The following is a 72089-nucleotide window of genomic DNA, read 5'->3' on the forward strand; positions in this document are numbered from 1 at the left end:
GATGAATTTCCACGTAGAATGACAAAAGCTTTAAAGGAATTTTAGAAACAAAAGAACAGAGAGAAGCACAGATTTTTGGTAGCAGCATTTTTCTCAGGTGTGCTCTATTTTGCTAGCGACAAGCAAAGACTCACACAGCTTGCTTAAGGGAGTCTTCCTGACTCAGCATAAAAAAAAAGCAAGGTTCTTTTAAGAGGCTCTGCCAACAATTGAAAGGTGTGTACGTACAGCTGGAAGTGACAATGACCACATCTCCAAGCTGGCAGCTTTTGCTGGATGTCAGCATAGACTAAGACTGTGAGCTGGAGTCACGCTTACGCCCGCCATCTTGGCAAAACTGCAGTTTAAACAGCTGCAGTTTTAACAGATAAGACCCGTGGCCAGAAAAACAAAGATTTACAGTAAAGTCAGACTTTGATGAAGAAAAACCTCTAAAGGTTTCAGTGTGTTTAAAAATATACGTAAGATTGAGAGAGAAAAAGAGACGGCAAAGTGGTAAATAAGTAGAGAAGCTGGCTGTGGTGGTGCACGCCGGTAGGATTTACTCCAGAGGCAGAGACAGGCAGATTTCCAAAGATAAACCCTGTCTCAGAGAAAAAGAAATAAAAGTAAAAGAAATATAGTAATAAAAGATAAATAAATAAGCCACATAAACATGGAAAATACACAGAGAGTCAGGATACTGTATGCTATTGTGTTTTTCAGTTTTTTGATTGCTCAGGAAGGAACAACTGCTAAAGTACACTTGATTATAAATGCTGCTGAATTAATTCAACTTATATCTTTTGAAAATGCCTTGACTTCAAAATTTAAGTATAAGGATATGTTCCTTTGGAAAGGAGATTTTGCTTATGTTTCTACAGAAAATGAAAAGCTGAGGATTCCTTCCAGGCTTCTGTGGTTTGATGAACCAAGACTCCCAGAAGCAGTGGACCAAGTGTTCCAACAATTGAAACAGCTAAGATGATGCAGTCTTACAGACCCTGAAAGTAAGGACTTATACAGGTTTCTGAGTTTTGTCATGATCCCCATGGTATGAACAGCACCCCCTTCCAGCATGAAGCAGTTTGGAATGAGCGACGTCCTAATTCCCATCTTGTTTATAAATCTTTGTTTTCATTTAAATGGGGTTGTTTATAATTGGCTAATGATCACAGCCTATCTCTTTTTAATGGTAAAAAGGGGAATTATGGTATGGGTATGGTTTTTCATTTATTGATACAAATTCAAGGTCAATTTTGTGATATGTATATTTTTCCTCTTGATTAAGTATTGTGCTTATACTGATCTTTTAAAACATAATGTATAATTGAATACAGACTATAGATAGTTACTTATAACAGTCAGAACTTACAGTTAGGTAAGTTAGGTTTTCTAGATATACAGAAATATATTTGAGATATATATAGACAGTCTTCAAACCTTTCAAAGACCTTCAGAAAATGGCATTTAAAATGGTTTAGGGTTTTTCTTGACAATGAGAAATGTCTGCACCTGGCAGCACCAATTACATCTGAGATGGGCATCGAAGAAACTCATTATGGAGTTTGCTTTCAACATGGCAAGATTAGCCATTTGGGCAAGAAACTGCTCTTGCCTAGACTGCTTGACTGTTGCTGTATAAACTGGATATGCAGGACCCACAGGAAAGTGACTGCTGAACTTAAACAGTCCTACAGGGTTCCTGTTTCATGGAAGAGTCTACAAGACTTTCTGCAGGACACAGAAAAATGACTGACAGACTGCTGATGCAGATGGACAGTTTGAAATTTCCTGCTTTGCTGAGAAGTCTTCCAGACACACTGTGGCCTATGGGCTGAAGATGGATGCCCCAACATTACAGAGGAACTTCAGGTGACTGTACAGGTAGCAAGATGTCTGTCAATTCTAGTGTTTATATATTATCCTTCTGTGGTCTTTGATGGAGTTGAAGACAGATAATTGTAGATTTCCTTAGTTATGATAAAAGATAAGCTACATATAGAACTTTGAACTCACAAGGATAGAATGGACGATATTTTCTCTAAATCTTGCTGAATGTTGATAGACAAAATATTGTAACTGTGTTCTTACTTGATAACTGTTATGTTATATATAATTTGACTATGTTAAAGTTAAAACCTTTCTTTTGTTTAGACAGAAAAGAGGAGATGATGGGAGAAGTCCTGTGTATATGGCAATAAAGCACTGTTGGTCAATAGGGAACCAAGATAGGTGGGACTAGAAGTCCAGGAGGACTCTGGGTAGGAGAAACACAGGGAGTCAAGATGTAACGCCATGGAGTAGGAAGCCCGGAAACTTCCCTGGTAAGAGACATACTTAGATTAACAATTATGGGGTAAATACTTAAGTCAGAGCTAGACAGTAAGAAATAAGCAAGGCCAACCGCTTCCTAATTAATACAGCCTCCTGTGTGTTTATTTGGGACTGATGCGGCTCTGGAACCAGGCTGGTGGGAAGGCACCTCAGGAGCTCAAGAGGCCAATTCAGGTTATTTTCTGCCAAGTGTGATTGTGTCTTTGGTGATTTTCAATGTTTATATGCGATCTGCCTTGCTTAGTTGTTGTTGAGAGAGATTTCTGATATTACAGGTGGGTCAATTTGGTTTTAGAACTCTATTGAGCATATTAAATTGAAAAATTGGAAATAATGTCTTAGGTATACACATGCTCTGGATAGCTATTCTGTATTGTTATTATTATTATTATTATTTAGTAATACATGTTTTTACACTTGCTTGGTATGTCTACCTTTCTCCTCTGAGATTTAATTAGCTTTATTTATATAGTATAAAAAATGTCATGGCTGTCACATCAGGGTTGAATTCTCTGTAGAGACACCCTGGCTATTTCTGGACCTTTATGATGGTCAAGGAGTTGCTGAGAAGGAAAGTGATCTCTTTGCCGACGCCAGAATGAGAAAGCTGTTCCTTGGATACTGCATTCCAAGGAGTTTTAGCCAACTTACATGAGGTGGTCACAACCAGTACCACCCACAGCAGCAGACTAGTAGGCAAAGAGGCCACAGAAACGCCACCAAGTGGGAGAGGGAATCGGTGCCAAAAGCACAGAGCCCCATACCTAGGCAGGTACTGTGCAAGGAGAGAGTAGGCTTTGCTTATTTATTTCTCCAGTAGCCTTGTGTCAGAGAGACATTGTCTCAAAGAGTTGTCAATTCCTTAGAACACTTGATGTCTGCATAGATGGGTCTATATGGTTTCTGGTTGCCATGGCAGCTTGAACCTGGTATGAGGGTTACCTGATCACTTCTCTAAAGGAACTCATTCTCAATGAATATGTGGCCTTTTCTTCTGTCTCAGTCTTCCTCCCTCCGTCCCTCCCTCTGTCCCTCCCTCTGTCCCTTCCTCCCTCCCTTCCTCCTTCTCTTTCTCCTTCCTTCCCTCTCCCACTTCTCTCTCTTTCTCTGAGGTAGGGTTTCTCTGTATAACAGTTCTGGCTGTCCTGGAACTTGTTTTGTAGACAAGACTGACCTCGAACTCACAGTGATCTGCCTACCTCTGCCTCCCAAGTGTTGGATTAAAAGCATGTGCCACCACCACCCAACTTGGCCTTTTCTTACAACACAAACAAAAGCTACCAAACCTTTAGGATGTAAAGAAAAGTTCTTTTTAAAATTTATCTTGAACATGGTAATGAATTGACCAAAGAGCCATGTATAAAGAGAATAAAGCCAAAGTGACTGGTATGGCTTCAACATTCACAAATAGAACAAATAAGAGTCAGATATTTGCATGGCATTTATCTTTGAAACTATAAAAATAATCTAAAATTGTAGGCATGATCTGGTGAATTGGATCAGTGGTTAGGAACACTTGTTGCTCTTGCAGAAGACCTTGGTTTGATTCCCAACACCCATATGTGGCTCACATCCATCCACAGCTCCATATCTCAGGGATCTGACTCCCTTTTCTGACCTCTTTGGGCATCTGGCACCCACATGGTGCGTATGTACACTCATATATATATATATATACACATATATATACATCTTATATACTATATATGTGGAATATATACTGTAAACATATTTTGTTTTATATATATATGTAACAGGAAAATAAAAAAGTCTAAAACTGTAGGTATGCTGAAAATAGTCAACATTACAATTCATTTAGGGGTTTATTTTTATGAACAATTGGATGAATGTTTAACTTTTCTTAGGGATAGACATATACATCTACAGGCACATATTTCCATATATTTCTGGGGGATTGTAGACCTCTCAAAACCCACATAAAGGCATCCAGTTAAGACCTTCTCAATTATGAAGTATTTGGGCTAGAGTTAAACCCATCATGGTAGTATCCTTAGGTATCTGAGGGTAGTTTTAATTGATGTCTCCTTCATCTCCCCACAGTCTCCCATCAGTTAGATACAAATGCATACTGTCCTGAAGCTGATGCGTGGCTAAGAGTGTAAAATGCCATCATGCCTGGATGTTTTCTAATGCGGGTTCTGAGGGTTAGGCTTTGTGCTTGCAAGACAAGCAGTCAGTAAGGCCTGCGGACATAGTCTGGAAGGGTCAGCTTCCTCAGAGAGAGGGAGGGAGGGAGTACACAGCTTCCAAGCTTACCCATCGGCTAAGTGCCTCCAGCTCCCCGTGGGCAGAGGGAGTATAAGTGATGAAGTGAGACTTGGGTGAGACCCCTCCCCATGGAAACTAAGAAAGCGAAAGCTGGCGCGCACGGGGAGTGGGGTGGGGTGGGGTGGGGTGGGGGGTGGGGGGTGAGCTCGGGGAATGGACGGACAGAAGGACGACATTTTTTTCCAGGAGTTCGGCTCAGTCGCTTCAGTGTATGCAAAAGTGGACTTTCCAGCTTTAAAATGTGCCCTGAAAAACCCTCAACTGGAGTAATTCATGCTCCGATTGCCTCTCCAGCGTTATTAATGCTGGCAGGATAGCCTCCTTGTCACAAGAGCCATTTATGCAGGCTGATTATGAGGGGTTGTCCTTGATACCACCTGGTCTCCCAGGCAACGGAGCTCTACCTCCGCAGTTCAGGAGAGGTAGGAATCCCAAGCCCATTTTCCTTTCAAGGAGAAAGTCTCTTGTCCATTCCCGTGGTATGACATTCTGCAGCCCCACAGGGTGATGCCATTCCAGGCTCTGCAGAAGGATGGGTAAGGTGACATAAATCGCAAACTGGTCAGATCTGTTGCTCTGAGGCAATGCTATCAGATGACACTTGCTGAGGCTAGTCTATTGTTTAGATTATTTAGAACGCACCCCTGCTTCTTGGAAACCATCATTTCCCCCCCTCTTGAAAAAAAAAAGCTTGTATGCTTTCACATCAAAAACCCTTGATGCTTTTCTCTATGCTTTAGGTCACTCATAAACTTGGTGTTTTTTCCTTTTTCTTCTTTCTAATGATTAATTTCATTGTGTTTTTAAAGCCCAAGATACTGCATGAGAATCTCTGGCGACCTTGTGCTCTCATAGATTTACCTTGATGTGGATGCTGTGGATCTGAACTCTTAAACTCTTACTTCACTTCAATAGAGATGAACACTTCTGAGGTTAAAAGAACTCATCTATGTCTGGCTTGTTAGAGCCCAGGACCACTGTGTGATTCTGAGTCTCTGTGTGAGGACTTCTCATGATTCAGTGGCAAATGCTGAGTTGTTAATATTCATGTTTGTTTGGAAAGAAATTTGGCTTTTCTTGGATTCCAAGCTCACTTTCTGATTATCATGTCTGATAATCTTGTCAGCCCCCCCAGACTTGTAGCTTGCTTTCAAAGGGAATGCAGTAGATCATGCTAAGAGGAATATATTAAATGTACATGTTAGCAACACTTTAGCCTTTATAGTCTTACAAAAGCATATTTTATATGTGAACTTAAAAAGAAACATGGCATCATGAACTTGAACTCAGAACTGTGCAATGTGTGCAATGTTGAAGTGAGCTGTTGCTTGGACTGCTTTCTGGTTCTCTCCATCTCTCTTTCATGCATGGGGAGTCAGACTAGGGCTTTGATAAGGTCAGGCAAATACTCCCAAAATTTAAAAAATTGAGACATTGTTTCCCTGACTTGCCTAGGCTGGACTTGAACTAGATATGTAACCCATACAAGCTTTAAACTTGAGCCCCTCTGTCTCCCCAAGCTACAAAGTAGCTAGAAGGACTCTGTCCACCATCACAATTGGCTAGAGATCTTCTTTAAATCGTTAACGACTTTTTGAGGTTTGGTCTTCGTTTGCCTTAACTCAAGCATTCTCAGGGCCAGGCTGTGTGGTATAGCTACACTTCATGGAGGAAGTGAATTTCACAGTCTCCAGACTGAATCCACTGAATCCAAATAAAACTGAATGAAATGTTTTTAATCACCTGTCAAATCTGCTTAACTGTCTCACAAGCTTTGTTCACTGACTTTCAAGATTTTTACAAAGTTAGGTTTTACTAATGTATATTCGTATGTATTTGATCTATACTGTTATATTTGAATATTATCAAATAGAAATGTTGTTATATATAACCAAAGACTACAGTGCTGACCCATTTCATGCTATAATCCTGTAGGAAATTCCAAAGTTGTTTAACAAGTAGGTGACATGTACATTCTCATTGTAAAGTATTGAGACAATGTGAGACATGTAGAATGAGTCACAAAAGTCTTCCTTTGTCACCATTCCAGTAGGTTTTGTAATCATTTCCAGACCATGATGACATTAGCATAGCATCCATTTTGGCCTGTGTACACGTGAGTTTAGGTACCTGTGTGTGCAGACACCCATGTTTACCATATTTATTTCCTCATTTATTTGAAAGAGTGAGAGTCCCGGTCTGTTTTGTGTGGCTCTAAGAGTACTTGAAGTTGAATATCTTACAAAGAAGGAAGGAAAGAGGTTTACTTAGTTCATAAAAAAAAATGTGTGTGAGAAACAAGTCTTCAAGAGCTCAGATGGGGAGAGAAAGGAAGCAGGAAAACCAGAAAGGGCCTGGCTCCCTTCATGTTCTTCTCTGAGCCACATGTTCTTGTGGAACTACACCATTTCTGTGAGACTTGACACAGCCGAAGAGGCCAACATTAACATCTCCACCAGCTTTCAATACCACACTGAGGCCAAGCTTCCAGCATGCATTCATCTGGGTTTAGGGAGACACATTCAAGCACTATCCAAACCAGACATCTGGGCTGTGCTCCTTGTTTTTTGACTGAGGCTATGCTCCTCATAGAATGAAATAGCAAATTATACTGAAAAACAGTTACGAGCTTTGGAGTATAGATATCATTTCACAAGAACAGACTGAAAACCCATCCCTTCCTCTCACAAGCTGTGCTGCTTGTGACATTGGTGCTATTGAGAGGAAACAAATCAGCTTTGGAATAGCCAAATGTTTTAGGTTAGCACGGAATCAGTCAGTCAAGAATGTAAGCTCACCATTAGTGAATGTCACTACCAGGGGAAAATGAGGAACTTCAGAGCAAAGCCCCGGAGCTCTGCTGCATTCCTAAGGGAAACTAAGTTCTCCCCACCTCTGAGCAAGGAGGACACACCCAAGCTACATGAAGTAGGAAGAAAAAGTAACTTCCCATGGACGGCAAGTTTGGAGTGATGGGGGAGGACAGGAAGACATGAACGGCCAGGTGAGAGCCTAGAAATCATCCCCAGGAAACAGTAACCGACAGAGGAAGGTGTCATGTTTGGGATAGGAAGTGTTCCCCTCAAAGGCTTGGCGTCTAGCTGATGAGTTTTGAGGAAGGCTTTGGCTCCTGAGGGTTACCCCACTGTTGGCATTATTATGACATCATATTGTTATTATGGTGGCAATTCCAAAATAAGAGGGGAAGCCAGGCACTAGTGACCCACGCCTTTAATCCCAGCCCTCGGGAGACAGAGGCAGGCAGATCTCTGTGGGTTCCAGGCCAGCCTAGTCTACAAGAGCTAATTCCAGGACAGCCAGGGCTACACAGAGAAACTCTGTCTCTGAAGGAAAAAATAAAAAAATAAAACAACAACAACAATAACAACTACAGCAACAATAACAACAAAACCCAAACAAAAAAGAGAGAAAATAAGAGGGGAGACCTTATCAGTGGACATGGATTGTATTGGGCTCCAGCCCCTCCCTCCCTGATGCACTCTCTCTGCTTCCTGCCTCTATGAGGTGAGCAGCCTTCCCTCCCAGACCCTTCCTCCCCGATGGTTCTGCTGTATAATAGGTCTGAAAGCAGTGGAGCCAGCTCACCACAGATGGAAACATCTGAAACCTCGATCCCAAATAAATCTTTAGACTTCCAGTGGTCTCCATTAGGTATTTGTCACACTGACAAAAAACGAACCAGAAGGGACGGGAAAGAAAAACAGTTAAAATCACCACAACACCCCACAACCTGTATAGATACTTTCTCATTTAGCACTGAAAACACTTGATGTAATAAGTGGTATTTTGTCTGTTTTTTTAGAAGAGGAAACAGATGCAGACATACGTTTCACAATCTGTCCCGTTTTCTTAGCCCACATTGTGTGTGTGTGTATATGTGTGTGTGTGTGTGTTTGTGTGTGTGTGTGTGAAAATCTTGTAGGTGAGAGAACTCCCCAAATATGTCACATAGACTGAAAACGAACAATTCTTCCTGTGGTAGATGGTAAGGAAGACCGTAGGGTTCATATGCCACATCAAAACAAAACAGTCACCCATCGAATTACCAAGATGCTGACCGATTGCTGCTTTCCTTATCCAGGCATCCTTTCCTATGTAGGAATGGCCTTCAATTTAAACTTTTCTTTATCGGACTTATGAAGTCTTTATTTCTTTCGTGACCATGGCTTCCACATTCATGCGTTAACTATTTCGTCAAGGCTGGCCTTTGCCTAGGCTGCTAGGTGCTTGGCTTCTTTTGAAATACTCCTGCCATGTCACTTGACACAATCTCTCATCCTAAAAAGAGAAAAGATAGGATTTACCAGTGTTCAAACAGGCTCTTCCATTTTTCAAAGAGACAGATGATTTAAATGATCTGGAGGGATTATAAATTTTTGTTTAGCTCTTCTGTATAACTCTGAAGTGGCAATATAATTCAGAGTTGATGGGAATTTCAGGCTCAAAGTCGCCACAGAGATTTATAGAATATAGAACCTATTTGTTTCTTTGGTGAATTAGCCATTTCTGTTTTTTTCCTTCCCTGCTTTATCCCTCCTGAATTTATTGCAAGCATCTGTCTATGCTTGGCCTATAATCCATTGCCATGTATGTTGCAAATAATTCCTCCACATTGTTCTTAACTTTGCTATCGAAATATTGCCATTTTTACCTTTAATTTTTAATGTTGGAATTTATCGTGTTGTAATATAGGAGTCTAGCATTCTTTTCTCTTCTGAGCAGTTCAGTTTTCCCAGCATCGTTTACTGAATAACTCATTGTGTTGGATTGGTTATGTCTATGGCCCCAATTTGCTTAATTTTGGTCCTTTGGGGCTATACTCCCTGACTAATTGGGCCTACTGTTTTGTCTGGGGGTGAGATCATATGTGATTGCTAATTCATTTCTTGTCACTTTCCCACAGAGGACTCCACAAGTTTCAGTGCCTTTGGTGGTATTGTCAGTGGCAAGCTGGAGATTGTGTAGCACCACAATGTGGTACAGGCCTTTGGTAGTAGGGACATTTCCTATGACACTGAGTGTTCTGTTTCAGGGACCTGCCCACCAAGGATGGCCTAGCTGGCCTCATGCTTGTGTTCTGAAGTCTGAGTGGATGTGAAGGGTGAGGTGGGGACCACATGTCTGCATGGCATTTCCGGGTCAGGCTGCAGAGGCCTGCACAGGCCAGAGTCTGCCTTCCTGAACACTTGGACAGTCTTTAGCTGCTCTTTTTCAAGCTCTTACTTCTGGATCATCTCCCCTCAGGCATGCAATTGCTCCTGCATTAGGTGTTGCGGCTGGGCAACTCATTGTCTTTTTCCAACTTTTATAAGAAGGTGGTGTTCTGACAAGTCCCTCCTCCTTTTTCTTTCGTTCTTTATACTGCATGCAGTCTTTGGTATGCTTTTCAAGAGTTCAGTCTTACATTATTCTGCTTTAAGGAAAGCAACGTGTCTATGGCCATACCACCTTGAATGCACCCAATCTCATTCTTTAATTTTTTTGACCACTTCTTTCTTTTCAAGAACGGTAGCTGATTTGTCATCTCTTAGTTTTGGAAGTTTTTCAATGAGCACTGTGATATACTTGTTGTAGAGAATATACGAATGTTCAATGTTGCCTTCTTTAGAGTAAATACATGCCATGTGCGTGATCTCAACACCAGAACAAAAGTAGCAATGGGGTGGAATGTCTGTTCAATTCACTGTGCTCCCAAGTGGGGAGAGATTCCTTACCCCATCTCAGGGTGGGGGACTGACATGCTGACAAGGTGAGACATTGGGCCAATGATGTCTTTCCTGAAGGATGGCAGTTAGAGCTCCCAGAAATGTTTTATTTTTCAGTGATAGATTGTGGGGAGCCGCCCCCACATTCTCCGTTACAAGATGGTGCTGACGCCCGTTGTCAGTTGGAGTAAACAACCTTGGTGCGCATGTGCCTGCTACTTTTCCATCCCTTACTCTCTGCCTCTCACGTGGCATCATATAGGATGACGAGCAGGAGCCAGTCAGGAGATGACACGTCCGAGGCGGGGACTGCTGAGCTATATAAAGGTTGGGCTTTTCACTCCCCGGGTCTCCGCTCTGTAAGCTTATGCTCTCCCTCTCAAGATGCATTAAAGCTGTTCTGCAGAAGGATCCTAAGTGTGCCGCGTCGTTCTTGCTGGTGAGACGGTAGCGCGGGACAATAGATGTGTCTCTTTAAGTACATTTATATTTCCAAGAATAAAAAAGGGACAAGAATCACCCTTAGATGCTCTTGAACACTCAACCATCTCTACTTTCTTGCAGGGCTAATATCTTGTGTTCATGTATTGTTTACATGATTACTGATGAATGAATATTGACTCGTCATTAGTAGCTAAGTCCTAGGGTTTTCTATGTGTTCCTTCTGTGCTGCACAGTTCTCTGAGTTCTTGAAACAACAATGTCATGAATTCCCCCACAGCAATGTTTTACAGAGTAGTTTCACTGACTCATATTCCCCATACTCCACATGCTCACCCTCCTTCTGTGTGTCCCTCACCTCCCCACACCTAGCCACCAGAAACCATGGACAGGTTTTTAAGTTTTTTATTACTATTTTTGTATAGTCTTTTTAGTTTTACCTGTCTCAGAAGGTCATATGGGTTGAGTCATAGTCTATATTTTCTTTATGGATTTTCTTCCCCAGGTGCTTAGAAATTATGTATAAATTATGATAATAAGCAAAATTTTCTATACTTAGCGGACAGTTGCATGCATAAACAGTCATATCAGCACACATTTTCTTCTTTTTTATTAATAATTTTTTCCATCCTGACCCCCGTTTCCTCTCCCTCTTTTCCTCCTGTTCCCTCCCCTCTGCTTCCCCCATCCACTCCTCCTTTGTTTCTGTTCAGAAAGGGGCAGGCCACCCAGGGGTGTCAACAAAGCACGTTGGCACACATTTTTGAGCAAAGTGTAAGTTAAGCTCTGTCTGAGGCTCCCTTGTCACTACAAAGCTGAGAGTTTGGAGCCTTCCATCTTCATCTGTTTCCTCAATGTCCAGGTTTAGTTGTTGTGTTGATCTGAATATTTGCATCTGGTTTGAAGAAGCGTTGTTTAGTCATGCTCTCTTCCAGTCAGGGCATCTCTGTAACAACTGCTTAAACATGGCAAGAGTGCCTTCACTTGTCCTGATCATTTGGTTTCCCGGGTCCTTGTCCTTTACCACGTCTTCCCCTCTCTTCCTGAGGTCTTTATTCTGATTAATTTGTAATTTCCTCAGATGCTTCGAGGAATAGTTTTTTTAAATTAATGAGTGTAGAGGTGACAGACTCTCTGGATTCTGCAATGCTGAAGTGGAACTTTAATTTTCAATATATATTTTTTATTATTTCTTTGAGAATTTTATATAATGCATTGTGATCACATTTATTTCTGTTCCCCCAACTCTTTTCCCATCTAATCCCTTTCTTGCCCCTCCCAACCTTTTGTTCCCTTTTTCTTCTTCTTCTTTTTTTTTTTAAATAACCACCAAGTCCAGTTTTTGCTGCCCATTCAATCGTAGGTTTGAGGACATCCACAGAAGCTTTCATTTGCCAGGGGCCACAACCTTAAAGAAAACCCGACTCTCCCTTAACCAGAAGCCACCAGCTGTCATTAACCCCTCAGTTAGGTGACTCATGAGCCCCTCCTTCTTCTGTACTCCATGCTGACTGGCTTGTTCCTATGCATGTCTTGTGCAGGCAACCAAAGCTACTGTGAGTTTATGACTGAGATTGTCCTGCCATGTTCAGAATATGCTGTTTTGCTTAAGTAATCCTAGACCCCTGGCTCCTACAATCCGTGTGTCCCCTCTTCGGTGATGGTCCCTGAGCCTCGTGGGGGGACTGATGTAGATTTCCCATTTGTGGCTGAGCACTCCACTGATACGAAGCAGACATACTTTTGGTCCTGGCTGGCAGAAGTAGGTCAGTGGGGCAGCTTTCCAAGACAACACCTGCTTCTGGCTCCACTGGGTGATCTCAGCTCTATTTTCCCATCCGTGGCTGTAAGGAAAAAGCCTCTGACTTAAGGTCCTACCCACAAAATTGCACTGTTCCGGCCATCATGTCATTTCTGCCGTGGTGGACTGAGACCCTCTGAAACCTGAGCTAACTTCGTTGTCCCTTGTGTTAAGTTGTTTCTGGTGGCATTCTGGTAAGTGGTGAGAAAAGGAACAAATACAGGAACCTTAATTTTTTTATTTATCTTTTGAATTAACCCCTTTTGTGAGGATTTGGCAAGGCATGTACCTTTTTTTCTATTAATGTTTCTATTAATACTTCAGGCTTGCTTTTGTTTTTGAGTCTTTACACTCAAATTTGAGTGTGAAACTCTCCCTCCTTCCCATGATTAGGCCACTATTCCCATTTATCAAATCCTTCTCTAACAACTGCACCTTAAACACCACAAATCATTGTCATTATCTGTCTCATTTCCTCGTCTGCTTCAGCTTCTAAAGCAATCATCTAATTTTGTACATGTGTATTGTCTTCCTCCTCTTACCAGAACACGCATTCCATGAGGCACCTTGGCTATTCGACAGTCATTTCTTTCTCTCTTCTAATAAAACTATCACACAGGAGGAGCTGAATTAATGATGGAAAAATATTAAAAAATTTACTATTTCTAGAATTTTCCAAAAGATTTCCATATGATCAATTCTTTGATTTTATAAACTTTCCAACACTGTCATTGGTAGTTTGTGTGTGCCTCAAGACTCTTGATAAGAAGAAAGTATACACACGCACGCGCGCACGCGCGCGCGCGCGCGCACACACACACACACACACACACACACATATATATATATGGGGTGGGGGTGCAAGCATACAGAATGAATTTACTGGAATTCTAGCATATAGAAGAGTTGAATTGGTCAGAGACTTGACAAAGTTCATAAAATCCCTGCAGTGTTGGATAGAACTTTTCTGTTTCATAACATTTCAATTATCTGAAACATTATCTGGTTCTTATTTCTGTTTACTGCCTAGTCACAGGCAAAGAGTATTGAATGTTGTTTTAATTGTGTCTTGTAGATGTGATTTCACAGATAACAAGATTACCACTGCTCATGGATCTGTTTTCTTGGACATTGAGCTTAACATGATTTGGTTTGGCCAGTATCCCCAGGCTTTGGTGATGGCCACTGTCCTTGAAATCTAACCCTAATTTTAAGGCCATTTTCTTTGCATGAGGTGAAGTTTAGAAGCGTGGATTCCTCACACTGGTTTTCCTTTACTATACCATTAATTGTTTAAAGAAATGGAGCTGGAATTATAAGCTATTTTGATTCACATTTTGAGATTTGTTCCATTGGCACATAGTGGGCACAGAAAGCAAAATTTTGAGTATTTGGTAATGAGTCTATTTTAACTTCTAGCATAGAAGGGTAACCCAAAAGCCATGGAAATTATGCTCTAGCAGAAACTTCAAAATTAGTAAAATAATTATATGAATAAATATAAAATGGTGTCAAAGTGACGATCTACCCAGAATGGCAAATTATATGTGGGGCCTAGAGGATGCTTGGTTGGTAAAGTGTTTGCTGTGAGGTCCCGAGGACCTGAGTTCAATCTTCAGAACCCACATGAAAAAGATGGGTTTAGTGGTTTGTGCTTGTGATCCCAGTACTGGGGAGACGGAGACAAGTAGGATTCCAAGGATCCAGCGGATGGCTGGCCTAGTAGAATGATGAGTTCCAAGCCTAGGAGGGTTTGATCTCCAATAGACATATTTTCACAGCAGGTTCACACACACACACACACACACACACACACACACACACACACATCACATGTGCATTGTAAGATGTTTATAGTTAAATAATGTTGGTGTACAGGAGTGTTGGTGTGCAGAAATTATTTATAGTATTCTTAAATTTTCTGGAAACATAAATTATATCAAAATGTAAAATTATTTCTCAAGGTTTCCAACTATTGTGTGAGGTACCTCTATGAGACATAATTCTCAGGAGAATTAATTTCCATCTGACAATAAAATGAGAGAAAATCCATATTAAATAAAACCTCATGTTAAAACAGACATGCAAACAACTCCTTTTTTTCTGTTTTAAAGGAAATTATATGAAATTCGTATGAGTAGTCCAGGGAATGTGGTAAAAAGTGAAAGTCACTCATAACTTAAAAAATGTATCATCTATCTATCTATCTATCTATCTATCTATCTATCTATCTATCATCTATCATTTATAGATGTGCATGTGTGTCCCATGACCTGCATGGTCAGAACACAACCTGCTGGAGTCACTTCTCACTCTACCATGTGAGTCCTGGGGATCTAACTCAGTCTTAACACCTTTAGTGTTGAGCCATCTCGCTGGTCCATTCATAACTTTTCAGTGCTAGTCAAAGTTAACCTTTTGACAACCTTCCTATCATCTGTGTCTGTTTTTCATTCAATGGTGGGAATTACCTGTGCATAACAAGCTAACACAAGGCTTAAGTGCTTAACATAATAAGCAGTTATCATGTGACACAGATTCTGAGAATGAGAAGCTGAGGAGATTTAGCCCAGCATTCTGGGTGGAGATTTCTTACAAGGTTGTCCTGGTGATGTTAGGGGCTTGAGAAATAGCCTTCAACTTCATTCTTGTGGCTATTGACAGAGACTGCAGTTCTTGACCAGGCTTGTGTCTCTATAGAGTTGCTCATATGACAACTGACCTTCCCTTAAAGAGAATGGACACAGGATGGAGGGATTGAGGGAGAAAGAGAAGGGAGGAAGGAGGTAAACAGTCTTTCAATATAGAAGCTATGGTCATTTTTATAAAAATATCAAAAGTGCCCTTATGGGGTGCTATACTGGTCAGGCTGACTAAATGTGCAAATTACATGTGCTAATGCCATGGAGGAATTATGAACCATCTTCAAGGTTATCTAGCCCATAACACTTTAGCATGGACATTTTACCATATTGTAAAAAAGGTTCTATAGTGACTTCAATGGCCACATTATATTATTGTAGGTCTTAAAATTCAAGTGCATAAGGATACTATACAACTGTTAGGTTATTTAATTTAGCAAAAATGGTGGAATGTATCAAGTCATCCAAGTCAATGCTACTTTTTCAAAGTTCCTACTTAGGAACCTATGAATTTATTCTGATGATGTCAGGCTGTTGTTACAAATGTACGGAAAATCTTCTGAGATTAGGGTTGGATGCTGTACATCATTCTTATCAATAAATTCAAAGACACTGCAAGGCAATTATGCTAGTCAACAGAACACCTGCCTATTCTTGCTTTTCTGTTTTTCAGATTGCATTACCAAACCAGATATAGTAGTCAAAATTGTGGTTTTGATATGCAGCTATGGCTTAACAAAATAATATACTTTAACAAACAAATTGCTATTATATGACCCAACTACCTATGAAGGAACTTTGGAGGCTGCAGCTCTTGAATCTATAATTGAATGGGCCCTCCCTTTAGTCCTCAGTAACAGCCAAGCCATACTCTTAGTGAATATCCTGAAGTATTCCTTCCTGCAGTATAGGTCTTAGAGGAAGTCCTATACTGGAAGTTGATGAGTTACGTGGTAGATAAAAACACTTGACACCAAGCCAGAGGACTGAGTTAGATTCCTGGGAGCCACATGGTGGAAAGAAAGAGAGAGAACTGATTTCTACAAGCTGTCCTCTGACCTCCACACAATCCCTGTGTTAGTCTTCAGGCATCTGCACTGGCCTGCCCTTAGGATTCTGACAGGATATGCCCTCAGCTGCACCAAGAGCACCACCTGTGCACATTTACTACGTTCCCTTTTAAAAGGGCCCTGCCTACCTCTCATCCTCTTCTCTTTCTTTCTCTCCCTCTGTCAGTATTTCTCTCTGTGTGTCTCTCTCTTTCCTCTTTCCTGCTGCTCCTGTCGCTCTCCCCTCCCTCTTCCCTTTTTTATGATCACTTTCTCTAATAATAATAATAACAATAATAATAAAAACCCTCCACTTGAACTCTGTCACATGGCATCTTTCTCTCTCATGGCACTTTTTAAAATTACAACACCTATGACACACATGCACCCTTCCAGAATAAATAAATTACGTTAAAATGTAAAAAAAATGAAGTCCTATGTTGGCAGAAATTGCACATGCTGGATAGATCATATATACATGGCCCTTAATTTTTCTGGAAAAAGTAAATGGTGGCTTGTGAAGATATTTTATTTGATCAAGTTTCCCATGGTGCCTGGGACACATCTGGAGCTTAATCCCTGTTTGCTGAATTGAAAGCACATTAAAATTATGATGCTGTGAAGAATAGCAATTAAACTAATAGGAAGTAACTGGGTCTCTTAATCTAATAAAATGTTACTTGTATATCAGGCTTTCTCCCTCAAGTCTATGTTGATGACATCATAGAATTGTTTCTTTTTCTGAGACTCCTGTGTAAGTCTTTGAAGTAGACAGCATAGGGAAAAACATGGACGTTTCCCTGTCTCTAAATTCCCCCAAACGAGAAGCAATGACCGCCCAGCAAATACACTATCCTTGGTCTCATCAGAAGCATCCTAGAGGTATCTTTGCATGCCAACTTTGCTCAGAGCCATAGTAGGTTTGCTTATACCCTCCTTGAACTGAAAACAATCACAATTATTGGTTTTCTTTCTGACTTCCAAAAAGACATGTGTGCTCAATATATGCAATCATAGTCTTTGGAAACAACTGCTTAGGGAATGGGATGAAGGAGTGGGGAAATAAACAAACCGTTCTCACCCCAGAGAGCAAATGTTATATTAGCAGTTCTACTTTGGAGGTGGAAAACAATTCAATTGTAAGGCTGGCATAAATATTATGCCCATCATTCACTCACTTCCTTACACAAGAGGCAGAAAATTCCAGTTTCATGCCAAGCCCTCCAACCAAGACATAGCAGGACATTTTCCTTCACCTAATTTCTTCCAGTTTTATCATAACAATTTAATTTCTAATAAGAATGAGAAGCAGCTAATAATGTTCACAAATTGTCATGAGAGGAACAGAATTCTCTCTATAATGGTTGGAATCACTGGGTGCCTAGAGCCATCTGAGACGCATGTATTTGATGAGACTCCATTGAGACAGTGGGGGACTAATCCTCTCCATGCAAATGAGTACTTCCTGTCAAGGGCATATTCAGTCTGCACTTGGTTCTTCCTCTCCTAATATAATTTCATGCTTACACACACAGACACACACACACACACACACACACACACACACACACACAATCTATCTGTCTATCTATCTATCTATCTATCTATCTATCTATCTATCTATCTATATCTATCTATCTACTATCTATCCTCCCCCTTTCACACAAAACATATTTTTAAAGGTTTATTTATTTCTACTTTATGTGTATGGGAGTTTGCCTTGCCCCATGAACCAAGTACCCACAGAGGCCCATGGAACTGGAGTTACTGATGGTGGTTAGTCACCACATAGGTGCTGGGAATTGAACCCTAGAGTGTCTGGAAGAGAAACCAGTGCTCTTAGGCCTTGTGTCATCTCTCTACCCCCAACATATTTTACTTAACCAGCTGAAAGTAATGTGTGCACACTGACCCTTGTTACAAATCATTTCCTAGTGCATGTTACTGTTCACCATAACAAAGATGTTTGGCATCCCCTTCTCTTCTCATGACACAGTGCTCAAGGTGAGAGCACCACAGTGTTTTAACCCATAGATTCCATTAAACTTTGTCAGTTGTATAATAACTTTTGTCACCTAATTTCAAACCAAGGGTAGCATGTTGAAGTTAGTTTTCGGGCCTCTTTTAACCCTCATTTAATGTGGAGACATTGCTCTTTCATTCTTTCTCTTATGATCTTGCCCATGTTGAAGGACCCTCTGTAAACTACCTTCCTCTTGGTTTGTTTTCTGCTAGGGCTGTACAAACCCTCCTTTGTGTGACGGGCCAGGAGGTTCATGAGATTGGCTTGTTCTAATGCCAGGAATGGTCACTTTGACCAGTCTTTTGGAGCTCCTACCTCCTGTTCTGTGCTGTGAGGCAACATAACACATTCTGAGACTCTGGGTCACACAGAGGAAGGCTGCTCTGCACTGGTAACTCTCCATTTGTTCCCACCCAAGATCTGCCCTCTTCCCTTCCTTCTTAACACCACGCTCTCATCCCTAGGGATCACACACCAGAACTTCTGAGTAGACTCAGTGAATAATTAACACAACAGGAGATCAAAGTATCAGAGGAGAATAAGTTCGGGTAATTTGGTCCCCTGAAAACACCTTCTGCTTTTCCTTGACCCTGAGGCATATGGATCTTCTTGGCCACAGCTCTCACCTTTACTCAGTGTTTTGTCTTCCAGCTTCTTCTGTTGCTAGCCTCTAGGTGCCTCACCATGCTTTTCTGGTTCTCTTCTCTGCCCACACACATCTAAAAGTAGACCTTTGTTAGAGATGCTTAGTTGGCTGGAGTTGAATTCTATTTGAGACTGTGATACTTAGTGGTCCAGCTCTCACTCTCTGTGGTATTCTCGGGAAACTATACAAGGAGAAAGACAGTCTTAAGAAAAGGATTGATGGAAGGGAAGGTGATATGACCTACTACATTAAGAACAAAAGCCAACCGTTGATCGTTTATTGCAAGGAATGCACTGTCTTAGGGTTTACTATTGCTGTGAAGAGACATCATGACCACAGCAACTCTTATAAAGAAAGCATTTAATTGGTGTGGCTCTCTTACAGCTTCAGAGGTTCAATCCAACTCTGTAACAGCGTCATACTTATTTTAAATCTCTTCTGAGATGAATGGCAATCTCTTAACTGTAACACACCTGTAAAAATAAAAAAGCAGCTATCATAATTCTTTTTATTTGTTTTTTTGTGACAGGGTTTCTCTGTGTAACAGTTCTGGCTGTCCTGGAACTTGCTTTGAGATCTGCCTACCTCTGTCTCCCAACTGCTGGGATTAAAGGTGTGTGCCACCAACACTGGCCGAACTAACATGTAGTGGTACAGGATATGCCTTACCATTATAAAAATATAGGGAATGGAGCATAGTGAGGAAATACTCACTCTCTTGCTAAAGTAAGATCAAGAACCAGCCAGACAAACTCAGTGTCTGATGTCATTGAGGTGGCTTGCTTATAGTTTCAGAGGTTTAGTTCATTATCATCATGGCAGCATGCAGGCAGCTGTGGTGCTTGTAACTCAGAGTGCTACACCTTGAAGGCAACAGGAAGTCAACTGGGTGCCACACTGAAGGAAGCTTGAAAAAAGAGATCTCAAAGCCCATCCCACAGAGACACTCTTCCTCTAACAAGGCCCTACCTCCTAATATTCCCACTCCCTTGGAGGTCATTCTCTTTCAAACCACCAGAGACAAAAAGTAGAATTCAGAATAACAGAAGGTGCTGCATTTCTTTTTCTTGAAGCACTTAGAATGCAGTCCAGGTGATATATAATGGAGAAGTCAGGCGGGAGAATGCCATAAGATGGCAGTAAGGGAATGATTGTTTGGCTACTGCCGAGGAATCCAAGGAGACTAAAGTGCATGGACTGTTTCCTTGTCATCCAACTCTGTATTGGTCTTCTCTCCTCTTACAGTTGCTTCATTGTACAGCCGAGGATACAGAGGATCAACCCGCTGAGCCTGAAGCAACAGGTACAACTGGAATTGTAGACCAGGTTTCTATGAGTCTAAAGCCCATGATGTTTTCATTGTAACAGCAATGGGAGTGAGAAAGAGTTCTTTAAAGGAACAATTTGGTGGGAGAAATGTCAGGGGAGCAGAAATTTTTTATTCATTACATTTTGCAGGGGCAAAAAGCAAACAAAAAGAATCAGAGGACAGGGTAGACTATGGGGACAGCACAGGTCAGCTTCAAGTCACAGAAATCAGCATGTTTTTGCCATTGGTGAAAATCAGATATGGTACAGATAATACATTACACAGGTTAAAGTTGGCTGTCCACTGTGGTAGGATTCTCTAGACACTTTGTTAATAGTTGGTGAACATATCCTGAATTTAATGAACAGCTATTTTTATAGATGTCTGGTTAGAAAAATTATGACTAGACAAGAACAATTTTAATGCTTTATCATCACATGTCCCAAGCTGGTAATGATTAGATTAAAAGTAACTCCAAGGGATTATGTATTGAAATGATATGTATAAAATACACAATTTTTAAGTGCTTAGATTTACATATCACATCTTTTCCAAAGAGTTAGAGACCAACAGTCAAATACAGGTAAGACAAATCTGGGTCATATGGTAGATTTACTTTGAAAATATGGTGCATATACACTGTGAAATACTGTTTGGCTGTAAGGGAAAATGAAGTCATGAGCTTTGCAGGTAAATGGTTGGAACTAGAAAAGATCATATTAAGTGAGGTAACTCAGATCCAGAAAGTCAAACATGGTCTATCTCATATGAGGCTCCTAGCCCATAACCTTTAGATGGGGGTACATATCTTGGAGTAACAGCAGAAACCGGGTAAGTAATAAGGAACTATTGTTAGGGCCAGGGAGCAATAGAGAGGGGAATATCAGGGTACAAGTGATCTGATTGAGAAAAGAGGAAAAATGAGGGAGTTTACTAGGGGAGGAAGGGATAAAAACAGAACAAGGAGAGGAGGGTAAAAACCAGTAAGGTCTGAAAAACTCATAAGAAACCATACTATAAACAATATACCTAAAACACACTATAATACATGTAAGTCTGTGTGTAAATGAATATTTTTTTGTCTGGGTTGACAATGTTTTCCTCAAGAGCCAAGGACCATCTACCAGAAACTCTAACACCAGACCCAGGAAGCTGTCTCTTGAGTTGTTGCTCAGGGTTTTCTAAGAGACTCCCCAGACAGTACAAGCTGTTGCTATTGTCCTTGGTTGCTTCTCAGAGGCAGAAGATGAGTCCCCACTGATGAAGACATCATGCACTTTAGAAGCCAGGCCCAGAGGGCCCCTGACCTGGAACTAACCCCGAAAGCCTCCCACTTGAGGACACATATGTACGACCATAACAATCAGTGCGACACACATAACCCTAGGCAAGCAGTATCAACACGCTTCTCTTGGTAGTGACCAACTGTAGTCAGACTGTCTTTGTTATTCCAGTTCCCAAATAATGGCATGGAGACTTATTACCTATGAACGCTTTGCCTTAGTTTAGGCTTATTCCCAACTAGCCCTTATAGCTTAAATTAATCCCTTTATGTTAATCTGTATTCTGCCATATGGCTCTCCTCCATACTGTATGTCCAACCCCCCTCCATATCTTGCTGGTAAAATTCGTGCACCTCAACGTGGAAGTAATTTTAAGTGGTTTTGGTTGTTTTGTGGGTTGTGGATGTTTTTCATTGTTTAGAGGAATTAGTTGCAACTTGTTATTGGTCATAGTCAGGGAGGAAACTAAGCAAAGGAGGATAGATTAAGGGATCTCATTTTGAAAAGAAAAGAGGAATAAGAATAATAGGTGGAGCCAGGCGGTGGTGCCACACGCCTTTAATCCCAGCACTCGAGAGGCAGAGGCAGGTGGATCTCTGTGAGTTCGAGGCCGGGCTGGACCGATAGCCTCCAAAACAATACAGAGAAACCCTGTCTCGTAAAAACCAAAAAAAAAAAAAAAAAAAAAAAGAATAATAGGTGGAAAGGGTAGATTATTGAATCTACTTTAATCCAAAAAGCAACAAGCAATCTCAAAAAATTTTATATTGTTATGGATATATGTATGTTGATGCAAATTTAAAGTTAACTTTGAATTGGTGGGCTGAGCTAGCGACTGGAATTAGCTATAGAGAAACCAGGAATATGGATAGGGGAGATGGAGAGGAAGGAGAAGGGAGGGACTTGGAATTTGCATGCTCTTCTTCCTGGGATGTGTAGAGAGAAGAGGCTCTGACTGGGTCTCTGGTAAGAAACAAAGGTCAGCAGGTCACTCCTCCTCTGCTTCTCTGACCTACAAGGTTTTCACCCCAATATCTGATTCTCCAGTTTTTATTGGTAATAGAACAGCTTAGCAACAAGCAACCAACAGCTCTCTAATTCAACTTAGGAGCCGCTCAACAAGAGACAAAGCCGAGACAAGCTGCCCAACAAGAGACGGTACCTCTGTGTCTGGTCCTGAAAACCCAAGGCTGGTGAAGGCACAGCTATCAGAGGAGAATCTGCAACCACCCCTTTCTGAAACCAGCATAATCCCTAACTACACTCTAAATATTTGTCCTTAGACCCACAGGTAAGTGTAATCTTTACCCCTCATTAAGGAAAGCTCTCTTTGCAGTAGATGTAGATCATTACAGGAAAACCACAACTAATAGAAATGTGAATTGTGGAGGTCAGGCTCAATGAATATGTCTACAAAATGCTCCTGTACCTAAGGCTGGAAGAGGCAGTAGAAAGACTGTAAGAGCCAGAGAATCAGGGAGTTTGCTGTAAGACTGGGTCTCTGGGGAATGTCTGAAGGTACATTCATGAACTCTTACCAACTCATCTGCCTACACATGAACTGAATAAAGACGACACCAACAGACATGCCATAGTGGGTGGGAGAAAATCCCACAAAGCCCTCCACAGAGAACTACAGGCAATTAAGGAATGCTGAGAGTGGGAGAGACAGTCTTCCCCCAGGAAGGGCGTACCAGCTGGTTATCCAGTTCCAAATGGCCAGCCCTGAAAACATACGTATGGATAACATTATACAGACTGATCAGGGAGTATTTATGTATGTAGGAATATATGTGTGTATGTATGCTTGTATGTAACAACATTTAATGAAAAAAGATTTGAAAGAAGGAAAGGAGGGGGTATAGGACAGAGTGTAAAGGGCAGAAAGCAAAGGAAGAAAGGTTGCAGTTATAGTATAATATCAAAAATAAAATAATTACATTAAAATTTAAAATCTGAGCAGTGGAGTAAAGGCTGGTCTCAGGATTAAACATGATGCCAAAATTCAAATATGGGCCATAACAGTTCAAAAATGCTTGAAATATGTAGTATTCCATCACTTCTTCAAAGTTTCTCAACAGTGGTGATAACAGTGAGAACATTTTGCAGCTGCCCAGCTCAGACCTTACCCAGGCTGGGTGGGGTGAGTTTCCTGCGCTTTGTGTCAGGACTTGCTACCTTCCTCTGCTCCCCTCCAAGACTCTGTCTGCACTCCTGCACTTTGCTCTTTGCCACAGTTCAAGGTTTTCAGCAGATTCCTTACCTGCTGATGCAGCTGTTAGCTGATATGCAAGGTAATCACTGGCGGTGGTTTAAAGTATCGCATTTCTTCGAGACTTATGAGCTGTAATGGAGATCTGAAACGAGGAGGCTTTTTCCTAGTAAAAGAAGTGAGCTTTAATGGCTCAATCACATGTACTCTTGGCATCATTTTCTGGGACAAGGAAATCTCACATGCAGAGTCAGGTCTTAGCCCCTGGCGGGGCAGGAATGTAACACAATGTAAACCTTCCAGGAGGCAGAGAAGGTAGATGGGGAGCACTTTTGGTCTTACTTCTTGCATTTTCCCTGTAAATCTAGTTGCTTGTCTGTGGGGTGCTCAGGGCTCTGGAGAGTTCTTGAGGATCTGCGGGCGACTGTGCCAGCCAGGTCTGGCCTTCATTCCCCACATACTCTATTTTTCTTCTTTTGAAAGAAATGACACAAAGCGTGATGGACAGATGTCTTCTATCATCAGAACATAAAGAGGACAATGCCATTCTATTTCCTGGTCCTAAAAAGTAATATAGAAACGGGCACTTGGAGCCAACTCCCACAATTCTGCTGACATCTGACATCTATCGTTCCCACAAAGAATCCAGAGGAAGATAAATTGATTGTTTGGTCTGTTGTAAATGTGCAATTATTCTCTTGGTTACAATAGCAATTTGTCTTAGCTTAGTGGCAGCATGGTCACTTACTGGGTTTGGCACAGAATTCTTGGAATGAACGTAAAGTAAATGAGTTATTAGGTGTACCTTCTCTGTGTTCTAGGAAATTGTAACCAGGGAACCTAAGAGTGATACAGAATTGTAACCAGGGAACATAAGAGTGATATGGATCCTTCCCTCTCACCTTAGACATTTAGAGCTAATGTCTATCATTAGCCATCAAGGGACCCAAACTGAGTCTTTCCTAGACTTTGCATGGAATAGGAAGCCACTATTTTTATGTGTGCCAAAAAGTAGGTTACAGTGAAAGAAACTACACTTACTGCATAATCCTTCCTGATTACCATTCTTTTTTTTTTTTTTTTGGTTTTTTGAGACAGGGTTTCTCTGTATTGTTTTGGAGGCTATCGGGCTGATTACCAATCTTAATATTTGAAATTGATACCTGTCTAGAAGATCTGAGCCATGAGGTTCCTGAACTTAACCTTGAGCCACATTGCTTCCCCATGGGAGTTAGCCTTGTGACAAGTAACTATCTGTACTGTATTAGCCCATTTTCTGTCAACAGTAACAGAATGCCAGAAAGTAGGTTAGTTAATTGAAAGGAAGTTTATTTGAGCTCATGGTTCTACGGGTGCAAGACTGAGTGGCTCCATCTGGTGTCAAGTTAGGGTATGGCATCACAGGGCACAAGGCATGTGACACATGCATGAATGTATGGATATGTATTTTGTAGTCTCTCTCATCAAGCCTTCAGGCTTCAAGCATAGGGCTCTACCTAATAATCCTCTTTAATTCAAATCACTACATAAAGGGTTTCTTCCAAGCACTTAGGTTAGATTAAATTTTTCCTCCTAAAACCTCCCAGTGGGGATTGAATTCTAACACATGAAACCTTGAGGGGGACATTTGAACCAGATACAACTGCAACACTCAAATAGAATGAGATTTTTTTTCTTCCACGATAACAGTATTAAATCATAAAATAATTGCTAAAGGGCATTGCAGATCAATAGTTTATTTCTCCCTTCCTTGAGCTTGAAGGTAAATTCCTAAACCTGATTTAACTCCTGTGTGTGTGTGTGTGTGTGTGTGAGCGTGCATGTGTGAGCATTTGCAAGCACAGACAGGGCATGTATTCTCATTCTTCACCATTGTCCACCTCATTCCTCTGAGGCAGGGTTTCTCCCTGAAAATCTGGAGTTCACATTGTTTTACTAGGTTGGCAGTCAACAAACGCTGTCGCTCCTCCTGTCTCTGTCCCCAAGTCCCTCACGGCAGCGCTGAGGCCACAGGTGTGGGAGACAATGCCTTATTAGGTGGGTGCTTGACTCATCACAATTGTGCAGTAAGACCTTCTAACCACTGAGCCATCTCCCTAGCTCCCAGTTCCTTTTTCTTTTAAATCTCAGCATATGTTTACGTCTTTCTTCATTATCCAACACAGCGGACAGCCTTAAAGTCTTAGGAATGATGGTGTAATTCCTCCTTTCTCAGCCTTCCCCATTTAAACAAGGGAATGGTGTTTCAGAGCCGATGTCATTGGTCAAACTCATCTCAACTCTGCACCTCCAGCCAATCAATGTTTCTATATTTTATGTGTCGCAGTGGAGTTCTCAATTCAGGCTCTATGGTATTTTCACCCCTTTTTCTCACATTAAAAGTAAAACTTTAGAGAACAGTAAAGGGCAAAGAGGGATTAATTTAATAAGAGACTCCTGTGTTGGCCATGATAAGCACAGTTTTGCCAGCTGTGGTTTTGGTAAATTAGGTTACCTTTTACAAACTGTGGTTCACTTTCAAAGAGGCCAAATGCTATTTCCTGTCAGCTTTCTTAATTACCTGTCAGGCACAACCCCCCTCACCTCCCCCAGAACAGATTACAGTGAGGGCCGGAAAGCTGCAGCTCATCTAGTCATTATTTACCAGCAGAACAAGGTGGCTAAAATCCACACGGAGCTGTCAACAGCTCAGCCTTGGGAAAACATCTCAGAGGCCCTAGCTATTTTCTTTAGTCAATTGCATAGCTTTAGCAATGCCTTATTCTCTGGGCTTTCCAGACTCCAACATCTAAACACCCCTAATAAATGTGCAAACTCCTTCTAGCTATGTGATGCTGGAGGCTGGTGAGTCATGGGGCCCAGAAAAGCACAATAGTCCATTACCGGCTGAGAGGAGGTAGGTGTTAAGATCACAAAAGGAACCTGGGTCATGTTTGCAGCTCAGCCTACATATCCTGGCTGTGAATCTCTTCTACAGTCAAGTTCTTGGCATAGTTCTCATTTTAGTTGTATGAGTCAGGGGTTATACATGTCTACTGGGATGCTGTAGAACAGGTGGCATACAAAAGCAGAGAGCAGGAACAGGTGCAGAGAGAAATCAAACATGTTTGTCCCCCGTGAAGGTGGGAGAGAGGAGAAGGAGGACATATGAATATCTTTGGGATTTCCTCTGTTGGCTTGATGGGCAGAGTGAGGTAATGAACCAGTGGGATTATAAATCAGTTAAACGTGCTTCCCGCTCCATTCATTTTCCACACTGATAAGTTCCTGTGCTTTTCTCAGGGAGAGTGATATGGCCGGGTGGGGATCTCTCTCTGTGTTAAGTTATTTTAGCTCCTCTTCAAGATGCCAGTCATTCTCCATTGTGTTTTTCCATTCTACTTAGAGAAGATTAAAAAAAAATCAGAAACACACACACACCTTCTGTTCTGTATCTTCCCACACATCTTGTTTAAGCTTGATTCTTGCCTCTGGGATCTACCATCTGAGCTGCCTGGTTCACCGACGCACAAACATTCCAAGTTCAACCTAAGCCTCTGTCTTCCACAAATATTTCCAGGGGACACTTTTGCACATCAGTGTTGTATACATTTCATATGTATTACACACACACACACACACACACACACACACACACACACACACACACTGTATCTATTTCTCTTTTCAACCTAGAATGTGAGCAATTCCAATTAACTGGTACCTTTGGCGAATGTCTTGCGTGCCAGCGAACAGAGCATACACAGGGGTGTGTCAACATATATTGGCTGGAGTTCTGAGTCACAGAAGTCTGGCAGGGTTAACAACTTACTAAAATGAAGAGGGAGATATGGCTGGAGAAATGGTAGGAAAAGCTGAGCCCCGGGCTTATGTAATCACCCATCTGCTCATGGAATGTCTGCATCTATTCTGGAGTGGAAGGGACCACACACTGCTTCCATGTCTGACAGCTGAAGGGTACAATATCTTAGAAGAAATATCAGGAACTGGAGACTGAGGTCAGGGAAACAGGTGAGGGCAGCCTGGCTTCTACAACAGATTCAAAGAAGTCCGCACTGGGCAAGCCAGGGAGGAGAGTGTCTACTCTGTGGATGGAGTGAAGCAGGGGACAGTGGCATGACTGAAACACACCATCATTCCTGCTACTCAGAGTACCTTTACCTCCTCACCTGCATCCCATCCCCTTAGATAAGGTCCCAAAGTTCTTCCTACTGTTTTGTCACCATCTTTATTTCCTACGTGTTGCATCTGCTCTGACTCAAGCCAGATTCTGCTGTGACTGTAACATACCGCATCACTACCACTCATGAACCTTGCTTCTATGGCTCTGTATACAGTTTCTCTAGACACATGAATGGCTTTAGACTGACTCGTTACTGGTCTTGCCATCTTCTCAGGCAGAGGAGATCTTTCCGGGACATCCTGGCCAAATTTACTCTCCCCCTTTTTCTGTCACTCTTCTGAACACTAGTTTTATCATTTGTGACAGTTCTCATCTTCAGACTGTATACCTGTGTATCAATCTATAGACACACACACACACACATTGCACAATCATGTATTGCTTAATGAAGCCTCAGAACCCTGTCATTAGGAGAGTAGGTCATCAGCCAGGTGGTGGTGGTGCACACCTTTAATCACAGCACTTGGGAGGCAGAGGCAGGTGGGTCTCTATGAGTTCGAGGCCAGCCTGATCTACAAAGTGAATGCCACGACTATTACACAGAGAAACCCTGTCTCAACAACAAAAACAAAAGAGAGAGACAAAGAGTGAGTGAGTGAGTCATCATGTGAACATCACAGCCCACTTCACAAGCCTTGGTGGTACAGACTGCTCACACCAAAGCCGTGCTACCAACCTGAATCGTGTGGCTGTGTTGAGCACTGCAGGCAACTGTGGCATACTATTACCATGTCTCTAAAAATAGTTAAACATAAAAAAGATGAATTGGTATGTTGTAGGAGTCTTTCAGCTCCATTATAATCTTCTTGGATCATCACATATGCAGTCTATCCCTATGTAGCAAAGACACACAGACACAGACACAGACACACACACACACACACACACACACACACACACACACAGACAGACACACACACACTTGTTTATGTATTTCTCCTCTGTCCGAATGTAAACTCCCTCCTATCTTACTAGGCCCTATCTCATAGCAGGTTTATATTGAATACCTATGAGACAAATGGTCAAAGAAGACTCTCTCTCTCTCTCTCTCTCTCTCTCTCTCTCTCTCTCTCTCACACACACACACACACACACACACACTCTCTCTCTGTGTGTGTGTGTGTGAACATGCGCATGCATGCACTCATGCACTATTGGAAATCAAATCCAGGGCCTTGGGTGTGCTAGACAAGTACTGAGCCAGGGAGCTACATCCCCGGTTCCAGATAAAATAACTTAATCCACATAACCTGACTTTGCTGTCTGTAAACTGACTTGATTACACACAATAGCAGACTTTGGTGAAGGATACGCCACACACAACACTGGGACAGTCCCTGACACAAGGTGCCCATTAAAAGACAGCTGGGTTTTTAAGCTTGCTTTGGAATTTTCAAACATCTGTTCTTTGCTATGTACAGCTGTTAAAAGACCTTTGAAGGAGCTGGGTGTGCTGGGTGCTGGTGACTTCCCATTCACAGGTGACAGGAATGCTGTCAGTCACAATGGTATATTCCAAGGGGGGGACTCATCGGCCTTTGATGTTCCTTAAAAATACCATATTATCTTTTCTTTGGGGACAAGCAGATACTTTGGTCTTGTTTGGTCTGGTTCAGTTAAGGGAAAGACATGGGACTGTGTACTTGAGGTGGGTCTTGTCCACTCTGAATCAGTTTTGGGGGATGGTCTTTGACACACTTTGGCCTTCCAAGAACAAAGCCCCGCCCAAGTAAATGCCTTTGAAACATGTATCTATTTCTCTCTCCTGCTTGATTCTTGTTTGCACCAAAGGCCAGTAACAGGAGGGAACTGTAAGAGAAAGACATATAAGGCTAGAAACAATGAAATGAACACTAGTCCCTGCACATTTTCTGGAGAGACAGCCAATGTCTGAAAAATGTGCTTGTGAGGCCATAGTTTAATAGAGGCCATCATTTATCTATTTCAAGAGGCCAACAAAGAAAAGCTTAATGGTTAAATTGAGTAAATCATAGCCTCCAGTTTACCCTGACATGCCTGGTAAGATGGACCCTTTTCCTGGAAGAAGACCTACAGTATTTAGTGCTCCACAGTTTGTGCTGGTTTATGTGAGAGTGTATATTTTGGGATACTAGGACATCAGTTGTGAGTTACTCCTGTTTGTAGCATGAAAGGTAAAAGTAAAATCTTTTGAGAGCAGGCTGTGGGAAGCAAAGACAAAATGAAGCCGAGGGAAGGCTTGCTCAAAAAACAATACTACACAAACAAATGAGCTACAACCCTTTCAAATCTAGAGAAATGCTATACATGAGTTGTTAATTAAAAAAATCAGTGAACAATTATTTGAAATGTTTCCATGAGTGACTAGAGACTCTCTGCCCTTGGTGACTAGAATATTTACTCATTTTAATTTTCTTCTCAGATGATTTCATTTTAACAGATTTTTTTCTGCTTCTTGTCTAAGATCTGTTTATCATTTGCTTCTGAGAACAATGTCTAGACAGAGTCCTGCATTGAAATTCAGTTATTCGCTGAGCATCTAGCAAGTACACTAAGTGTGATGTTGGCCATGTGGGCATCTTGGGTGCTGACAAACCATTCTGCTTCGAGTAAGCCACTGTTCTTTTCTGGGCTTCTATTATTAGTTTTACAGGAATAAGATTATTGCTGATGAAATTACACATTACAGAGCATTTGTGCAGTTATAGAAGAAATGATGCCAATGCAGAATGTTACTGAAAATGTAATCCTTGTTTTTTACATATGTTTTAGAGAAAGGTTAAAAGAAAGAATTGCAAATTGGATTCTGTTCTGCAATAAAAGGGCAGCTGTCAGCTTACTGCCCTGAGCCCTCAGAAAACGGAAAAGGATGCCAGGAAGCCAGCACAATGGTTCTAATTCAAAAGACCATTGGCTTTCCAGTTCCTCACCCTGTTGTGCCTGATTCTTGGGCATATGTGTACATCCTCCCAGCAACCTGCCTAGAAGTTCTGGAAAGGAAGGAAACTTGGTCCAAGTCTAGCAATTTTCTGGACTAAGTGCTACATTTTTTTCTTGAGTTATCATCAAATTGGAAGTCAAAGGTCTTCCTGAACTTGGAGCATTGGGTGGCATTTTCTCAGTCTCACTGTGGAGACCCAAGTCTTAACACTATCAGGAATGATAGACATTCTTCTTATTTACAAATCTGGATATCAGATGAACTCTTGTCCTAAGCTTAAAGGGGATTAGGAGTTTGAAGCTAGAGCGTTATTGGGGAAACATTGCCTTCATCCCTTCAAGTCACCTTGCAGGGGGCAGTGCAGGGAAACAGGGTGTTGATGGCTACTGTGGCACTACCCAAGAGTGAATGACTCGGGTCGTGGAAAGAATCCTGGAAGTGCTTGTGCCTGTCTTACCTCATCAATATGTTTATATTTTGATAGTAAATGATGGGCTTTTATTTGTAGGGGTTGACTGTATCTCCTGCCAATCATTTTGGGGAAGATAATCACAAAATAAACATTTGAATTAGCAGGGAAACTATATTGTAGGGGATGCTAGCAGAGAGATTTGGGGTAGATCCCTTCTATGGAGGTTGACCTCACTGATTGAAGGCTGGGTAGATAGAATCAGCTATTGGACTCCCCTTCTATCAATAGGTATAAAGAAACACATGTTACATTCTTGTTCCTCTTCCCCTTGAAGCTGCAGGAGAGTTTTGCAAGGGACATGATTAGGTGTGGAAACTCTTCTGAAGTGCAGTGATCATGTTGTGGCTTTTCGGTCTTTTACCTACTACAACATATCTTTTCACAGACTTGAAAGACCACCAGAGTCTTAATTGAGTTCTTTTTCACTTGTATGCGAGTGTTTTATAAATTTCTAAAAAAATTTTTCTTCAAGGCCAAGTTTATTACAATGGACACTAACAGTAGGATAAACTGTTTCTGAATAATCTCTTCATGGAAATAATGTGTAGAAATGCATATCTCATGAGTGATTTCAGAAGAATATTTAGCTTTTACTGTTGGCTGCTCATTCTGGGGTGGTTTAGCAATGTGAACTTTTTGTTGTTTTGGTCATTTTCATTCAACATACCTTGAGTGAGTACAGATTATGCACTAGGCATGACTTAGCTACTGAAATACAATAGTGAATAAGATATTAAAATTCCTGCACTCAAATAGAGGGAAAGCAGACAATAAGTAATATAAATCTGCTAAAATGTACTATGTTAGGAAGCAAGGCAGGTTCACATAATTGTGTAGGCCGTCCACTGCACAAGGGTGCCACAATCTAGAGGAAGGTGTGGCATTGAAAACATTATAGTTTTGTGTACTTGCTTTTATAGTATTCTGGGGGAACATTTTCTGATGTTCACAAAGGCGTTTTTAACTCATAGTTGGGGTAACAAGCCAATGGTTATGGAGCCTGTTACGAATCTGTTGTGGACACTCAGGTACAAGATGATAGTAGCTTGATTAAGGAAGGTATATTAGAAGTAGCACAAAGTTTGTTTTTAAAGTTTGTGTATACTTTGAAACAGTCACTGAAGGGATCTGCTCTTGGAAGTGATAGAAAAATAGAATTTAAATAGCTACAAAGACTTTGTTCTAATCGGCTGGGAAAACGGAGGAGTCATCCTAACTCGAGGTAGGGAAGACTTTAGTTGGAGCCTGTCTGAGGGGTGGAGGTCGGTGGACAAGCTTTGCACATTGAGGGCCAGATGCCTGCTAGATATCCACATGTCACACAGGCCAATGGATAATTATGTCTGAAGTGCAGAAATAAGTCCAGACTAAAGACATGAATTTTTAATCATATTATTTTCTGAGAGCTACTGTGAGCCACCACTTGCCCTTTAATGGATAACAATGCGGGTAAATCTATAATTTTTATCTAATATTTTAACAAGGTCACCTCTATTATATACCTTTCTAGCTTATAAACCGAATAAGTATATTTGTCTTAGCCTGCAAATCTATTTCAGGAAATATTTTAAAATACTTCCTGTATTTCATTGTTGAAAATACACAGTTCTACAAAACAAAGAAATCAAGACCTTAGGACAGTATTTCTCAACCTTCCTAACACTGCAACCCTTTAACACAGTTCCTCCTGCTGTGGTGACCCTCAACCACAAAGTTATTTTCACTGCTACTTCATAACCATAATTGTGCTACTGTTATGAATGAGAATGTAAATATTTTGGAGATAGAGACTTTCCAAAGGGGTCGTGACCCAGGTTGAGAACTATTGCCTTAGAGCAGCACTTTCTGCCCAAGGCACAGGGGATGTCTCAGAGGAGGAGCCAGAGAGAACATAAGATTTGGCAGACAGGCTGGGCAGTGGTGGCACACGCCTTTAGTCCCAGTATTTGGGAGGCAGAGGCAGTCAGATCTCTGTGAGTTCAGACCAGCCTGGTCTACAGAGTGAGTTCCAGGACAGCAGCCAGGGCTACACAGAGACTCCCTGTCTTGAATAACAAAACAAAACAAAACAAAACAACACAAAAGGAAGCTAGAGAGGGGGTTATAAAATACTGTCTTCTGATATAACATGAGTATCACACTCATTAACCATATAAGCTCTGGTCATGTGAATAAGATCAAGGCAGACAAAATTCCAAGGCAGAGCAGACCATCTCTAGGCCCTATTTCTCATTGAGGAGCTATTGGAGGTGGGTAGTTACTGGGGAAGAAAGGATCATTCTTTTTGAAGATGTGGCCACTAGGGTTCTCATGCTTCAGGGGATGGCCACACACTCATGCATAAATCTACCAACTGGATTTAGTAGAGTATTTAAAAGGGCATGAAATCATGAGGTTTGGGTAAATGGGATGTAGATACGGTTGTATTTCTTTTTATACATTTATGAAATTGTAAGGATAAAGAGCCTTTTAAAAAAATTTAGATTTTCAAAGCATGACATGCAGGGAATTTTAATGTGATTATGTGTTATAAACTGTGGAATTAATTTTACATGGAAAGAATAGTATTTACTGAGAGCAGTATATACTGTCATCAGGTGTTATTAGTGTAAGTGTGTTACTAATTTTCAGAGATTTTTAAATTGGTAAAATGAAATTGATGGAGTAAGGCAGCAGGGGCTTGCTTTAATGGATTTGTTGTTGCTATTTCCCCGCTGTCGTGAAGCTCTCCAGTGGGATGGAGGGGCTTACAGGACTCAGCCTTGCGTTCTCTGGGCACCAGCACTGTCATTCACAATCAATGGCCTGCTCACAAGTTGTCTACAGTTTCACCATCCAGGTTCCGTCACAGGGAAGGGAACTGTGGCACACCACACAGGCTGGGCCTGTGAGATCAGTGTTTCCACAAGTCCCCTTTCATGGCTTTCAGGCTGGTGGTAGCCCTGTGGTATTTTCCGGTCTTCAGCCTGCTCCATGGACAGTCAAGGGTGGTCAAGTAAGAACATTTCTGCAGGCAACCTGAAATGTTTCAGAATAACTCACTTCACGGACATCATAGTTTCTGCCCACTAAGGAAACAAATGAGCATTTCGGAAGAAAAACATATCCTGCTGATTTTTATTTTCATAAATCTAGGGACTCATTTATTGACTGGAAAGTGTTGTTATTTTAAGTAGCAGTTTGGCTCTATTATAAATTACAGTGTCAGTTGATTTGAAAAAAAAAAACAGCTTTTTGAAATGCAATTCACATGCACACAACCTACCCGTTTAAACCTAGTGGTGCATGGCGTCTTGCAGGGCTATGTTATCATCTCTGCAATCTAATTTTAGATTATTTTTATCCTCTAAATGAAATCCACAGTCTGTTCATGATCCCTCTTCGCCTCACTGCCCCAAAAAGCCCTACCCCATTAGCAACTTAAGTTTTGGTTCTCAGAAATGCGCCTGTTCTGGATATTCCATACAGACTCATACAATATGTGCTTTTTTGTCATCAACTTTTTTTAACAGCATAATTCATGGCTCATGCATGGTGTAGGTTTATAAGCATTTGACTTTATTGCCATTGAATGAATATACGACCTTTTGTTACTGTATTCATCAGTGGATAGATAACTGGATGCTTTATAGTGCCTTATTATAGGTAACAATGCTGTTGACATTCATGTGTAGGTTTTTGTGTGGACATATGTTTTTTTTCTGGGGAATATATGTAGAAGCCAATTTCCTGGGTCATATGCTAACTCTATTTTCAGTGGGCTGGATAAACTGTTTCCCACTGCCTAATCTGATTTTTGGTTTATTTTTACCATTTATTTGTAAGCTTACTTTTTGTGTGTGTGAGGTTGTGTGTGTATGATGTGGCTGCATACATGTGTAAGCGTGCACGTGTGTGAGGTGCATGTGAAGGCCCACAGTTCACATTACATATCTTCTGCCATTGCTCTCTGTGTTATATATTGAGGCAAGGTCTCTTGCTGAATCAGGGGCTGGCCCACTCTGGCTAATCTAATTAGCCACCTTGACCTGGGGATAACCATCTCGTCTCTGTGCCTTGACTCTTAGGATTAGATGGCTGCTACACCTGCCTGGCTTTGACATGGGTTCTGGGGATCCAAAATCTGTTCCTTGTGTTTACAAATCAAGCCTTTACCCGGGAGCCATCTCCCCATCTCCTCATTTGATTTTAAAAACGTTGCCTCCATCATTTCCATGCTCTCTTAGATACAGTTTTTCATTAATTTATACATTTCCATTATGACTTTTGTTCATGTATGCATACACTTTGCAAAATTAGTCATATTTTGAAAATACCGAGATGGAAACAATTGCTTATTTAAACTGCTCAAATATCTTTAGAGAAATGTTTCAACCTCCTCCCCTGCCCCAGAGGTTGGACAAAATTAATATTTAATTTTCAACAGTTTAAATTAAATTTTATTTTACTTATTAGCTTTTTGAGTAGGTAGGGATCGTATGTTGCAAAAATCTGGATATCTGATGATATGCTTGGTGTGTTGTCTTCCTTATGTGCCTCCGATACCCAGTTTCCCTCTCTGAGGGCAAACAGTACTACTTATGTCTTAAGTAGTGTAACAAGGAAGACATTTTAATTTGAATAATGTAAAAAATGTAACAAACAAACAAACAAAACCCAAGCAAATGGGAACATGTGAAGAAGACCTGTTCTAAACTTGTTTGGTTGAAATGAAAGTTAGAACAGCTTGTGCACCATTGGTGACTTTGCAGGTTGAACCACTATGAAGGACTTAGAGTTTAATCATTGTCCTAAGCAGCCCCAGGCCATCATCAAAGCAGCCGACTCCTTTTGCTCACATTCTGGTGATGGTTTTACTTTGCCCACATTTCTGAGTCACACATCTCCTGATTGTTATCTCCCTTGACTACATTTCTGCTTCACGTTCTTCTGGGAAATGTCTCCAAAGCTCTCCGTGTTGTCTCTTGCCTGTCTTCCAGAGCTCGTCTCAAACCTTGCTCCCTTGCCCTCACAGAACCCCAGGACTCAAGGACTAGACTGTGAATATTTAACAAGCAAGTCCTCCACATCAGGACTCTGAACGTCTAAGCCTTCTCTCTGGCTGGTTTTCTTTAGCTCTCCCGTGACTGGCTCACGCCCATTCTTAGGTAGCAACTTAATGGAGACCTCACTGATTGTCTCTACCACAGCTGGCCTCCTCTCTCTCGCTCTCTGTTGCACCTGATGGTCGATTTAATTCAGGATTTATTAGATATTTATGTGTTTGCTAATTCATTGCCTGGGATAATTTACTCTAGGATGGTCTATATAATCTAAACCAGGGAGCAGGCTCTAGCCCCTGCTCTAGTTTTGTATGACCCCAGGAGTAAATATCAGTGTACATTATTAAAGAATTGTCTGAAGTAAAGAGAGAGCAAAGGATAGGCCGCTGAGATTCTGCACAATCTGAACCTTTTAAATATTTACTATGTGGCTCTCTACAGAAAAAATTGTTGATTCCTCTGTAAAAACAAGGGTCTCTAAAGTATAGTGTGTGTATCACAAGAAAGCACGAAACAATTACATAAATTATTATTTATTGTCTTGCAGTTATGTGTGTTTTATAGAGCATATGAATTTTTAATGTAATACTGTATGCATATGATTTACAATTTATTCATTTTTAAATATTTATTTTTATTTATCCCTATGTGTCTGTGTATGTGTGGGTGCCTACAGGAACCAGAAAAGGACATCAGATTCCCTGGAACTAGAGTTACAGGCGAATGTGGGCCACCTGATGTGGGTCCTGGAACCAAACTCAGGTCCTCGGCAAGAGCAGGCAGCACTCTCAACCACTGAGCCACCTCTCCAGTCTGATTTATAGTTCCTATATACACCGTGTTAGTTTCATCTTTGCCAATGAAAAGAGAAACTGAAGGGAGGAAGGGTTTCTTCTGATTCACAGTCTGAGGTGGCCCAGTCTGCAGCAGCGTGGCGGCACGGTGGGGTGCGCAGGGGCTCACAGCTGAGGCAGTGAGAATGCGTGATAACTTGCTTGCATTTCAGGGGATCAGGAATCAGAGAGGTTGGGGAGGAACCAGGACAGGGCTATGACTCATAAGGCTCACATCACAGTGATTCATTCCTATATATAACCCCACTTCCTGAAGACTCCACAGTCTCCCCAAACAGCACCACCAAAGTGTTCAAACACAGGAGTCTGTAGGGACATTGCACATTCAAACCTGCTGTGCATGTGTGTAGATTTCAAGTGAAAAGTGGCTGTGTGTGTGTGTGTGTGTGTGTGTGTGTGTGTGTCTGTGTGTGTTATTCCAGTGCGCATGTGTGTGCACCTGTATGTGTGCTCATGGAGATCAGAGAAGGATAGATCTCCTGCTCTACTAGTCTCCACCATATTTCCTTGAGATATTGTCTTCACTGAACCTGGAGTCAGGCTGCTGTCATCAAGCCCCGGGACCCTCCCGTCTCCAACCCCTGTGGCACTGGCTTTACAAGTTTTTGTGACCATGATTGGCTTTTTCTGTGGTGCTGAAGTACACACTTAGTTCCTCATACTTGTGCAACAAGCACTTTTATCCAGTGAGCCAATGCTAGCCCCAGTTTTTTTTTAAATGAGTGAGCTTCACAATAAAATATGTGCAGGGATTGGGTTTATAGTATAACATTGATGGGAGAAGCACCATATTATATATTCTCTTATATAGTCCTGTCATCTAATATATACCCACTATATGCTTTTATAAATAACCACAGCAGACTCCGTCTACTGAGCGTATGTGAATTTCAGGCAATAGCTTAGCTCCTGGTACAAAATGTCTATTTAGTTTTAAAGACAGAATCACACTCTGTTGCTCAGGCTGGCCAAGTTCTCTCCCCACCTCAGCTGCCAGAGCACCTGAAACTACAGGGATATGCCAGCGTCCAGGTAAATAGCATCTATGATGACCACAAATATCCTATGAGCTCTGTCTTATTGCCCCATCTTACAGATGAGGTAACTGAGGCCTGTATAGGTCAAACAACGCTCTGAAGGTTATACTGTCAGATGCTGGTCTGACTACAAAGCCAGGGTTTTCATTACTAATGATTTGTCTCAAAATTCATTCCCTTTGATCCCATATATATCTAAATCTAGTCACAGTTTGGATTTCTGCATGGCGTAGAAATGGCATTCCCGTTTCCCACAGCTGTAAACCCAGTTTCCCTGGAGCTTGCTGGTCAACCAGTCTAGTCAAATCAGAAAGCTCCAGATGTAAAAGGAGAACCTGCCTCAAAAAACCAGATGGGCAGTGAATGTTCACCTTTGACCTCTACACACAAGAAAACACACACACACTAATAGTGAAAGTCAACACTGAAATTTTGTTGACAGCCTTTGGAATTGAAATTAGTATACCTGCACTCCAGTATGTCTCCACAGCATACTTGGAAATCATTTAACTTCAACAGAACTAATTTCTAATCTAATCTGAGCTAATAACATTTACACCAGGGGCAGTTTCCAAGATTACATGTACATTAAGGTCTGTAACATATGGGCTCCTCTCCTTTAGTCCCAAGTAGCCAGGCAGAGCATGCATTTTCTGTTTTCCTAGTTTGGGTTATTACTGGGGCAGACTTCATCAGGCAAACCATGCGATTGTTTAAAGCAAGCACCACTGTTTGCACTCTAAGCCCAGGTCTAAATTTGACCTGCTACATCTGGGCCTCTTGTGAGCTCTAGTTCTTTTGGTTGTAGTCAAAAGTGCACAACTGCCATGCAATGCGGTGTTAAAAGAAATGCATTCTATGCCAGCATCCTTATTGGTATGACTAGGGCCTGGAAGAGCACGCTGCCTGTCACATCCACTAACACAGGAATCAAAGTGGAAGTAACTGTTTAGATGTCGCCAGTGTAACTCTGCCTTCTTAGTTAAGAAACAGCTCTTCAAATTCCTTCTCAAAAATATGGCTCTTTCAGGTAATTTTACATTAAATCATAGAACAAAAGCCAAAGCATATGCTATATTTCCATTTCATGTAGCACCACTTTTGCACCTAAAAATTCTGAACTCCGGTGTATTTTTGGGGGGGGGGTGCAGTTTTGAGATATGGTTTCTCTATGGCTTTGGAGCCTGTCCTGGAACTAGCTCTTGTAGACCAGGCTGGTCTCAAACTCACAGAGATCCGCCTGCCTCTGCCTCCCGAGTGCTGGGCTTAAAGGTGTGTGCCACCACTGCCCAGTGAACTCCAGTGTTTTAACCTACTTCTAAAACCCACATGTGCTAAAGGAAAACAAACTTGCCACAGACTCTCTTGTGTCCCCACCCCCTTTAAGTGTCTGCTTGCTTCTCTTCCACAAGGGCACTGAAGAAGAAAGAGGTTATGTAATTAATCCTTTTAACACTAGCCTTGTGCAGCGTCTAGTTTTAGGGACTTTAAGAAGAAAATTTCAGATCCACGCACTGTTTACCAAAGTTTGAACATATTTATAGATCTCTCTTTCCCCTAATGGCTGTACCACTTATCGCCTGATGGTCCATTTAGCAATTAATCATGTTCTGCCGTGTAACAGCTTTTCTCTTTTGACTTGAGCCCTAATCTCAATATTTCATTGCTATTCAATTTTACATGAATCTGTCTTGTTTTCCCTAATTGCTTTTGGGGGTCTTTAAATGTCAGGCCTCTTGCTTATTTTTAATGCCACATAGGAAGGAGACTTCCTGCCAGTAGTGGACATTTGGTTTTAGTCCTGAGTTTCCAGCCCAGATCTATTCTTTTCTACTCATGTAACCCTAATCAATTTAATCACTTTCATGACCCTTTGCTACATCTATAAATGGAATTTATGATACCACTCCATTTGGCTGTGTTATAAGCTTTGTGTTATAAGAAAGCCTACAGCTTTTACAGCTCCGGCCCAGCCATCCATTTAGACTCTGGTGTATCTGTTAGCGGGGCTGGTGTATAGGAGACATTCAATAGTAGCAATTATTATTTCCCCCACACCTCTGTCACCTACTCTATAAAGAACAAAAGCTCACCAGAGGCAAAGTTGAACACTGCATGAGCTGCTGGAAATAAGAGAGTTGCCTTTGGCTCAAAAATCTCAAGGATCCATGTAGATTTTTGTTTTCTCTAGGGACAAGTCAGCTATTCTAAGTTTCCTTTAGGCAATTCTAATTTCTCCTTTATGTGACAGAGAAAATGATAGGTAAAAGTGAAATGGGCTACAAAATATATTGATTCTCTGACATTGGGGATTATCTTGTCTGCCTTTGAGAGTCCAGTGTTTCAACTTGAATTACTGTTGTGAGATAGAGAGGGGTTTTCAGTGAGTCCAGGGAAGTTAAGTTTAAAGAATTTTCAAGTTAAGGATCCTAAACCTAGTTCCTGGGGTTAGCAGTATAGTAGTCCATAACAACAAAAATTATAATGAACAGAGGGTTTTAAAGCTTGGTGAACGAGGTTCTTGGAACTCATTTAAAGTTCAGATCATATGACAGCCACTGATTGAAAGCCCTCAGAGTGGCTTTTGTCCAGCTGATGAAAAAGTAAGAAGAGATCTTTGGATCAGTTATCAAAGTCATAGAGTAAATACCAATGGAACATGCAAAGTGGGTGTGTGGCATTAGGTTAACATATCATGTGGTTTGAAAACAAATGTAGTCACTAGGCATTTGCAGAGTGTAAATTGCTGGAAAATGTGGCGTGATTAAGAGAATTGTAAGACAGGAGAGCTGAAGGCACTTAAAGATGTGATCTACCCTCACTGGCTTTGTTCAGGCATGGGGATGTCTACATCATCCAGGACGATGTTAATCGTATCTCAGAATGCTTGCAAAAGAAAGAGTCCATCTGTCCTTCTGTTAGTTGGAAAGAAGAAGAAATAAAGGAAGAAAGAAAGGAAAAAAGAAATGAAGGGAGGAAGAGAAGGAGAGCAAGAAGCTCACTGGGCAAGCTCAATGTAAAACTCAGATGATTAGTTTTGGATTTCCAGTTTTTCCTGTATAACCAACCAAGACCGGTCTGTGAGGCAACGCACACGGCTAACAAAGAACAAGGGTGACTTTTCTGCTCTTACTTCTTGTGTTCTTTGTCGAGGAGAACAGGGACAGCTCATATATTCAGCAAATGCCCATGGAGTGCTGACCTCTGTGATAGGACGTGAGGATGAAGCTTGAGGAAAAGCAGTAGCTTTTTTATCTACTACTCCATTCTTAATGAATGGGTGGTGCAGCCTCCAAGCAATGACCCTGTAGAAAATACAGGGATTAGAATCATAGCTATCCAGCCAACTGTATGAGCATGGAGAGATTGTAGACTTTGTTGTCTAAATTCTTTTCTGGCATGAAAGATGCATATTTTCGATCACATAACTTCTTTTTCCAGAAAGATCTCAAAGTTAGAAATAAGCCTTAAAAAAGCATAATGCTCCAACTCTGAAATACCATATTTCTTTGCCAATAAAACCTTATTTCTTAATGATCAATTCCAAAATGCCTGTGAAAATATGAAACTCGGCAAAAGGAATTAAAATGAACTTACAGCTTGAAATGAAGATTATTGCCTGTCTTTTTGAATATGTTACATTTTGAAAAAATAATAATACAGGTATACTAGATAATAAAGATTCTCTCTCCTCAAAGACCAAGAAGCTTTGTAGCCATGATCTGCCTATGCAGAATACTCTCCACAGCTGCTTGTTTAGTAACAGTGTCACCTATGAATTCTACAGCTGTGCTCCATGTCTGTAACCACAAACGATTAATTCAAGTGGAGGACTCTGTCTTATTTAGGGTTTCTTTTGTTGTGACGAAATACCATGACCAAAAAACAAGTTGGGGAGGAAAGGGCTTATTAGGCTTACCCTTCATTATTGCTGTTCACCACTGAAGGAAGTCGGGACAGGAACTCATACAGGATGGGAAGCTGGAGACAGGAGCTGATGTAGAGACCATGGAGGGATGCTGCTTTCTAGCTTGCTCCCCATGGCTTGCTCAGCCTGCTTTTTTATAGAACCCAGGACCACCAGTCAGTCCAGGGATGACACAAACCACAATTTGCTGGGCCCTCCCCCATCAATTACTAATTAAGAAAATGCCCTCCCTCACTAAATGAGAAAATGCCTTACAGGTGGATTTCATTGAGACACTTTCTCAACTGAGGCTCCTTCCTCTGATAACTCTAGTTGTGTCACATTGACACACAAAACCAGTCACTAAAGAATCCAATTTCTTTCCAAAGTGTTCTTTCATTCATTACAACTGTTTAGAACCAACTTCCTTGGATAGAGGGGGCATCTCCAAGTTCCCCTTTTATAAGACATGTATTTTTAAAAATATACAAACATGTCAAAATTTTCCAACTTGCATCATATTCAAAACAGGGCACGTGTTTTACTTGGGTCATAAAATTATTGTATATACATATACATATATGCTCACAAATACATACCTACATGTGTCTGTGTGTGCATGTAAATGACAAAAGTCAGTGATAAATCCACATTATCAAATACAGAATGGTGCACATCTTCATTGAAACAAGAGCAAACAGTATTTCTGGGCACACAAAGAAATGAACAATAAATGTATCTGTATAGATGGAATTTGATATTTTCCCCCTCCTATTTGAGTCAAATATGATACACATGTGTCAGGGAGATTTATAATTATTATGTTTTTCAGAAAAAATAAATCAGTAAACCAGGACAAAGGTAATACTTGTCTATTTATGGTCTGTCCAGGTCCACCAGTCAATCCAGGTTCACGCATGAGAAAGGGAGTATAAACTGAGGAAAGAAACAGGCTAGACAGGAGGCAGAGTCACATCGTTGAGAGTGAATCCATCCAAGTTTATTGTTATTGTTGTTTATACTCCCATCAAAAGAGAGGGAGAGGAGCCGGGCGTTGGTGGTGCACACCTTTCATCACAGCACTCGGGAGGCAGAGGCAGGTGGATCTCTTTGAGTTCGAGGCCAGCCTGGTCTCTACCGAGTGAGTTCCAGGACAGGCTCCAAAACAATACAGAGAAACCCTGCCTCGAAAAACAAACAAACAAACAAAAAACCAAAAAAAAAAAAACCAAAATCAAAAAAAAAAAAAGAGGGGGAGAAGGCAAAAGATTTCCTTTCCAATGACACAAAGAACAGAGTAATTACCTCTTCAATACTCAAAACATCAAATAACTCCATGCTGAGTTAAGTGTTTTGTTGTTTAGGTAGGACATGCAGCAACCACACCTTAGGCCAGGAATCCTGTTGCACTCACACTTTAGGCCAAACATCCTTGTTGCTTCACCTTGGAAGAGCAAGTGCTGGTAAAAACTCTCTGACCTTAAGTTGAAACGGAGTCAATTCTGTGGGCTTCCACATTGGTCTGGTGTGAGGGGAGCAGGGATGTAGAAATAAGAGTAATAGTTTCTAGGTAGTGTGGTGGGTGTGTTCATGGCCATTGCACACCATAAGAGTGGGTCTGCCATCCTGGGAAGTTAAATGCTTCAGGCATGTTATCTAAATAATTCTTGCAGTTATACTTCCATTCTAATCTTTTTCTTTAAAAAATATTAATTTATTTATTTTGTGTACACAAATGCTCTATCTACATGTATGACTTCATGCCAGAAGAGAACATCAGATACCACTACAGATGGTTGTGAGGCATCATGTGGGCGCTGGGAATGGAACTCAGGACCTTTGGAAGAGCAGTCAGTTCTCTTAGCCTCTGAGGCATCTCTCCAGCTCCCTCCATTCTAATCTTACAACTGTGAAACAGTATCTTGAACACAGACTTTCCTTTTTCTGGTTGGAACCTTATAGCACAGCCCAAACTCTTCCTGTCAGTGGTTTGGAGTGAATTTGTGAGCTACCCTGCTGGCTTTGCCGGTGAGATGTGTGAAACAGAAAGCATCACTGAAGGCACATGCTGGAATTAGAATCCAGGTGCCCGGAAGATGCCAGTGAGACACTGAAGAGGTCAGACAGATGGAATAGAGTAGAGGTAATCAAATCACATGGGAGAACATGGATTAATAAAAACGGGTTAATTTAAGTTATAAGGGATAGTGGGACAGGCCTAAGCTAATGGTCAAGTTTTCAAAATTAGTAATAAGTCTCTGTGTCATTATTTGTGGGTTGGCAGCCAAGAAGAAAGACCGACTACATTTACACATTTTGAATGACAAAGAAGATGGCCATAGTATTAATTTGTACAGATCGTTGCCCAGATGATGGAATAGAAATTCACCCCTGGGAGGAAAACAATGCCTCTTCATTACTTACACTGTGTTACATGCATGCTGGCCACTTGCTGCTTGAGGTCTTAAGTGAATAACATAGCATTAATTCTGAAAATCAGTTTAGCTCCTAAAACTCACATTCATTGTGATGCAAGTACAATCCTAGAGTCCACTAGTTAGTGAGATGGCTTACTGGTGTGACACTGGTGTGACACTGTTATTGGATGGCCTACCCACAGTGAATTTAAATGTCACTTGCTTTGCTGGCTGTTGACACTTCTCCCTTCTCCCCACCCCCAGCTTGGACAGAATGTGTCAGGAGGAGTGAGACAGAAATGCGTTCTTTCATGGGTTTTGAAAGCACTTGCTGAGATTGTTCCATCTTTGGTGGGATTTTTTCTTTTCCCCATTTTGGAAGAAGAAGAATACATTTGGAACCAGTTGGTGTGACATAATGCAGAGTCCTTGGCAGGTACTTGTATGTCTGGGCACTTTGGATGTCAAAGAGACCACGGCTAAGTAGTATCTTCTCTCTGAAATCCAGAGTATTTATTTGTATGCACACAGATCTCTCTGCCTCTCTGCCCCACCTCTTATTGCACGGCACTTTTATTCTTCCTGTTTTATTCCTTCTCTCTTCCCCTCTGTCTTAGGGTTTCTATTGCTACGAAGTGACACCATGACCACGGCAACTCTTAAAAAGGAAGACATTTAATTGTGGTGGCTCCCTTACAGTTCAGAGGGTAAGTCCATTATCGTCATGGCAGGAAGCATGGCAGCATGCAGACAGACATGGTGCTGAGAGATCTTACATCTTTACTCACAGGCAACAGGAAGTGGTCTGTCTCACAGGGTGTGGCTTGAGCATATGTGAGACCTCAAAGCCTGCCTCCACAGTGACATACTTCCCAAAACAACGCCACACCTACTCCAACAAGGCCACACCTCCTAATAGTGCCACGTTCCAATAGTGGCTCCTAATAGTGTCATTTTTCTTTCAAACCACCACACCCTCCTTAAGACCCAATGCTTCCATGGTAGGTCAGAGCAAATACGTTTGCACTCAGTGTAGAAGGGAGAAGAGCGGATATGCCGCAGAGTGCTGGAGCAATCATATCACTCATTGCTTTATAATGTGTGTAAATTTGTTACCATCATTATTATTTATAATAACATGCCCTAATGACAAACTCTGCTTCACCATTGACGCAGTGACTTAATTTCTGTTGGAATGGCAGGAAATCTTAGTCCCAAAATATCGATCACTTAAAAATGTGATTTAAAGATTTTATTCTCTTCCCCAGGGAAATGGGCAAAACCCAAGCCCCATTGATTTGCCATCTGCACGCTCCTGACTTTATCCTCTCTTTTCCTTGGGGATGGTGGTGCTACTGTGCACAGTGAGATCTGCCTAACTCTGACTGGTGTGTCTCGATTCTTCCAGCAATTTATTGAGATCCTGAAAATCCAAGGAACCTGTGGTCTTGGGATGAACTGTATACTAGGAAAAGAGAGATGAAGATTATCTATTGTCTATCATCTATCTGTCTGTCTGCTTATGTGTTTATGTATCATTGATCACTCATCTACTTATCTATATCTGCGACTGAGCCCAAAAGCACGGCAGGAAGCTGGCGAGGGAAGTGCCAAAGGGATTGAAATCATCACTGTCTGGGATCAGAAAGTACCGCTTTCACTGTCCTCAATATAATTTCATTTTGGCCAGGTAATCACCATGATGACTCAGGGCTGTAATTTCTCTTCTAAAGCCCAAAAGAAAATGTAGCTTTGGCAATACTGTAAAGCTGGGAGTTAGATAATAAGAAATGAGATGGTCCCACTGCTGTAGGAGCCTGAGTTGCTCCTGCAGTATAATTGGGAGGTCTCCCGAGAACATGTTGTGCTGCAGAATAGCCTGGTCTGGGTGCCGGTATTTCAGCTGGCACAGCTCCCATCTCTGCCTCAGACTCTTTGTTCTGCCACCCAGGCTCCAGACAGTGGCAACAAAACATCACTCTGCATGGTCGTCTTTCTGGAAACCAGCTTCAGAATGGGACCAGCTTTATGGTTCGGCAATTGGGACATTTAAGCAAAAATAAAACTTAACCTTCAAGGAACCTGCTCGTGGAAAAAAAAATCCAACTTCATTAAAATAAAGCATTTCAAACCAGCCTCACTCACCATGTGGGAAACAATAAATTCAGCAACAGAACAGACAAAACTGCTATTGAATATTTTATTCTAGTCCAGTTTCAACCCTCTCATTCATTAGAAGCTTTAAATTTTCCTTTTGTGTGGTTAAATATGAAGTGAAGTGACAAGTCTTTGTTAGAGGCTTATTCCTTGTGTTAAATTATTATACATAGAGATGTTTTCCCACATTTGGACTCAGAGAAGCCACTGCTTTGTTACTCTTTGAAGGAAAACTGGATTCTTGTGGAGCAGAGGAAGGAGCTACCCTTCATTGAGGGCAGGAGAGGGAGAAACAGAGGAATTATGGGAAGGGTGTGGCCAGGAGCCGAGCAGTCCTGATTGACTCATCCCCAAGGCAGGGCAGCAAGGGAGAGCCAACCATATGTGAAGTCCTGCACTGACTTTGCCTAACAATTTTATTTCCCCCCAGGGAGGCATGAACTTCCAGAAGAAATGTTTATTGAGCTTTCCTTATGGGAGACACAGAGAAGGTGGCAAAAGAGAGAGAGAGAGAAAGAAAGAAAGAAAGAAAGAAAGAAAAAGGAAGAAAGAAAATGTTCAGAAATGACAAGGATTGCTTCCAATGTCGAGTTTTTTGCAGCAATAGTACAGACTACCAAATTTCTAATATTTTAGAGCCCAAGTTACTATGTATTATCTTACTGAGTTTAGCTTTATAGGGATCAACTTTATTAAATTGATTAACATGCCAATTAATTTTAATTAAGAAACTTATAAACCATGCGTATAAATACATACACTTATCTGAGAAGTCATTAATTAGAGCATATCTCTTACCCAACATAATTTTACATACCACCAAGTACAATAAATATGAAGAATGGTTCTGGACCTAAAGTCTAATTACAACTTGCTAAAGCTGTAGCCAGGTACTGCCAAGAAAATCATGTGTGCTCTGGCCCTGTTTATTACCACAATTCCTTTTGTCTAGCTACTGACATGTAAAAGCAGTTCTTAATTGATCTAAATAATAAAAACTCAAAGGCAGATATAGAGGGCAATGCTGAGAGATCAGAGAGAAGAAGGAGCAAGCCACTGCCAACTTTTACCTCCTTAGCGTCTCAGCAGACAAGAGATCAAGTTCCTGCTTCTTCCCACTTAACTCACCTCATCGCCTAGCCATCTCACTTCCTGTCTGTGCCCAGCCATCTCACTTCCTGTTTCCACCCAGCCATCTCACTTCCTGTCTGTCTGTACAGACCTCCAGACTTCTATGGTTAATTAGTGGCAAGCTCCATTCTCTGATCTCCCGACAGGCTTTATTTGTACAAGCAACATGTCACCACAGTAGCATGACTGTAGATATGATCCATATCTGTAATAGTTACTTGAGTTATTTTTTAATGAAGAAGATATATAAATATGTATATATATATATATGTATATAATGCTATTGTGAAGTCAAGAATCCCTTTCTGAATCACAACATATATATGAAATTAGTTTTTTTATCATTTTTTATTTTAATTTTAAATAGCTTGTTTTACATGTCAATCCCAGTTCCCTCTCCCTCCCCTCCTCCCGCACTCTCCTTCCCCCCCCACCCTCCCACCCTAATGCCAAATCCTTCCACATAGGGGATATCTAGAGTCTGTCATTTCACTCTGGGTAGGGTCCAGGCACTCCCCTAAGAGTCCAGGCTGAGAGAGCATCCCTCTTTGTGCTATAGGCACACGATGACTGTTTGTATTCCAGGGATAGACACTGATAGACAGCTCAGGGCCTCATAGGTTGCCCAGGCCTTCTCGCTGACACTGACATTTGGGGGGTCCAGATCAGTCCCATGCTGGCCTTTTTTTTAAGGCAGAAATTGCATAGTTGCTATGATTAGATTTAGAGCATTCTCCCAAGGGATGGGACACATGTTAAAGGCTTAGTCCATAGCTTATGTTGATACTGACAGGTGGTGTGACCTTCAAGATGTGGGACCTAGTATTGGAAAGTCAAGCATGCCCTCAAATGGGGATACCGTGAGCTCTAATTCTTCCTCATCTTTGTATGCTGGTGGCCATGAGGTGACTGCCTTTGCCACCTCATGCTTCTGTTATGATGTTCTGCCTTGCCACGGTCTCCAAAGCAAAGGAGCCTACCAGTTGTGAACTGAACCCTCTAAAACCATGAGTCGCCGGGCGTTGGTGGCGCACGCCTTTAATCCCAGCACTCGGGAGGCAGAGGCAGGCGGATCTCTGTGAGTTCGAGGCCAGCCTGGTCTACAGAGCGAGTTCCAGGACAGCCTCCAAAGCCACAGAGAAACCCTGTCTCGTAAAAACCAAAAAAAAAAAAAAAAAAAAAAAAAACCAAAACCATGAGTCAAAATAAACCTTTGCTCCTTATCAGATGACAATTTTTGGTATTTTGTCACAGCAACAGAAAACTCACTTAACACAGCAACCTTTGGTCTAATAGCAGTTGCAGGCTATATGGATCCAAATATTGCTTTATTGAAGTGTCAGGCCTCAGAGAACCAATAGTCTTGTAGGGGGGGGGAGGAGAGCATATGCTTGTAGCTGGTTCTTGAGGGAAGATGTGATTGGGGAGACTGCACTTTGCTTTGTGCTTGTCCTACACTCTGTGCCATAAGAATGTACTGGAAGAAATCACTGTGTTGGGCTGATGCATGGTGACTAGACACTGACAGTATTCTGAGTACTGTGGCTACTGGGAAGAAGATGAACATTCTACAGGCATTCTAGCTGGCATTTAATTTTGAAGAACTGCTACCCACCCCCGCTGGAACTCTGGAGTGCTTATACTCTCCCTAATCAGCCACCTATACCAGACATAGACTTTCTTTTCTTTGAAAGAAGACCTTATCCCCCACAGTCATATTTACATTTATCTGAGAAAACAATTTGGCAAAGAGCTCTCTGTAAGATGTATAGCTCATAGGGAAGTGAAACTGTTTCCTCAGGTTGGATAGCATATGATCCTTGGGCGGTCACTGCCTAGCCTGCACAGAGGGGCATCTGGCATCCATGGCTGATCCATGTTAAATGGCCTTTTCCCATTTGGTTAGTATAATAAACATGACCTCATTTAACTGTTTCAGATTTTTATTGTGGAATCTGACATTTGGGTCTGGAAGGCATGGTACACGGGGATTTTTAAGAGTGGAGTTATACTGGTGGAACTTTCTAAACAAGGGCGATAAAATGTAGTAATCATCCTTGAGCTCCACGGTCTACTTCAGAGTTCAGAGTTTCTGAACTCTCCATTCTCTTCATTGCTCTACGAAGCTAGCCACGAGGGAGTTCTTTTATTTGTAACCCCCTCACAAACTTTAATTATGTAAGCCTTTATAGTGAGGGACTGACTATTATGCTTTGGACTCAAATTCATAGCCACTCAAATATTTTAAAATTCTTAAAATTGAGAATTGCTGTTCATACACGTCTTAGAAAGTCTCAGGATTTGGAGTGCCTCAGAGGGAATCTACATTAATATTCGCATGGTCTCCGATGACCTTCAAACTGTTCTCTTTGAGGTGGATGAGCTTTGTTTGGCTTCCACAAGAATTTCTTATGTGCAGAAAACCCTTTCCCTGTCCACAGAAAGCTTCTGTAATGGCTTGGCATCAATAAACTTTATCAAGCTTCCCTAGCCAAATGATACATTTAAATGGAAACAGTGCCTCTTGGTTCATTCCTTAGCCAATGGGGATTGTTTATGAAGAAATGAGGGGAGAGAAGAGTGCTCTATTCAAATCACTAGTTTGCAAATGTAAAAATGTGATTTTTTTGTTTATTTCTTTTTTGAGATATGGTTTCTCTGCATAGCTCTGCTGTCCCGGAACTTAATCTTTTCTCCAGACTGGCCTTGATTTAAGAGATATGCTGACTCTGAGATATCATCTTACTCCTATCAGAATGGATAAAATCAAAAACACCAATGACAGTTTGTGCTGGAGAGGATGTGGAGAAAGGGAAACACTCCTCCACTGCTGGTGGGAGTGCCAGCTCATACATCCACTATGGAAATCAGTATGGAGATTCCTCAGGAAAAAGGGAATCAGTCTACCACAAGACCCAGAAATTCCACTCTTAGGCATATACCCAAAAGATGCCCATTCACACAACAAGGATGTCTGTTCCACTATGTTCATAGCAGCATTATATGTAATCGCTAGATCCTGGAAGCAACCTATATGCCCCACAACTGAAGAGTGGAGAGAGAAAATGTGGTACATTTACACATTGGAGTACTACTCAGTGGAAAAAAACAATGGAATCTTGAAATTTGCAGGCAAATGGATGGAACTAGAGGAAGCCATCCTGAGTGAGGTAATCCAGTCACAAAAAGACAAACATGGTATGTACTCACTCCTATATGGATTTTATATATGGATCAGGGGCGACTCAGCCTACAATCCCAGTGCCAGTGAGTCTGGCAAACAGGGAAGTCCCCAAGAGAGATGCATGATATACCAGAAAAGGGGAAAGAGGCAGATTGGGAGCATGAGGGGAGGGGAGAGGGAGCCAGGAAGAAGAGAGGGTATTAAGAGTGGGGGAGAAGAAGGTATGGGGGAGCAGGAAGGTTGAGTCAAGGTAAGAATAGAGGAGAGCAGGATGAGAGATACCACAATAGATTGAGTCATTATAAGCTTGAGGAGAGAGCTGACACTAGTGAGATCTCCAGAGATCTACAAGGAATACACCAACTGGCAAACTTAGCAATAGTGGAGAGACTACATTAAATGCCCCTCCTTGATGGTAAGGTTGATGAATATCTTATATGCCATCCTAGGACCTTTATCCAGTGACTGATGGAAGCAGAGACAGATACCCACAGCTAAACACTGAACTGAACTCTTGGAACCCAGTGACAGAGATGGAGGAGTGATGAGCAAAGGGGTCAAGACCATGATGGTGAAACCCACAAAGGCAGCTGACCGGATAAGGGGGAGCTCTTGAATCCCAGACTGATGCCTGAGAGGCCAACAGGGGACTGATCCAGACTCCATGAATGTAGTCTCAGTGAGGAGGCCACAGAAATCACTGGTGCCTTGGGTAGTAGATCAGTGTTTACCATGGTTTATGAATGATTTTTGGGAGCCCATTCTAAATAGAAGGATGCTCTCTCAGCCTGGACACATGGGGGAGGGCCTAGGTCCTGCCATGGATGAAATGACAGACTTTAGAGATTCCCCTAAGGAGAGCCTCACCCTCCCTGGGGAAAGATGTGGGGATTGGGTGGGGGCTGGGGAGCTGGTGGAGGGACAAGGGAGGAGGGGTGGGAGAGGGAGTTGGGATTGACATGTGAAGCATTCATTTTTTTTTTTTTTTTTTTTTTTTTTGGTTTTAGGAGACAGGGTTTCTCTGTTTTGTTTTGGAGGCTGTCGGTCCAGCCTGGCCTCGAACTCACAGAGATCCACCAGCCTCTGCCTGGCAACATTCATGTTTCTAATGTAAATAAAAACATTACAAAAAAGAAAAAAATTAATAATTTTTAAAGAACTGTATTGGGTTGGGGATTTTGTCAGGTAGATTTTAGTTGCGCTTGTCAAAAATTAAAGAAGTGCCACGTGTGATGAGAGGTGAGTCAATCTGCTTCATTGTTGACAACTGTTTCACAATCTATATGTGTACCCTAATACTGTGTTGTAAAGCCCGGATACACGCAGTAAAATTTACTGTTTTTAATAAAAAAAGAGAGATCTGCTTGCCTCTGCCTCCTAAATATTGGGATTAAAGGCATATACCATCACTGCCTGGTGTAAATGTGATTTTTTTTAAAGAAAAACAATGCATAATTGCACACGTATCGTGAGGTTACCCACACAATAAAAATAAAAGGTAGCTTTGTAAGACTGTTTAAGAGGAAATGGATATCAATGCCAATAATGATTGTGAATATATAGTATAATTTCAGGCTTTGCCACTTCACCATTCCCCCTGGTTCTCATGTGTTCTATCAAGTGGCTTCCCTGTGTCTATAAAACCCTGAAAGTGACAGAGAGACTAGCTGCACATCTGGTCTGCTTTGAGAGACACACAGAGGGGGGGGAGGGAGGGAGGGAGGGAGGGAATGAGGAGAGAGGAGACTGAGCAGAGAGAGAAAAAACAATGACCAGCATAAGAAAAGAAGAGTTAGAGATTCTCAAGTGTTGCTAGAAGGAAACTCACCTGACAGAAATGTTTTGAAAACATTTAAACTTTTATATAAATATATATATATGTGTTATGTAATATATATGTTTGCCATGCCCAGGGGTTGTTATGCCTGACTGATTTGTCAACATGTAAAGAAAATGGACTAGGAACAAATGGACTAGTGTTTTCTTCACTATAACATCTGAGATGCTAGATACCCCAGGCATAAAGCACCTGCTTCTCAGAGAAGTGTCACAGGGTGCTAGTGGGTTTGGCTGAGCCTGTCACTATTTGTCTAAAAATCTATCACAAAGCTGTACCGTGTGAGATAGCACTTGTCTAGCATGCACAAGAGGTGCCTCCAATCCCTAGTCAGCTTTCATCTCACACACAGGGAATGTGAAAGAAACCTTCTAGGTTCACAAGAAAGTGAGAGAAAAAATAGATCTTCCTCATTTCCTAGCTTCTCTGGTGGTGTGGATTATAGTTTGGCAGTCCTTTGCTCTATGTCTAATATCCATATATGAGTGAGTCCATACCATGCTTGTCTTTCTGTGACTGGGTTACCTCACTCAGGATGGTTTTTTCTAGTTTCATCCATTTGCCTGTGAACTTCCAGATATCATTGGTTTTTATCTGCTAAGTAGTACTCCACTGTGTAAATGTACCACATTAATTAATTAATTAATTAACTAATTTTTTTGGTTTTTCGAGACAGGGTTTCTTTGCATTGTTTTGGAGTCTATCCTGGAACTCACTCTGTAGGCCAGACTGGCCTTGAACTCACAGAGATCTGCCTGCCTCTGTCTCCTGGGATGCTGGGATTAAAGGTGTGTGCCACCAAGGCCCGGATAATGCACCACATTTTCTCCATCCATTCTTCAGTTGAGGGGCATATAAATTGCTTACAGGTTCTGGCTATTACAAATAATGCTGCTGTGAACATAGTTGAACAGATGCCCTTTTTGAATGAATGTGCATCCTTTGGGTGTACACCAAAGAGTGGCATTGCTGCATCTTGAGATAGACTGATTCCCATTTTCCTGAGAAACTGCCATACTGATTTCCAAAGTGGCTGCACAAGTTTGCACTCCCACGAGCAGTGGAGGAGTGTTTCCCTTTCTCCACATCCTCTCCAGCATAAACTGTCATCAGTGTTTTGGATTTTAGCCATTCTGACAGGAATAAGGTGGTATCTCAGAGTTGTTTTCATTTGCATTTCCCTGATGTTGAACACTTTCTTAAGTGTCTTTCAGCCATTTTAGATTCCTCTATTGAGAATTCTCTATTTAGTTCTATATACCACGTTTTATTTTGGTTGTTTACTGTTTTGGAGACTTGCTTCTTGAGTTCTTTGTATATTTGTCAGATGTGGGGTTGGTGAAGATCTTTTCCCATTCTGTGGGCTGCCATTTTGTCTTGTTGACTGTGTCCTTTGCCTTACAGAAGCTTCTCGGTTTCAGGAGATCCCATTTATTAATTGTCAATCTCAGTGCTACTGGTATTACGTTCATGAAGTGATCTCCTGTGCCAATTTGTTCAAGGGTACCTCCAACTTTCTCTTCTAATAGGTTCAATGTTGCTGGATTTGTGTTGAGGTCTTTGATCCATTTGGACTTAAGTTTTGTGCATGGTGATAGATAAGAATCTGTCTGCAGTCTTCTACTTGTCAGCCTCCAGTTATGTCAGCACCATTTGTTGAAGATGCTTCCCATTGTATAATTTTAGCTTCTTTGTCAAAAATCAGGTGTTTGTAGGTGTGTGGGTTAATATCAAGGTTTTCAAATCTATTCCATTGGTCTGTCTATTTTTGTGCCAATACCAAACTGTTTTCAGGATTATTGCTCTATAATAGAGCTTGAAGTAGGGATGGTGATGCGTCCAGAAGTTCCTTTATTGTATAGGGCTGTTTTGGCTATCCTGTTGTTTTTTTTTCATATACAGTTGATTCTTGTTCTTTCAAGGTCTGTGAAGAATTCTGCTGGAATTTTGATGGGGATTGCATTGAATCTGTAGATTGCTTTTGGTAAGATTTGCTATTTTTAATAGGTTTATCTTACCTATCCAAGAGCATGGGAGATCTTTTCACCTTCTGATATCTTCTTTAACTTCTTTCTTGAAAGACTCAAAGTTCTTTGTCATATAGATCTTTCACTTGTTTGGTTAGAGTTATCCCAAGGTATTTTATACTGTTTGTGTCTATTGTAAAGGGTCTGATTTCTTTCTCAGCCCATTTATCATCTGTATACAGTAGGGCTACTGATTTTTTGAGTTAATCTTGTATCCTGCCACTTTGCTTGGAATGACCACTTGAATCTGAGAGATCCTGTTATGAAGGGTACCATTTGGATCAATGGATCTTCTTCATCATAATCTTCAGTATGAAAGAACAATGGGAAAATCAAATAAATACTACAATAGAAAAACAAAGATCAGTATTATAAGCTAAAACAACATGCAGGGGATGAGAGATGGCTCAGTCTGTTAAGTGCCTGCTATACAGGCATGAGGACCTGAGTTCAGATCCTCACTACCCACAAAAAGCACGAATGACCCCTGCACTGGATGAAGGTGGGAGGCTAACTGAATGAATGATCTCCAGGTTCAACTAAAGGCTGTCTTTTAAAAAAATCAGTGTGAAGGAAAGCATCAGGTGACCTCCCACCTCTATCCATGTACAAATACACAAATATATATATAAATATAAAACACACTTATGTTTATCACAAACAATAGTTAATGCACAACATCCACACTGGAAATTATAACTGTGTCTTCTAGGAATGCAAATCTTTGTTCTTAGTCTGGGACATTGTTGATCATCGCAATTCCATTAAGTACTGCCCTCTGAAGAACACTCCAAGTACCACCCCTCCACACCCCTACCAGACTCAAAGAAATAAAACACTTTTTTTTCAAAGCAGGAGCACCGGTAGATACTTATAAAGCTGTTTTACCAATCCTGATTGGTAAATATTCTGGTGGAACATGGTACTAACGTCACCAAGATCACAGCTTTGATTTCCACATAAGCCAATTAAATAGAAAGTCTAGTTCACATTTACAGATTTTTTTTATCATTTTTTATTTTAATTTTAAATAGCTTGTTTTACATGTCAATCCCAGTTCCCTCTCCCTCCCCTCCTCCCGCACTCTCCTTCCCCCCCACCCTCCCACCCTAATGCCAAATCCTTCCACATAGGGGATATCTAGAGTCTGTCATTTCACTCTGGGTAGGGTCCAGGCACTCCCCTAAGAGTCCAGGCTGAGAGAGCATCCCTCTTTGTGCTATAGGCACACGAAGACTGTTTGTATTCCAGGGATAGACACTGATCCACAGCTCAGGGCCCCATAGGTTGCCCAGGCCTTCTCGCTGACACTGACATTTGGGGGGGTCCAGATCAGTCCCATGCTGGCCTCCCCATTGTCGGTCTGGGGTCCAAGAGCTCTCCCCTGTTCAGATCATCTGTCTCTGCTGGTTTGGCCAGCCCATTCTTTGCCAATTTGCTCATCACTCCTCTCTCTCTGTCACTGGGTTCCTTGGGTTCAGTTCAGTGATTAATTGTGTGTTTGCCTCTGCTTCCATCAGTCACAGGATGAAGGCTCCCAGATGGTTATAGACATCAAGTTCATTATCAGGAATGGGCATTCGAGGTGGTCTCTCCACTATTGCTTAGCTTGCCAATTGGTGTTATCCCTTTAGATCACTCGAGGTCACTCTGGTGCCTGATCTGTCTTCGATCCTATGATTCGCTCTTCCCCCTATTCTACCCTCACCCCCTCAACTTTCTGTTTCCCCATGACCTACTCTCTCTTCCTCTTCACCCCCTCTCTTCTTCCCAGGTCCCACTCCCCCCCCACCCCTCGCCGTGTTCCCCATCCAATCAGAGGATCTTGTCTCAATCCTCTTCTCTTGGGTACTATGCATATATGCATATCTTTTAGGTTCTTTCCTGTTTCCCAGACTCTCTATCAGTGGAAGTGCAGACTGGAACTACCCTGATCCATGTTTAAAATCCATATATGAGTGAGTACATACCATGTTTGTCTTTTTGCGACTGGGTTACCTCACTCAGGATGGTTTCTTCCAGTGCTATCCATTTACCTGCGAATTTCAAGATTCCATTGTTTTTTTCTGCTGAGTAATACTCCATTGTGTAAATGTACCATATTTTCTCTATCCACTCTTCAGTTGAGGGGCATCTAGGTTGCTTCCAGTTTCTGGCTATTACAAATAATGCTGCTATGAACATAGTGTAGCAGATGCCCTTGTTGTATGAACTTGCCTCATTTGGATATATGCCTAAGAGTGGAATTGCTGGGTCTAGTGGTAGATTAATTCCCATTTTCCTGAGGAATCTCCATACTGATTTCCAAAGAGGCTGTATGAGTTGGCACTCCCACCAGCAGTGGAGGAGTATTCCTCTCTCTCCACATCCTCTCCAGCATAAATTGTCTTCAGTGTTTTTGATTTTAGCCATTCTGACAGGAGTAAGATGGTATCTCAGAGTTGTTTCGATTTGCATTTCCCTGATGGCTAAGGATGTTGAGCACTTTCTTAAGTGTCTCTTGGCCATTTTAGCCTCCTCTTTTGAGAATTCTCTATTTAGCTTTGTACCCCACCTTTCAAGTGGATCCTTTGGTGTTTTGGAGACTTGTTTCTTGAGTTCTTTGTAAATTTTGGAGATTAGCCCTCTGTCAGATGTGGGGTTAGTGAATATCTTTTCCCATTCTGCGGACTGCCTTTTTGTCTTGTTGACTGTGTCCTTTGCCTTACAGAAGCTTTTTAGTTTCAGAATGTCCCATTTGTTAATTGTCGATCTCAGTGCCTGTGCCACTGGTGTTATGTTTAGGAAGTGGTCTCCTGTACCAACTCGTTGAAGAGTATCTCCCACTTTCTCCTCTAAAAGTTTCAGTGTGTCTGGATTTATATTTAGATCTTTGATCCATTTGGACTTAAGTTTTGTACAAGGCGATAAACATGGCTCTATCTGCAGTCTTCTGCAGACCAGTACCCAGTTATGCCAGCACCATTTGTTGAAGATGCTTTCTTTTTTCCATTGTATAGTTTTAGCTTCTTTGTCAAAAATCAAGTGTTCATAGGTGTGTGGGTTAAAATTAGGGCTTTCAATTCGGTTCCATTGGTCTACCTGCCTATTTTTGTGCCAATACCAAGCTGTTTTCAGGACTATAGCTCTATAATAGAGCTTGAAGTCAGGTATGGTGATGCCTCCTGAAGTTCCTTTATTGTATAGGGTTGTTTTGGCTATCCTAGGCCTTTGGTTTTTCCATATAAAGTTGATTAATGTTCTTTCCAGGTCCTTGAAGAATTGTGATGGAATTTTGATAGGGATTGCATTGAATCTGTAGACTGCTTTTGGCAAGATTGCCATTTTTATTATGTTGATCCTACCAATCCAAGAGCCTGGGAGATCTTTCCATTTTCTGGTATCTTCTTTGATTTCTTTCTTTAAAGACACAAAGTTCTTGATATACAGATCTTTCACTTCCTTGGTTAACATTATCCCCAGATATTTGATGCTGTTTTTGGCTATTGTAAATGGTGATGTTTCTCTGATTTCTTTCTCAGTCACTTCATCATCTGTATATAACAGGGCCACTGATTTTTTTGAGTTTACCTTGTATCCTGCCACATTGCTGAAGGTGTTTATCAGCTCTAGGAGTAACCTTGCGGAGTTTTTTGGATCACTTATGTAAACTATCATATCATCTGCAAATAGTGAAAGTTTGACTTCTTCTTTTCCTATTTGTATCCCCTTTATCTCCTTTGGTTGTCTTATTGCTGTAGCTAGAACTTCAAGTACAATATTGAAGAGATATGGAGAGAGTGGGCAGCCTTGTCTTGTTCCTGATTTTAGAGTAATTGCTTTGAGTTTCTCTCCATTTAGTTTGATGTTTGCTGTTGGTTTACTGTATATTGCTTTTATTATATTCAGGTACGTTCCTGTTATCCATGATCTCTCTAGGACCTTTATCATGAAGGGGTGCTGGATTTTGTCAAAGGCTTTTTCAGCATCTAGTGAGATGATCATGTGGTTTTTCTTTTGCAGTTTGTTAATATGGTGGATTACATTGATAGATTTTCTAATGTTGAACCATCCCTGCATTCCTAGGATGAAGCCTACTTGATCATGGTGGATGATTTTTCTGATGTGTTCTTGAATCCGGTTTGTGAGTATTTTATTGAGTATTTTTGCATCAATGTTCATGAGGGAAATTGGTCTATAGTTCTCTTTCTTAGTTGTGTCTTTGTGTGGCTTGGGTATCAAGGTAATTGTAGACTTGTAGAAAGAGTTTGGCAGTGAGCCTCCTGCTGCTATTGTGTGGAATACTTTGAGGAGTATTGGAATTAGCTCTTCTTTGAATTTCTGGTAGAATTCTGCACTGAAGCCATCTGGGCCTGGGCTTTTTTTGTTTGGGAGACTTTTGATGACTGCTTCTATTTCAATAGGGGTTATAGGTCTGTTTAGATTGTTTATCTGTTCTTGATTTAGTTCTGACAAGTGATATCTATCCAGGAAATTGTCCATTTCCTTTAAATTTTCAAATTTTGTGGAGTACAGATTTTCAAAGTATGCCCTGATGATTCTCTTGATTTCCTCAGAATCCGTTGTTATGTCCCCTTTTTCATCCCTGATTTTGTTAATTAGCATGCTCTCTCTCTGTCTTTTGGTTAGTTTGGACAGAGGTTTATCTATTTTGTTGATTTTCTCAAAGAACCAACTCTTTGTTTCATTGATTCTTCTCAGTGTTTTCCTGGTTTCTACTTGATTGATTTCAGCCCTCAATTTGATTATTTCCTGGCGTCTGCTCCTCCTGGGTGAGTTTGCTTCTTTTTGTTCTAGAATATTCAGCTGTGCTATTAATTCTCTAGTATGACTGTTCTCCAGTTTTTTCATGTGCGCACTTAGTGCTATAAACTTTCCTCTCAGCACTGCTTTCAAAGTGTCCCATAAGTTTGTGTATGTTGTGTCTTCATTCTCATTGAAATTGAGGAAGTTTTTAATTTCTTTTTTTATTTGTTCCTTTACCCAGGGATGGTGCAATTGTGTATTGTTCAATCTCCATGAGTTTGTAGGGTTTCTGCGATTTGTGTTATTGTTGAATTCTAATGTTAATGCATGGTGGTCTGATAAGATGCAGGGGGTTATTCCAATTTTTTTGTATCTGTGGAGATTTGCTATGTTTCCTATTATGTGGTCAATTTTAGAGAAGGTTCCATGTAGTGCCGAGAAGAACGTATATCCCTTTGTATTTGGGTGGAATGTTCTATAGATGTCTGTTAAACCCATTTGGGTCATAACTTCCATTAGTTCTTTTGTTTCTTTGTGAAGTTTCTGTCTGGAGGTCCTGTCTAGCGGTGAGAGCGGAGTGTTGAAGTCTCCTACTATTAGTGTGTGAGATTTTATGTGCATTTTGAGCTTTAGTAATGTTTCTTTCATGAATGTAGGTGCCTTTGTATTTGGGGCATAGATGTTTAAAATTGAGACTTCATCTTGATGTATTTTTCCTTTGATGAATATGAAGTGTCCTTCTTCATCTCTTTTGATTGATTTTAATTTGAAGTCTAATTTGTTAGATATTAGGATTGCTACACCTGCTTGTTTCTTGGGACCATTTGATTGGAAGATCTTTTCCCAACCATTTACTCTGAGATAACGTCTGTCTTTGATGTTGAGATGTGTTTCTTGTATACAGCAGAAGGAAGGGTTCTGTCTTCGTATCCATTCTGCTAGTCTGTGTCTTTTTATAGGCAAGTTGAGGCCGTTGACATTGAGGGATATTAATGACCATTGATTGGTGATCCTTGTTTGTTCTTGATTTATTGTTAGTGAAGTTATTTTGTGTAGTTTATCCTCCCTTTTTCTTTTGGTGTTCTGTAAAGTGTGATTATATATTGCCTGTGTCTTTGTGAATGTAGTTATCTTCCTTGGCTCTAGGTTTTCCTTCTAGCATTTTCTGTAGAGCTGGATTCATGGATACATATTGTTTAAATCTGGCATTGTCATGGAATATTTTGTTTTCTCCATCTATGGTAATTGAGAGCTTTGCTGGATATAGTAGTCTGGGCTGGCATCCTTGTTCCCTTAGCGTTTGTAGGACATCTGTCCAGGATCTTCTGGCTTTCATCGTTTCCATTGAGAAGTCAGGTGTAATTCGGATAGGTCTGCCTTTGTATGTTACTTGGCCTTTTTCTTTAGCTGCTCTTAATATTTTCTCTTTAATCTGTAGGTTTGATGTTTTGATTATTATATGGCAAGGTGACTTCTTTTTCTGGTCGAGCCTATTTGGTGTTCTGTAAGATTCTTGTATTTTCATAGGCATATCTTTCTTTAGGTTAGGGAAGTTTTCTTCTATGATTTTGTTGAATATGTTTTCTGTACCTTTGAGGTGTATTTCTTCGCCTTCTTCTATACCTATTATTCTCAGGTTTGGCTTCTTCACGGTGTCCCATATTTCCTGGATATTTTGTGTTAAGGATTTGTTGGTTTTGAGATTTTCTTTGGTTGACGACTCTATATCCTCTAATGAGTCTTCAACACCTGAGATTCTCTCTTCTATCTCTTGTATTCTATTGGTGATACTTGCATCTGTAGTTCCTGATCATTTACCCAGCTTTTCTATTTCCAGCATCCCATCATTCTGTGTTTTCTTTATCGTTTCTATTTCAGCTTTCAATCCTTCAACTGTTTGAGTTGTTTCCTTAATTTTTTTGGTTGTTTTTTCTTGGTGCTCTTTAGATTCCTTGAGAGATTTGTTTATTTCTTGAATTTTCCCCCATTTCATGGATCTTTTTGTTTGTTTTTTCTTCTATTTCTTTAAGGGATTTCCTCGTTTTTTCTTTGAGGGTCTCCATCATCTTCATGAAATAATTTCTAAGGTCTGTCTCCTCTGCTTCGTCTATGTAGTGCTTTTCTGGTCTTGCTGGTGTTGGACCCCACTAGAATCTGGTGGGGTCATGTTGGTGTTTCTATTGCTGAGTGATCTCTTATTCTGTCTTCTTCCCATCTCTTCTTCCAGTGGGTGCTGGTGGGGTCTTTCTGTCTCCACTGGTCTCCTTCCTTCCTGCAGCTGAAGCTGGGGATGCTGACATGGAGTTTGGGTCCTGGTAGGGCTGATGTCTTTCCTGAAGCTGTACTTGCTGGGGTTGGGGTCTTGGAATTGTTGATGTCTTTGCTGTGTGGGCAGGTCTCCTGAAGCTGTACTCGCTGGTGTTAGGGTCTTGGAAGGGCTGATGTCTTTCCTGAAGCTGGACTCGCTGGGGTTGGGGTCTTGGAAGGGCTGATGTCTTTCCTGTGTGGGCAGGTCTTCTGGATGCCAGGAGCAGCCCGGAAGATCAAGGGGATGGGTATTGGGCGGGTGGTCCCCGCCGGAGATGCAATCTCACCTGAAGCTGGACTCGCTGGGGTTGGGGTCTTGAAAGGGCTGATCCACATTTACAGATTGAACCACCAACTGAGGCAGACCTTTTAAGCAATGTGTGTCACAGAATCTGGGATAACTAGGATATGTTTATGGCTCATCACAGATCCCAGAAACAGTAGCACAAGGACCTTGACATTATATTTTAAGGATGGCATGTTGTTAACAGATTCAGAAGAATACTCCAGAACTAGGTTCCAGCTCTTTACCCATCAGCTAGATATACGACCTTGGGGCTTTCAACCTTGCTTGTACTATGTAGAAGATAAATAATTATGGCTTTTCTTTTCCTGCCTCAAGCCAGAGTGGGGAATAAATGAGAAAAATGGAGAAGAAATCTCTTTGCAATGGCAAAGCACTTTTCACAAGTAGGGCATGTTGTTAATATTTATAAACACTAGGGTTATTTATTTTTATAGTTGGTCCTGCATGTTTACCTGTTATTCCTCTGAGGTAACTAAAAAAATGTGGCTCCATTTCTAGAGTGATGATGCTTATCCCTATACTTCATCGAAGTCAGGAGTGAACTTTTCTGTATCTTTCTTCTATAGTGACCTTGAAGTCACATATGCTATGCTCCACCTCCAGTGGCCCATTATCTCCAGTAGGTACTCAGCCGTTGATGAATGACTGTGGAGCCAAGTTGGTGCCTTTGCATAATGACCCTTCCACAAACATTAAATTTAAAACAACACTGTGGAACACATCACAGACATAGCCAGCTTTTAAATCAGTTATTTCCAGTTGAGAGCGTGTAAAGGATGGTATATCACATGCCTCTTGGGGAATTGTGAAGCACATATAACCCTATAACCCTAACACTATGAGGCTAAGACAAGAGAATCACAAGTTTGAGGCCAGTCTGGCCTACATGATGAGCTTGAGGTAAGCCCCAGCTACATATTAAGACTGTCTCAACTAAATAACCCAAGAATAACACAGATGAGGTGAGTATTTCTTGGATCTTTGTTCTATGCTTGCAATGGTTGATCTTGATTGTCAACTTGAAGGAATTTAGGCTCTCGTTGGACACATGCCTCTGGGAGTGTCTGTGAGGGCATTTGAAGACCCATACCCTGGTTGTTATCCACATTACTACATGGGTTGGATTCTCAGACTAGATAGGAAGTGAGCTGAGCACTTGAATTCATTTCTTTTGTCTTCTTGACCATGGATCCAATGTGAGCAACTGCCGCCTGCCTCTACTGCCACAAAGAGTCCTCTTGTGTCATTCTTTCCCTTTCATTATGGACTGTGTTCTCTCAAATTGTAAGCTTTCTCTGCCGGGCATTCTGTTGTGCAACAAGAAAAGAACCAATTCAACAATGATTCCTTTTGCTGTCCAGTTGACTTATAAATTAAAAAAAAATCTCAGGCATGGAAATGTCTCCCCTTTCCCCTTCCTGTACTGAACTGGATTTTTATTTGAAAGTTACACAGGATCTCAGATATCATCTCTGAAAATCTTACTCAGATATGGAGAAAAGCACTTCCCAGAGAAGGCTTAATGAGGAGTGTGATTTTTTTGCATCCACACCTTAAAAATGAGTGCTGCTGAATGAGTTCTTCCATAGTTTTAATACTGAAGGGGAGGTACCATGCTTAAGAACAACATAGGATACGAAATTTAATCTACATTTTTAGTAAAATGTTTCAATTAGTGACTGATGAAGGAGAACAGAAATTTCAGACCCACCGGGAAAGTTCCTTCAAATTTAGTCTGAGTCCATGTTCTGCCCAGCCTCGTAAAGCCCTTTAATTTTTACTCTGAACCTTTGATGTCAAGTTGGAGCATCAGTCTCCTGTCATAAGGAGATCCCCACTCTGCCCAAGTCAAGTAGATATTGCAACCTGTGGTGGTCCTTGGCTCCCGAGTTCCATCTGAGCTGTGTAACACTCAGTATTCTTTGACTCCTGAATGCTAGAATACCTGTCCCATCCTGATCCACCCAAAATGCCTACAGAGATGAGGCCATAAACTCTCAAAGCTACCCCCAGTTATGGAGGCTTCTCACCCTACAAGTTCTATAACCTCTCCCAAACAGCACCACTAACTGGGAGCCAAGTGTTCAGGTACAGGAGCCCATGGGGATTGGTCAGATTTTAGTGCTGAGCTCAGATTGGCTAGAGCTCTGCTCAGGGATTGGTTAATTTTCTGCACAGGATTAGGGTCAGATTTGGCTCTGGTTTCACTGACTCTGATTCCAGGGACAAAGTGCGTTCTTTTGGCACTGGCTTCAGGGTCAGGATACATTTCTTTAGTTCTGGTTGCAGGGCCAAAGTGTGTTTCTTTGGCTCTGCTTAGGGTATTTCTTTGACTGGTCTCTTTTCCCTACAATCTCACTTCTCGTTGACTGTCTCTGCTCCCTGTGTGTGGTTGGGGTGTGACTTCTTAGATTCCTATTTTAGCCACCTGGTGCCATGCACTTCCTGCTCTGGCTGCCTGTTGCCATGCACTTCCTGTTCTGGCTGCCTGCTGCCATGTACTTCCTGCTCTGGCCTCCTGCTGCCATTCACTTCCTGTTCTGGCCTCCTGCTGCTGTACACTTCCTGTTCTGGATTCCTGCTACCAAGAACTTACTGATCTGGCCACCTGCTATCATGCCTCTGCTGCTATTATGGAGTCTCTCTGTCTGGAATCATAAGACAAATTGAGCCCTTGCTTCTGTAAGCTGCTTTTGGTTTACAGTATTTTATCACAGCTACAAAAATGTACCTAATATAATTTTCCATATGGTATTGGCTTAATCCAGGAATTCAGAACTGAAGATATTAGAAGCCAATATATTAATTTTCAAGTTATTTTCTTCCTAAGGCAGTGGTTCTCAACCTGTGGGTCTTGACCCCCACAGGGGTTGAGTATTAGGTGTCCTTCATATCAGATATTACATTACTATTCTTATCAGCAAAATTAGTTATTTAGTAGCTACATGAGGAACTGTATTAAAGGGTCGCAGCATCAGGAAGGTTGAGAGCCATGGACTCTAAGGACACTTCCCTTCTAATTTTGTCAAATAAGCAGCCTTTAAGTTATTCAAGAAGAAATAAAGTCTTCCAGAGAAAGTCAGCTGTATGGAGAAAGCAGGACAATTACCCTCTTGTGGAAAAACAATCCTGCTCTTCCTGCTTCCTGGTTATTGTCTTTGATCCTTCTGCGTGACTTGAAGGGGAATAAATTGGCTAAGAGCTCTGAACTTAGAATTGTAAATGAGGAGCTTTTCTCTTTGCCCAAGAATGGGCAGGCAACTTGACCTTCACTTTGCACCCAAAGCCAAAATGAATCCCAGACAATTCAAGCATTAACTAAAAAATAAAATTAAACAACAAAACAAGAACCCGGGAAAAGCTGTCCATACATAGTGATCAAATGGGCAAACACCAGCAGAAGTCTTGAACAAAGTCACGGGCAGATTTGAGTAAATGAGATTAATTTTTAAATGAATTTATTTTATTCTAATTATATGTAGTAAAAAAAATGGTCTTAGGCAAATTGGCTTTTAAGTGAATTTGTTTGGGAGGAATTGGCCAGCTTCTTCTCAGGGGAATCGTGATGGAATCATGATGGGAACAGAGCCAAGAAGGGGAATGAGAGGATGAGATACCACTGTTGGAGTTAGACACTGAGCACAGGTAGGCAGGAGGAGTTGAGAATGAGCGGGAGTGTATGTGTGTGTGTGGGGGGGGGGCTAATGTAAATAATCACACTGGAACAAAGAGGGGAGAGCGGCTGACAGTTGGAATTCACACCACTTTTTTTAAAGAAACTGTTTCTTACATTTCAGCTGGCAGCAGAATGGACTGCAGGCTTTACTAAGATTCCTGTTGCTGGGTCTGGGCCCCAGAGTGGCTGAGTTAGTAAGTATGGGGTGGGGCTGGAGAATTCTATTTCTAAAGGGCTCTGGGATGCTGCTGATGCTGCAAAAACAGTCGCCTCACTTTAAGAACCACCATGCAGGTTGGGGATGGAGGTGATGGGGAATATTCAGCAGAATAGTGTGGCTACCAGCCCTGGAAAAAAGATAGAGCCCAGATTAAAGGATAATAACTGATCTCTTTCTCTCTGTGTGTGCCTCTTTCTTTTTATCGTGTGTGTGTGTGTGTGTGTGTGTGTGTGTGTGTGTGTTCCTATGTGTGTAGTGTAAGGCTTCCCAAAGGTGTACCAGTAGGGATAATGGACTTAAATATTGATCATTCCATTGGATGGGTGACTTGGCAAAAGCCGATGTAGCCATAGCACTCTGGACAATTGTCTTCTGACTGGAATGGCCCCTGAAACGTATTTCAGAGGATATGCAAGCATTATTATCAAATTTCACATGTATGCAGTTTCTCAAAAGGCAAAAATGCTGAAACCAAGTGCTTATCAGGTGGCAATTTAAAGTGACAGACACATCTATGAGAAAGAAGGTGTTGTTATCCAGATTTAGAGTGGGTGGAAACGGAGGCTTAGAGAAGTCAATCTACTTTCTCAGTGTAGCAGGGCTGGAAATCTACATATCCAGGATTAAAACCCTTGTCTGGCTGGTGCCCAGTCCTTGAACTTATAATCACGATGTCTACCTTTTAAAGGACTTTCCCATTATCTATACAGAGGTAAGATTTAAAACTACAACCCTGAAAGAGATTGCTTAGGAAGAGACTGTGGAGACAAACAGCGGAGGAAGTGATTCCTAGAGCATGGCACAGAAATGAAAGTAGCAAAAGGCAAGAAAGGATTTCACTGGGGTCATATGCCTTGGAGCCGTCAAGAAAGCTCTGGAAGTTGGCAACAGCTCACTGTTAGAAATGCCATGCACTTGCTGAGTTGAACAGATGCGGCTGGAGTTACAGACAGGAAGGGGCTAAGAACAGAGGCAGATGGGAGATGGTCACTTTAAAGTTCTTTTCCTCTTGAAGGTTAAATAAGGGGATTTCCCAAGGGTGCCTGCTGAAACAGATTTATTTGGGGGTTTAGCTCCTACTCTCCTGATGTATCAGTAGAGATGCACAACTTAGCTTTGGTTGACGTGAAACCTTATTTCACATGAGTAACACCATTTTGGTTTGATTTGTTGGGTCCAAAGTAGAAACTTAGTCAAAAATCAATGACCTCCTATATATCCTATTCAATATTAGAGAAGTAGAGATGAAAATTATTGTTGAGTGTCCTAGACAGTAGTTCCTGAGTAACAAATAACCCCAGATTTAGCACCTTTATAGGAACAGCATCTTTGGTCAGGGGAAACAGCTCAGTAGGTAAAGTATTTGCTATGTACAAGAGGACCTGAGCTCTACTCCCAGAACCCATGTAAAAGAGCTGGGCTAGGCATGCTTTAATTAGAATACTGGGGAGGCAGAGACCCGAAGATGCCTGGGACTTTCTGGTAGCCAGCCTACTCTACTTAGACCCTGTTGCAAAAACAAATAGACAGTTCCTGAGAAATGACACTCCAAGTTGGCCTCTTACCTCTACATATACACATACACTCACTCATATGTAGTGGCATTTTGCCTTGCCAGTGAACTTGTTGTAGTGGCCACACCCTTTGGGCATGGTTTCAGGTGCAGATGTGACCCATTAAGGTAGAGGAGGAGCTGGCTCACACTCTCTCGGGTTGCAGAGAGCATAGGAAGGGCAGAGACTGCATCTTCTGGAGCAGGAAAGCATTGGCGGTTATTTACTCTTATTTGTGTAAACCTCACACTTATAGTGGGAGACTTCAACACCCTACTCTCAACCACTAGACAGGACCTCCAGACAGAAACTTAACAAAGAAACAAAAGAACTAATAGAAGTTATTACCCAAATGGGTTTAACAGACATTTATAGAGCAACCCACCCAAACACAAAAGGATATACCTTCTTCTCTGCACACATGGAACCTTCTCTAAAATTGACCACATACTTGGCAACATAGCAAATCTCCACAGGTACAAAGATTGGAATAACCCTCTGTATCTTATCAGACCACCATGCATTAAAATTAGAATTCAACAATAACACAAAGCGCAGAAACCCTACAAACTCATGGAAATTGAACAATACACAATTGCACCATCCCTGGGTAAAGGAAGAAATAAAAAAAGCAATTAAAGACTTCCTGGAATTCAATGAGAATGAAGACACAACATACACAAACTTATGGGACACTCTGAAAGCAGTGCTGAGAGGAAAGTTCATAGCACTAAGTGCCCACATGAAGAAACTGGAGAACAGTCACACTGGAAAATTAATAGCATAGCTGAATGTTCTAGAACAAAACAATCCCTATCAAAATTCCGGCACAATTCTTCACAGACCTGGAAAGAACAACAATAATCAACTTTATATGGAAAAACAAAAGGACCAGGATAGCCAAAACAACCCTATACAATAAAGGAACTTCAGGAGGCATCACCATACCTGACTTCAAGCTCTATTATAGAGCTATAGTCCTGAAAACAGCTTGGTATTGGCACAAAAATAGGCAGGTGGACCAATGGAACCGAATTGAAAACTGATTTTAAACCACACACCTATGAACACTTGATTTTTGACAAAGAAGCTAAAACTATACAATGGAAAAAAGAAAGCATCTTCAACAAATGGTGCTGGCATAACTGGGTACTGGTCTGCAGAAGACTGCAGATAGATCCATGTTTATCGCCTTGTACAAAACTTAAGTCCGAATGGATCAAAGATCTCAACATAAATCCAGCCACACTGAAACTTTTAGAAGAGAAAGTGGGAGATACTCTTCAACGAGTTGATACAGGAGACCACTTCCTGAACATAACACCAGTGGCACAGACACTGAGATCGACAATTAACAAATGGGACCTTCTGAAACTAAAAAGCTTCTGTAAGGCAAAGGACACAGTCAACAAGACAAAAAGGCAGTCCACAGAATGGGAAAAGATATTCACTAACCCCACATCTGACAGAGGGCTAATCTCCAAAATTTACAAAGAACTCAAGAAGCAAGTCTCCAAAACACCAAAGGATCCAATTAAAAGGTGGGGTACAGACCTAAATAGATAATTCTCAATAGAGGAGGCTAAAATGGCCAAGAGACACTTAAGAAAGTGCTCAACATCCTTAGCCATCAGGGAAATGCCAATAAAAAGAACTTTGAGATACTATCTTACTCCTGTCAGAATGGCTAAAATCAAAAACACCGAAGACAATTTATGCTGGAGAGGATGTGGAGAGAGGGGAACACTCCTCCACTGCTGGTGGATTTCCACTTTGGAAATCAGTGAGATTCCTCAGGAAAATGGGAATCAATCTACCACAAGACCCAGTAATTCTACTCTTAGGCATATATCCAAAAGAGGCAAATTCATACAACAAGGGCATCTGCTACACTATGTTCATAGCAGCATTATTTGTAATAGCCAGAAACTGGAAGCAACCTAGATGCCCCTCAACTGAAGAGTGGATAGAGAAAATGTGGTACATTTACACAATGGAGTATTACTCAGCAGAAAAAAACAATGGAATCTTGAAATTCTCAGGTAAATGGATAGCACTGGAAGAAACCATCCTGAGTGAGGTAACCCAGTCACAAAAAGACAAACATAGTGTGTACTCACTCATATATGGATTTTAGACATGGATCAGCATAGTGCCAGTCTGCACTTACACTGACAGAGAGTCTGGTAACAGGAAAGAACCTAAAAGATATGCATAGTACCCAAGAGGAGAGGAATGAGGCAAGATCCTCTGAACAGATGGGGAACATGGTGAGGGATGGAGGAGAGTGGGAGCTGGGAATTAGAGAGGGGGAGAAGAGGAAGAGAGAGTAGGTCATGGGGGAACAGGAAGGTTGAGTTGGTGGGGTAGGATAAGGGGAAGAGGGAATCATAGGTTAGAAGACAGATCAGGCACCATTGTGACCGCTAATGATCTAAAGGGATGACACCAATTGGCAAGCTAAGCAATAGTGGAGAGACCACCTCGAATGCCCATTCCTGATAATGAACTTGATGTCTGTAGCCATCCTGGAGCCTTCATCCAGTGACTGATTGAAGCAGAGGCAAACACCCACAGTGAAACACTCAACTGAACCCAAGGAACCCAGTGACAGAGAGAGAGGAGCGATGAGCAAATTGGCAAAGAATGGGCTGGCAAAACCAGCAGAGACAGCTGATCTGAACAGGGGAGAGCTCTTGGATCCCAGACCAACAGCTGGGAGGCCAGCATGGGACTGATCCGGACCCCGGAATGTGAGAGTCAATGAGGAGGCCTGGGCAACCTATGAGAACCTGAGCAGTGGATCAGTGTTTATCCCTGGAATACAAATAGACATCGTGTGTCCATAACAAAAAGAGGGTTGCTCTCTCTGCCTGGACTCTTAGGAGATTGCCTGGCCCCTACCCTGAGTGAAATGACAGACTCTAGATATCCCCTATGTGGAAGGAATTGGCAATAGGGTGGGAGGATGGAGGGGATGGTGGGGGGATGCGGGAGGAGGGGAGGGAGAGGGAACTGGGATTGACATGTAAAACAAGCTGTTTAAAATTAAAATAAAAAATTTAGTATCTAACAAAATAGTGAGTGCCTATATCGAGGCCTCAGGCAGAATTCAGGAGATGAGTTCAAGTAACTTTTCTTAGTTGTTATTCAAGCACTCCTCTCTCCCTCCTTCCCTCTCTCCCTCCCTCTCTTTTTCCCATCCACCTGTACCTGTTCCAATCAATTAATCTTCAGTGTTCCTGTCTACAGTATGCATTTTTTAATTAAAACTTGTAGTAGAAATTCTGGTCGAGTAAAAAACGTTTACTTCTGTGCCTTGGGCTCATTGTTCCCAGCAAGTCTTGAAGGTTACACTTGGCATTTAGCAGGGCTGGCTCAGACTCTTGCTTAGGGCACACACGGCAGAGCAAATGAACAGAATTCCCTGCAGTACCACCAAGAGCTCCGAGTAGAGACAAATCAATCTGCTAACACAATGGAGAAAGCCTTGTGTTACTATACTACATATATATATATATGTATGTATGTATGTATGTATGTATGTATGTATGTATATATATATATGTATGTTACTTACCTGTGTGAGCGTGTGAGCATGTAACACCGAGCTACGTATAGGGAGCAAAAGCTGGCAAGGAAAACAAAAGCTCTCCTCCGGTCTTGGCTTACTCCAACTGCATGAAAAATAGTTTGACAGTCAAAGGCAAGGTTTGCAAGTTAACAGGCGTGTGCACAAGCCATGGAAGAACCTGTTCAAGCCTTACAGTCTGACTGCCTGCTGTCTCCAGAGGCCAGAGTTCAGCTCTTGGTCTTGCTCTGTGAGGGCTCAACAAGAATCAGTTCAAGGACATCTTATGCTCAGGCACGAGTTAAGTGGGCACAGAAGGAAGGAAATCTAAGCTGATTTAAATGAGATGACGTGGTGAGATGACACACAAGCCTTGGTGAGGCAGGGGTGAGTATTGGGAGGACTGCGGTGGAGTTTGCAGACCCTAATGGGTGTTTTGTGCAGATTTGCAGTTTCCCGTCTGTTACCTGCAGTTGTAAGCAGTCTTAGAATATGAATCCCTGGACAAAATTTCCTGGTGATTGGTCTAGAGAGGTGGCTTGGTCATTAGGAGCATACACGGAGCTTGCAGAAGTCCCAAATCTGGTTCCAAGCACCCAGCACCCCAGGCTAGTGCTCACATTCACCTGTGACTCCAGCTTCAGGGCTTCAATACCTCTGGCTTCTGTGAGCATTTGCACTCATGGGCACACACTGAAAAATACTTAAAAATAAAATAAATCTTTTCTGATGTCTGTAAATGATTACTTTATTATAACTTAAGGTATATGGTATGATTCAAATCTTTGATGCAGTGCCACAGAA

General features: G+C 41.5%; 1 long non-coding RNA gene and 1 pseudogene across 1 annotated transcript; one reads left to right on the top strand and one right to left on the bottom strand.

The window, feature by feature from the left end:
• Positions 1-9453: 9453 nt before the first annotated feature.
• On the bottom strand, positions 9454-13127 carry LOC110341854 (annotated as a pseudogene).
• Positions 13128-20123: 6996 nt separating this feature from the next.
• On the top strand, positions 20124-45236 carry LOC110341842. Its single transcript, XR_002383846.2, has 3 exons — positions 20124-20236; positions 22634-22816; positions 45187-45236. It is a non-coding gene; the product is annotated as an uncharacterized LOC110341842 (long non-coding RNA).
• Positions 45237-72089: the final 26853 nt, after the last annotated feature.

This window comes from Mesocricetus auratus, unplaced genomic scaffold, assembly GCF_017639785.1.
Source record: "Mesocricetus auratus isolate SY011 unplaced genomic scaffold, BCM_Maur_2.0 Super-Scaffold_6731, whole genome shotgun sequence".
In the NCBI taxonomy this organism is placed as follows: domain Eukaryota; kingdom Metazoa; phylum Chordata; class Mammalia; order Rodentia; family Cricetidae; genus Mesocricetus; species Mesocricetus auratus.